The sequence below is a fragment of the Lactuca serriola genome, chromosome 5, assembly GCF_051521515.1.
Source record: "Lactuca serriola cultivar US96UC23 chromosome 5, Lser_US96UC23_V15, whole genome shotgun sequence".
NCBI lineage: Eukaryota > Viridiplantae > Streptophyta > Magnoliopsida > Asterales > Asteraceae > Lactuca > Lactuca serriola.
The window spans coordinates 286,429,097-286,498,439 of NC_136412.1; the positions used below are offsets into that span (position 1 = coordinate 286,429,097).

Genomic DNA, 69,343 nt, shown 5'->3' on the forward strand with positions numbered 1-69,343 from the left:
AAAAAAATAAAAAAAATAAAAAAATAAAAAAAAAAGCTTAGTCACTTCATCGCCACATAAACACCACTTCACAATCACTTACCCTGGGAAATCTCCATCACTCTACCATCCCAAAATACTTCTAATTTTTAATACAAAATTATATATATATATATATATATATATATATATATATATATATATATATATATATATATATATATATAGATAGATAGATAGATAGATAGAGAGAGAGAGAAAGAAAAAAGAGAAAAAGAGATACTAGTTATGAATTTTTATCAAGTTAACAAACTTTCACTCCTTCTTATCTTAACACACCATAACACATAAAGAAGTGGTGTGTACATGTTATAACATATATTACTGGGCATTAGCCTCACGTTGGGTAAGGGTGTTGGGTAAAAGTGTTGAGTATGGGTCATACTCTCCATATAATTTTGTTTGTCACATCATATCTTATGTCATCTCTATATAATTTCATATTAGCTAGGAAATACTCACCATGTAATTTTAATTTCCACATCAGCCTTTCCCCGAGGTTCTTGACCTATACCTAGCAGTTTAAGCATCATATGGCGTTCTTCAAACAATTAAATATTGTGAAAGGATTTTTTTTTCTAACGACCAGGTTGAATTATATTTTAGTTACAACAAAATTAATGGTATGTGGTAAATTTCATGGTTTTTATTTAAGTTACGAATTTAGGAGAATATGTTAAATTAATCTTATACCTTATCTTATGATATATATTAGGGACTATATAATAAAGTCTAGTGTTATTAAGATGATACATTTGTATTGTAATTACAAAATGAGCGATGCATACGTATCCCAAACTCTAACAGAATTTCCCACCAGAAACTTACAAGAAATATTTTCAATTTCTTTTTTCCACAAACACAATTCCTGAAATTTGTAGAACCTGCACTGCTCTGTTATTCTCCATTCTGTGCATTTCGTCTCCACCAAGAATGGCGTCAATCATCCCCAAATGCTTCTCATTCATCATCCTCATCATCAACATGATGCTCTTTTCTCTAATTTCATCAGCGCTATCTCAAAGTAAATCACCGCCATTTTATTCTTTGTTTAGATGCTTCTTCATTTACTCATATCATTTGTTTTGTGATTATTACCAGGTCCGACATACATGGCGTTCGTCGTTAACGCAACAGCTCTTCCGCCGGAGGACTCCTTTGACTACATAGTAGTCGGCGGTGGCACAGCAGGTTGCCCATTGGCAGCGACGTTATCAGTCAATCACCGTGTCTTGCTTCTTGAAAGAGGCGGTGTTCCGCACATCAACCCTACCATCATGAGACAAGAGGGTTTCATCCCCACTCTCCGGCAAGTCGACCCATTCCACTCCGCCGCCCAAGCATTCACTTCCGAGGAAGGCGTTCCCAATGCTCGTGGCCGGATTCTTGGCGGCAGCAGCGCCATTAACGCCGGATTTTATAGTCGAGCAGACGATGAATTTTATGATCGATCGGGGATCAATTGGGATCCGCTTTTGCTCGAGCGTTCTTATCAATGGGTTGAGAAATCCATCGTGTTTGAACCCCAGCTACAGTCGTGGCAAACTGCCCTTCGTGATGGATTATTGGAAATCGGTGTTCAACCTTATAACGGATTTACGTTAAAACACTCTCTTGGAACCAAGATCGGTGGTTCTACCTTCAACAGCTCCGGCCATAGACACAGCGCCGCTGATCTTCTGAATCTCGCTAGAGAAACAAATATCAAGATCGCCGTCTATGCAAGCGTTGAGAGGATCTTATTCGCTGCTTCAGATTCTCCTGAGTCCAAGGAGAGCGCCATCGGCGTTGTGATTCGTGATAGTGCTGGCTATTTTCACCATGCACTGCTAAGGGAGAAAGGAGAGGTCATTCTCTCCGCCGGCGCCATTGGTAGCCCCCACCTGCTTCTCTTGAGTGGCGTCGGACCACGCTCGTACCTTTCTTCTTGGGGCATTCCGGTGGTAAATCATTCTCCGTTTGTTGGGGAGTTTCTGTATGATAATCCACGAAACGGAATATCGTTTGTGTCACCTAAGCTACTGGAGCATTCTCTCATACAGGTGGTGGGCATTACTGATTCCGGTGCTTATCTCGAAGCATCATCCAACGTTCTCCCTTTTCCTTCTCCTGTACACTCTATCTTCATGCGATCTTCATCGTCTCCGTTGTATTTTAGTGTCGCCAGCATCATGGAGAAGACCATCGGCCCTCTATCTGCCGGATCACTTCGTTTGGCGTCCACAGAAATCAGAGTTAACCCAAACGTACGTTTTAACTACTTCAGCAACCCGGTGGATTTGCAGAGATGTGTAAACGGAACGCGTAAGGTTGGTGAGTTGCTTAGAAGCCAGGCGATGTCTAGTTACAGGTTCCTGGGATGGTCTGGTGCAGAGTTTAGATTCATGGGTCTGCCATTGCCGGCAAACCAAACAAGCGATGAGGAGATGAGTGATTTTTGCCGGCGGACTGTGAGCACAATATGGCACTACCATGGCGGATGCGTGGTGGGGAGGGTGGTGGATCCAAATTTGAAGGTCATCGGTGTTGATTCTCTTCGAGTAATTGATGGTTCCGTTTTCTCAATTTCACCTGGCACCAATCCACAGGCTACTGTTTTAATGCTTGGGAGGTAAGTTTTTTTTAGCTTGTGTTGTGTCTTGAATTGGAGTTTTGAGTTTAACTGACACTGACACCACCATTGTTGGTTGGTTTGTAATTGTTGCAGGCATATGGGTTTGAAGATTTTGATAGAAAGAATGCAAAAGGCAAACACTTGATTTTGATTTCCTTGTTATGTTAATATTACACATTTACACCCTTGTTTGTTGTATTCATTCATTCATGGCTTCTGTTACTGATGATAGATATTCAAAATTTCATGTTGGAAATGACATTAATGACACAAAATTTTATATCATGTAATTAGAATTGTGACTTGTGAGTTAATAAAGCCATTATGGTCTGATGCTAATTGTTATTTGTGAATTCTTGTTCTGAGCAAGTTGACGCTTGTAATGTACTTTTATTTAGTGGATATGAAATAATAGGTGGTTTTAAACAGAAATTAGTGGAAAATATATAGGACAAACTTGGAGGAAATAACAGATTTAATGAATAAACTTATATTTTAATTTTTACTCATCATAAAAATGCATATAATTTGCAGCTGATTTAGTCTACATGTACGATGCTAGTCAAACTTACAGTAAACTGCCTATGCCAGTATAAAAGGCAATGTACAATGCTATTTCCCACAATTTGTGCAGATTTTTGTGGTTTGTCAAGTAAAGTAAAGAAATTTATGCAAAATGATAGATCAGCTTAGATACCATATAAAATGCAACATTACAGTTCATAAAGCTCAGTTACATGAAAATAAAAATGTAACAAGATCCCAGATCAATTCACACACAATTCCCTTCATCAAAACAATGCCTAACATAACTTGCAAATCTTGTTTTAAGCCTACACTGATGCAAATGCTCCTCATCACTTTCCCCTGAACACAATGAAAAGAAATGGATTTTAAGCACATTGTAATATTGGAAACTAAAAATGGATAAAAATTTCACACAAACAGAGACAACAAGTGACATACGAATTCATCATCAGGGTAATGTTGTCCCCTTTTAGTAGAATCCTTCCTGCACATCCAAAAAGTTAGAATTTAGAATAGAAATAACGATGGGAAACTAATCTAGAGAAAGATGAAAATATATCATTGACAAACCTAGTGGCTTTCTGGTCTTCTTCTTAATGCTGACTTCTTCAGCCTCATCAAGAACCAAATTCATGTACTCATCAAACCCCTACATCAAACAAATAAACACATAACTTTTCAAGGGATAGTATGCATCATGTTGTTCTGTTGAAAGAGAAAAAGGCACACTTTGATTCTTGATTTACCATTTATGCATATCCATTATCAAAAGAGAAAAGGAAAACAAAGGCATATTTTGATTCTTAATGTTATGGGTAATACTTATCAATCTGAATTTAACATCCATTCACTTACAAAGCTAAATGTAGTTAACAAATCCCCTAGAAGGTTTCATATGTCCATATAAATTTTGAAGAAAGCAAACCTTTGACATCATAATCAAAGTGTGTAAGGTCAAGAGGGTATCATTTACTACCAGTCAAGCCCTAAAACCCGAACCACAGATATCATTTGCTACTGGGGTCGCTCAAATTCTACAGGAAACAAGTCTTAAGGACTAGAAAGAAAGTTCATGGAAAAACATACGATTATGCGGCCTTCAATCCTCAAGTCCTTCTGCTCAAATAGCCATATCTGAATACGAGCTTTCTGTTTCGCAAACAAAACATAAAGTAAGGAAATCATCCAGCAAGGTGTAAGAAAATCAAAAGGAAAAAGCTTGCAGGAACTTACACTCTGGAGGAACCTAAAGATCAGATTCTGAAGCCAAGGAGTAAAGAAAAATATTGAAATTGCATTAGTAATTAACCGATGAAAGAATTAGGGTAAGTTGTTGAGGTATGAGAAATACATACGATCGGTTGGGTCATGATCCTCTGGACTTTGGTCGCCATGGCTGCTGTTGTTGTGGATGTCCTCTCCTTTGATTGATAACGCAGCCGCAGAGACAACCCTAGAGAGCTCTTACGGGAGAGAAGACTGAAGTGAGCCCTTGTTTCTGGTCAACATTTACAGTTTCCCCCGCTCCTTTTATTCTTCTTTTAGTTCGTCTTTCGATTATTCTTGAATAAGTAACACGAATAGTCCTTGTGTTTTGCTCTGTATTGCGTTTTTGGTCCTTCTTAATGCTCTTTTTTTCAATTGGACCGTCCTTATATGGCTTTGCTTTGATTTTGTTCCCGACAAACTTGAAAATACTATTATAACCTTATCTGATTTTTTAAATAGTTGTATAATTAATTTAATTGTTATACATTATTTAAATCATGTGGTCGCACCACCCACCATTCACATGACCTTCCTCATCTCCCTTCACTCAATACACATTTCATACAACTCATACAAAATTATGAAACATGTCACCATGCTTGCATCTATTAATGTATCTCATATTGGTGAGAAATTGTTCTATAAGTGACTATATATGTTGGAATCTTCTTTACTTCATAAGAGTTATTTTGGAGATATGATATCGGATCTCATATATATCTTACATGTTATCATTATCAAATTTTAGCATCTTGTAGTGGTTTGACACATATCTGCATCTATACACATTGAGCCTCTATCACTCTAAGGAGTGTCAATGTACCCCATATTAGTGCGACATAATCATATAAATGGCTAAATATGTTGGTGTCCCCTCTTTTCATAAGAGCTCTTTTGGTAAAACAATATATTTTGGACTCCACAATATACCTTACAGCATCCGACAACGACTTGACCAAAATATACAATTGTCTCGATCTCTCCACCATGCTCTCGAGCTTTCTAGTAGGGAAATTATATTTCCACTTAAGAAATTTATTCATCCACATAAAATGTATGTATTACTGATTTGTATGATAGCTATAATGATATTGTATTTTATATGGATGGATCAATTTCTTAAGTGGAAATATCATAGTAAATTAGAAGTGACAAACAGGGGTTTCAAACAATCAATAACTAATGAAATTAGGAACAAAACAAGATTATGTAACCCAAAACAAAGATCCATGACGGTTATCTTGCTTCATAATAGAATTTATGATTTCAAATAATAATGAGTATTTAATAAATCAGGGTTTAAAACATGCAATGATTATGTAATAAATTTGAAGCAACAAAAAGTGGTTGTAGAACTGAACTTGTGATTTCCATGATTCCCCACACGAAAACCAAACTCAAGATTTAAAACCCACCTTTCTTGCAGTAACGATGATAGACAAGAGTAGAGTATACTGGAGAGGATTAAACGGGGAAATGGGGTGAAGAGATGGGTATTTTGGTGATCAAATATCCACATCCAGGGTGGAGGGTTATAGGGGTAAGAAGGGATAGGTGAGATAGGGATGTACATGTTAAATTAGATAAGAGTGGGTGAGGATGGGTTTGTCAGTGATCCACGTCAATATTGTAGTGGTGGTGGTAGGAAGGTTGTGGCGTTGTAGGGTTACCGATTTCTCGTTGATATAATAGAGGAAGGAGCCAAATGTGCCATCGGGATTCATTAGAGAGAGAGAGAGAGAGAAAGGGTAATAGAGATCGCTAAAAGCTATAGGAAAAAATATAAATCTACACCCAAGTTTACCTTGCAAAATGATAACTAGATAATGGTTCTCCGTCATACTAATTCCAAATTTCCATTCTTCTAGAGTCCCAAAAAGCGTATCAAAGAGGTTATGCCCTCAATAGCTTCACACCGAATCCTAGGATACATGTCACAATAATAAAAGAATACATAAAACAAAAGGGAAAATGACCTAGAATGGTAACCAACTAATGGTTTTGTTCATATTTGGTCACTTTTTTTTCATACACAATATACTATCTAACTTGTTGTTTGTGTTCATCATAACCATTTTGACCGGCTATGTCTGTGATAATCGGTCAAAAGGGTTATGGTTTACACAAACAACAAGCTAGATAGTATATTGCATACAAAAAAAGGAAAAGAACAAAATATGAACAAAATCAACAGTTGGTTACCCTCCGGAGTCATTTTCCTTAATATTAACAATCTTTTTCCTCCTAGACTAGGTTTGAATCCATCCGCCTCTACTTCTTTATTTTTCTTTTAACAATTAATTTTATGCCACCACCCCCTCTCAAACTTTTGTTTTTATAATTTACACCTAAATTTTAATTTTTTTACAAATTTGGTAAAAAAAAACTTTTTAATATGTGACACCCGATTCAAGGTACTCTCATTTTGACCCTTGGTATGTAAATGTTTTGCAGTTTTAGTCCATAGGGGGGTAGTTTTGCTAATTCCAAAAAACATGTAGTACGCAGGGTGTACTCCTTATACGATGGACGTACACATGCAGGGGACAAACCCTAACATTTAGGGTTTGGACCTTATTTAAAAAACATTATGACCCCTTATTCTCTCATTTCTCAGTCACCATTCCACTTAGAGTGCAATTTCGAAACTCTAGCCTTCTTTAAAGAGATTTGACCCTCTTGTGTGCGTTTTAGTGTGTATTGGTGAAAGTTGAAGAAGAAGAGCTTGGAAGAAGGAGCTTTGATCAAAGGAGAACTTTTAGATCCATATTTCTCACATCATTTACAGCTTCATTAAGGCATAAAGCTTGGAACCTTCTCCTTGTTTGCTTAGAGTAAGTCTTTATGAAGTTTTTGTCCCTTTTTAGTCGTATTATGAGATCTAGTGAATTCCCTCCACTCCAGGAGTTAGGAGTTGCTTCTCTTGATGTTTGTGCGGTCCTTAGTCCATAAAGTTAGCATCTTGATGGTTGTGGATCAACCATGCATGTGTTTAGGTCATTATAGAGATAGTAGAATGCTAAAAGTGAGGTTTGGGGTCCTTTTGAGCCATGCAAAGGCTCCAAGTTCATAACTTTATGGATTAAGACGTTTAATAAGACTTGGATCTGAAATTTGGGCTTTAGGGTGCAAGTATTAATCACTTAAGGGTAAAAGTGCTTAATGGGCACGTACGTTGGGCATACTTATGTGTATGTTGCGCGTACGCTGCCCAAACCCGATCATGCAAGGTTTAGTAGTACATTGGGTGTACCTATCTCGTACGCATTGTGTACTTAGGATTTTTGGAGTATGCGGGGCGTAAGCCTGAGTACGACGGGGTACTCGGCTGCCTTTGACTTATGTTGACTTTTTTCGGTTTGGGATACTTTTGGACTAGAGGAGTTTTGGGCCCTGTTGAGCCATTAACCTTCTGACTTTGGGCCTTCTTGGATGTAGGCCTATGATGGGTTTTGGGCCCATTTAGGAAGTTGGGACATATTGGGCTTTTTGGTGTTATTGGTTTAGGCCTCGGTTTTGGGCCAAGCATGGAAATGGTAAAATGGACTTTTACCCTGAGTGTTGGACAATCGGACTAGGATTCCAGCTATGGGTTGTGGACCAATTATTAATTGGGTTTATTTGATTAGTTAGCGTGGGGAGTTTCCGGATCATCAGACCGAGCTTTTATCTGAGATATTTAGCAGCTTGAGGTGAGTTTCCTCAATGTGTTCATCGGGTCAAAGGCATCAATGCCGGCCCATGATTTATTATGATTATGATGCTAGTTGTATGTGTGACTCTGCATGTATGATATATGTTATGTATATCGGGTGGGGCCTGATGATTATCTTGTATGTCATTTATCTTTGTGATTCTTGCATGTGTTTATGTGTTTGTATGTATAACGGACGGGGCCCGATGTCGAGTGGGGCTTGATGACGGTCAGGGCCCATTATTTACTGATCGATCTGTTACGAGCGGGGCTCAATGGCGGGCGGGGCCCATTATATGTTTAATATGTATGGTATGTGGTGTTTTGGGGAACTCACTAAGCTTCGTGCTTACAGTTTTCAGTTTATGTTTCAGGTACTTCTGGATCGAAAGGGAAGAGCCCAGGATAAAATATTGCATCTCGCACACCATGTTGTTCCGCATTCTATTTGACTCTGATGTAACTGGATGATTTTGACATGCTAATTTCATTATGGTTTTTATGAAAATGTTTTGGATGATGGTTTATTTGTTATAAAAATGAAAATTTTGGATCAGCAGATCGAGCCTTTATTTGAGATATTCAGCAGCTTGAGGTGAGTTTACTCAATGTGTTCATCGGGTCAAAGGCATCAATGTCGGCCCATGATTTATTATGATTAGGATGTTAGTTATATGTGTGACTCTGCATGTATGATATTTGTTATGTATATCGGGTGGGGCCTGATGATTATCTTGTATGCCATTTATCTTTGTGATTCTTGCATGTGTTTATGTTTTTGTATTTATAACGGACGGGGACCCAATGTCGGGTGGGGCTTGATGACGGTCAAGGCCCATTATTTACTAATCGATATGTTACGAGCGGGGCTCGATGGCGGGCGCGACCCATTATATGTTTAATATGTATGGTATGTGGTGTTTTTAGGAACTCACTAAGCTTCGTGCTTACAGTTTTCAATTTATGTTTCAGGTACTTCTGGATCGAAAGGGAAGAGCCCAGGATAAAATATTGCATCTCGCACACCATGTTGTTCCGCATTTTATTTGACTCTGATGTAACTGGATGATTTTGACATACTAATTTCATTATGGTTTTTATGAAAATGTTTTGGATGATGGTTTATTTGTTATAAAAATGAAATTTTTGGTCTTAAATTTTGGGTCATTACATAATAATTACCCCACTTTTTAGTTATAACTTTGGTCCATTTTAATGGATGTTATAGATGTGATACAAATATGTTTACAATCTTTCCTTAATTCTTTAAAAAAAATCTTTTTTTTTATAAAAGTAAAACTTTTTAAAACAAAAATTACAACTTCTTTTAATTTTTTTTTTTGAACAAACATCATTTTTTGTCCCTGTATTTTTTTCTAGATTTGAAGTTTAGTTCTTAAGTTCAAAAAATTTCACAAATGGTCTTTGTGCTTTCAAAACTTTTGATGTTTGGTCTTTAAGCTTCATTTCATTAAGTTTTGTCCGTTAAGTGAAGGACATTTTCATCATTTCACTACTATATGAACAATTTATAAAGTTTTGTCTTATTTAAAAAAAATGAAATATAATTATTTAATATAAAGTCTCTCTCTCTCTCTCTCTCTCTCTCTCTCTCTCTCTCTCTCTCTCTCTCTCTCTCAAACCTAATAGCACCAACGGCTTCACAACCACTTCTCAATCGAACAACTTTCATCTTCCTCGTCTGCTATCACCCATCCTCATCAACAAACACCCACCACTCGTCTCCTTAACACCGACATCAATATCTCCACCATCATGTCCATCGTTCTCATCCTCAAATACACACAACAACAAAGAAGCATCAAAGTAGTACGATGCCCTACAGATTCATTGACCGGGAAAGCGTTTAAAGCCAAAATTCTCAAAGAAAATGGCGGATCTAGGGTTCTTTAATTAACACAAAGCATAGAGAATAGAGAAGGGAGAAGTTGTAGTGGAAAGGCGATGGTAGGAAGGGAAGATGAAAGATTCAGATCACGATCCATCAAAGGTTTATGGAGATTATTTTATGGGTGAAAAAAGTGAGTAAAACAAGGGTGAGGTTGTCGATTTCTTTGCACATAAGTTAAAATAAGATGAACATAGAAGATGAAGGTTTGGCATATAGAGAATCCAAAATGATGTCGATTTCTTCACTATATGTCTCTCTGTATTTGTGTGTTTTGATTTTTAGTGTATATGTGTGTGTTTTGTTGCGGGGAAGGGAGAAGGGGGAGTGAAGGGGGTGGTGGTGGATTCTTTCTATGACGTTGTCACTGTTTATTTGGTCTATGTATTCACCCCTTCCCCTTACTCTGCCCTTTCATTCATGTTTCAATTTCAGTTTCCCCACCTAGGATTTGTTAAGAAACTGATGATTCCTCCCTGCAATGTTTGTTGATATTGAGCGATGGGAATGACGATTTAAAAATTGACGATGAAGTGTTGATATTGAGTGATGGGAATGACGGTTTTTCTAAAGCAATTGGGTTAAAGTCGGATCTAAATAATAATCATTTTGACCGGTTATCACATTTGTTAGTCGGTTAAAAGAGGGTTATGGTGAACACAAATAACAAGTTAGATGGTATATTGCATAAATAAATTAAAAAAAAACAACAACAACAACAACAAATGTGAACAAAATCAACAGTTGATTAGCCTTCTGAGTCATTTTTCCAAAACAAAATGTCTCGTAAGATACATAAGTTTGGACAAAAATCTTACTTTTTAAATGTTTGCCAAGATACATGCTAGAATCTTTCATAATTATGTAATGCAATGAAGTACAATACATGAACACTATAAATATTCATATCATAATTAGTTTTCTTTTATTCCATACCAGAGCATGAATGGAAGAACAAATCAAGCCATGATGGTGCTTGCCATTGACCCGAGGGTTTAAGCTTACCTTGATGGACTCCATGAAATCCTAAGGGTTTAACTTTACCTTGACGGATTCCATAGACAACTACCATTCCAATAGTGTTTGTCATTTCCATTACCAGAGAGACCTGTTTAATTCATTATCTTTATCATATTCAATGCACAAAATAAAAGAGACAAATACATTCCAATGAAAACATGACCATAACAAGTACATTTTTTGCAAAAAAAAATCCAGTCTCTTGACTGAACCTCCAGTTTTTGTTAAACACAAGGACCAAATTTCTGAACCTCCAGTTTTTGTTGAACACAAGGACCAAATTTGTTTACTCTAACAACCAATGGAGAATGTTACCATAGATCACATACGAAAAACAAAACAAGCCCCTCAACGTAAAGATACTAAAATAATTGTCTGCAAAATAATGTTATTTTATATAAATCTCTATACCCTACAAAAAACAAGGATCTATTTAGTTCATCGGTACCAAATATTGTTTGTACATCTTTATTATAGTATATGTCATTGTCATTCCTTTTCCCATACTAAACAGAATTAAAACAATCGACATCATACTCGGTGAAAATCTGGAAAAAAAATATAATTGCATCTATCCACCCACACTTGTGAAAGAATACCAAAAAAAATTGCACTCAAAAGTTATAAAAAATAAAGAAAGGAGACAAATTTACATGCTCAAATGCTAAAGCTCCCTCTACTGGAGAAACATAAAGAAAGAATTCCTAAACTTGTAATGCCCATATCTAACACAATGATATTATATGAAACGGAAAGAAAAGAAAAGCACGAAAAAATGAAAATATTCTACAAAAGAAATGTTGGTGAGAAAGAGATATACAAACAAAACAATCAAGAACTCCCATGAGATCTGATGGAGGATATGGATTGTGCTGAAACAGACGCAGTTGGACTGCTTAGATCTCTTTCCCCATTTGCTATTCTTGGCTTCCCACTCAACCTATCTATTGCTTCTTGACTTATCTCACCAAACCACTCATCCTCAGGTAGTACACTGCCAACCAAAAAAAAAAAAAATCCTACCATTATTACTCATGTAATCATAAATATTTTTGATAATTTGTATTTGTAACACTCACGCATATGGATCCACTCCAGTTGCAGCAAAGGCTGCAAGTGCTTTAGATATGATTTCGTTCACCACTCGGTTTAAATTCCGCGATAGGTAACGCCCTTGCGCAGCAAACGACAGCACAAACTTCATATCCAGATAAAACTGCAAATTTCCATCGCATAACATAAACAAATATTCTATTTCTCACAAATACCCGTTTTTTAGTCTTTTGTCCATAATCATGATCATATCACCATGTAATGTACCTGTTGAAGACCAAGAGGACCTAAAGGCCTTGGTCCTTCCTCAATATCGTCCCAAAAAGTTTGGTCTTCTGAAAGCCACAAAATCACAGTCTCCGTAAGCCTCATAAACAACATTGTCGAAAAACGTTCCCTTCCAACAAACATTTCTGCTGCTATTCCAGACATCCTGTAAAGCTTTGCATAAAGTTCCTGAACAACACCAACCAATAAAACCAACACTTAGCAATTCTGATTTATATATTACAAATAATTGATTTAATATAATCTAAGTACCTGAAAAACAGGAGAAGGGAACCATTCGATTTCCTCAACATTTCCATCCATGTGTATGTACATATCAGCAGTAAGATGACTATCACCCTCTTCAGTGAAAATAAGATCTAATGCATGCTGCCTGCAGAAACTATCCTTCAATCTATCTACAATACCCGCAAGCCGTCTCTTCCATTCCCTTTGCTCAGTGTTCCGATTTTGCCCTGAAGGGCGTCTACGAGGGTCATCTTTGTAAATATTTTGACCTTGACCTTGTGGGGTAAGTTTCATGGCTGCACGAGGCAACAATTCATCAGCTAACAAAGATGCATTCGCAAGCAACGCCATTTGTTGGGCTTCAGTCTCTGCCATCCGGACAATTTTACCCCCAGACCCTTCGTAGCTTCCTTCTTCTTCCATGGACCCCGGGAGTGCTCGTATCAACATGCTCACATAAGAGTTAAACACCTGAAACAACCCCTCCAACATTTTCCCTCCCAACTGCATGCTCAAAAGCGGGCCCACATCCTCGAAGAAATCCTGAACCATCACATTGAACCTTTGAGCACTGCTCGAGAGCTTATGGTGTTGAGATGTTACGGATGTTGTGGACCTTCCGGAAAGGCGTGTGACACCTGGCGAATTGGAAAGATCCCAATCATCGGCTGCAGCTAAAGCAGCTGTACTTTCTTCGATTCGTTTTAGATTCGCATCGAGTGCTTGTTCGACACTCGGTCTAAAAAGTTTTAAAAGAACAGGACAAAGTGCTAACCCACGAGCTTCAAGCAATGTACAATGTCCTAAAGCTATTTGTACACATTCAGCAGCAGCCCTAAGTCCACCAGCAGCAGCAGATGAAGCTAACGCGTGTCTCTTCACAAGAACAGCAAAGTCCTCAACTTGTTTTGTAGCCCACATCACAAGCTCAGAGATATACGCAGGTTCTTTACCAAAAATAGCATTTGAATCCGTTGCTGTTTGTGCAATAACAGAAAAAACTAACTGTGAAATGGCAGCTGTGTAGGCTCCACCATATGAAGTGCTTGAAGGGCGAAGGTTCTGCATGTTGGATTGAAGTCTTTGGTAATGTGCTTGAAGGAGTAGAGTATGGGCGTGGGGCCCATCTCCTAGTTTTTTAAGGGCGCTAATAGCTGCACGAAGCTCACTGCCACGTGTTGTGGGTTGAGAGGCGGCTTCTGAAAGCTGATTGGCTAATCTTTGTCTGCATTCTGTTATGGCAGTTTGGAGGGAGGCTAAAACAACAGGACTTAGTGAATTGTTTCCTTTTGCTTCTGAAGCTATGCGTTCGCCTTCATCTAGGGTGGATAAAGCTTCTTCTACTCTTCTTTCAGCTAATAAAACATCAAGAATATCGGGAAATTCGATTAACCAATTTTCTAAGTCTGAAGGGTCTCTGTCTAGATCGGGAGATAAACCGGAACCTTCCGGAAGAGTGATGGATAAAGAATCGACATGGACCCCATCAGCTAGACCGTGGATTATGGTGGCTTGAGTGGATAGTAAGTTTCTTATGGACAGTAGTTCGCCTTCTAAATCTGATATCTCTTTTGATGTGCTGAAATTTTTTGAATTTATACCAATATTAGTTACCATTTTGGATTAAGATTATAAAGTGAAAGAGAGGACCCACCGTATGAATGCAGTATAATTAGCGTATACACTCCTTCGCATTTCCTCTGCAGAAGCTTTCTTTAAATCCAAAAGATATGAGCATAATTGTCTTATCTCCTGTGAATGAGGTACATGTGAGTTATATTGAAGCAATATATCAATAGAATGGAAGATGCGTTATAGTATGGGATTGAATAATTACTATTAATAGCTGAACAGCGAAAAGAAGCAGACAAATCGAACTTTTTTTGGAAATAGTTACGATCTTGACAAGATATTACGATTCTTGGTATAGCATATATCCATCACTTTAACACAGATTACAAATATGACTTGCAGTATTATAATGAGCCATGTCAAACAAACACGAACACAAGAAGCACACGGATACCTAATCAGATATATCGAATTGATATACATGTTGTAACAGATTAAACTAGTTGGAACTAGAGGGAGTGGATCCAAGTATCATATGGACCTAGTATTGATACATCTGATGGTGAAATGAGCATTAGTTAAAACTTAGAACTAGAAGGGGTGGCTTCAAGTATCATATAGACCTAGTATTGATACATTTCAAGGTGAAATGAACAATCTTATAATGATGATCCGAACCTACTAGCTGTTCTAACATGGATGAAGTCCTGGTTGATCATAAGCAGCTATCCTCACAGCAAATAAGGCCAATGCTCAATAGCACAACAATAACTAGAAATAAAGATTCACAAATGCGACTTTGAAGTATAGATGAATTGTTATATAGACTATAATTATCGAGATATTTTGAACTTGAAGAAAAAATATTCAGGCAACGTTATAACAATGGACAGAATACCTACAATTTCTCACAAAATTGTCCTAAAATTAGAATTGTAAGACTGCGCATGAAGCATTTTGGGCGATACTGACCTTCTCGTTCAAGGAATTACACTTGGAGTTGACAAAGCCATCGGCGTCGAACTTATCGGACTTGAATATGTTGAGATTTTCCTCGAGCTTGGGGCCGGTTTCCTTGGAGTTAGCTTTTACAGGGGCGCCTCCTCTTGACCGAGATGACAGCTTGGAAGACATATCGCTGAGTAAAAGAAGATCGAAGGAACGAGAATCTAGGGCTGGAATCAGATAGGTGTAAAGAAGACGATTATAAGAGACGGAAGTCGTTTGCTGAATGAATCAAAAGCTCAGATCTGAATTTGTGATGATTGTATGAGGGTAATGAATCGGCATCGAAGAGACAATTATGAAATGATGATGGATCAAGGATCAAAGCGGTGGCTGGCTACGCCGGATATCCACCTCAGAGAGAGAGAGAGAGAGAGAGAGAGAGAGAAGGTTAGTTGGTTTAAGACTTTAGACGATGTATCTGCAAATTATTGCTGGGTTTGTTTCATTTTATTTTTATTTTATTTTAGACTTTTCTCTTTCGCTTATTGAGAGACTGTTGTTTGTTGTTACTCGTTAGGACGATTTTTATTTTTTATTTTTCCAGTATTGCTTTGCTTCGAAGGATAATTTTTCTAGAGTTACGTTTTTATTTGAACTTTTGAAGCTTTTTAATTATTATTTTTTTAATTATTTTTATATTGATTTTGGTCAAATGAGTTGGTAATTGGTATTCAGAATCCAACCAATATTTGGTGTCAGTGAGTTGTTAAATAATACATATTCCATACTAAAGAAAACCTCGCATTTCATCAAAATGCAATCTGCTTGTAATTTTACATAGGAAAAAGTAACACACAAAATCCATTCAAAAATGACTACAAAATTTATTATTGCCAACATTTTTCAAGAAACAAGGCCTCAATGTTCAACAAACATGACCTTGATCAACTTCAGTAAAAATTGCAAAATGTAACATCTTCCTGCCTTCATTCATCAGGAGAATCCGACCGAATAGCTGTTCAATAGACAAAAACAAAGAGTCAGAAAAATCTATTCGAAGATATAAACAAACTATATTACATTAACATCAAAAATCAAAGCATAAATCCAATAAGAATTCATTAGGGATTAAGATGATACATGGGGAAACAAAGGGAATAATGATAAATCAAAAGGAGATGTTATGAAGATTAATGGCCAAATACATTAAGATATTTATGTGAAAGGGAAAAACCATGGAAAAAATAATGTATGTGAACTCTTAATAGTACATTGCTATTACAAAGCTGTTTCTAACCATGTATGTGATTGTGGATTAGCATGTGTGTGTTAGATGATTTCAGCTCGAAGAATAGCATCAAATTCCTAATGCTCAGTTTGAGTATATGGAATTTTAATATATGGAATTTGAAGATACAAATTTGCCCATTACCAAAATACAAAATATAGGTGCCAAAACATGGCTTATTGAGTTCAGGAAACCATATTATTACAATCCCAAACATAGAAAAAAATGCCAAATAGCCACCAAATTGACATAACAGCTATGGAACTTTTCACAATCGACATGGAAAAGCTCATTTCTTTTTCTCCTGATTCTTATAGGAAAGAGAGAATAACGGGGATCATGACATGATGGGAATGATCCAATAAGTTTATCATCTGTTGACATTAGCATAATTGCAGGTTCCAATTTGTGTAACCAATCATACATTTATAATCACAGAAAGAAAGAAATTGCCTAGACACAAAACTCCACCAGGATCATCGAATGAGGATTAACACAAGCAGAATATAATCAACAATAATCGCACCGTGGAAGAAACCCTAGATCTAGGAGACTTAGAAATCGAAATAATTGGGAAAAACTTAAAATAAGGATAGGAAATTACTAGGTTTCTCAGGTTTGCCATCGGTCCATTTGGTGCTGGAGAAATGGACCTTCTCCCGACTGATAGCTTCGGACTTGTAGGGTTCCTTGAGACAGTTCCTCACAAGGCTGGCACATATGTTCGAATACGATATATAAGTCATCCCGGCTGATCTCCAAAACGGCACAGCAGCGATTGAAGCCATGACAATCCTTCTTTCTTTTTCCGTAGATGTGTGTGTATATGTATATTTGGCCAACAGGTCGTCTGCTCGATCTCTCCCAATATCTCCGATAAATTGAACGGGGATGACTGCATCGAAATTTTGAGGACAAACCCTCAAGTTTATAAGGAGTCTGCTTTTCGACCCTTAATAATGTTCCGCACAATAACAAACCCTGGACTTTGAATTTAAATGATAAACCCTGGACTTTGAATTTAAATGATGATATGTATCATATTAATATCCTAAAATATCATTAAATCTCATTAAATGAACATTAAATGTTACGCATATGACCATTTCATTGGTTAGGATGATGTGTAGGAACAAAAAGTAGGAGGATATTTAATTTCTCTTCGACTTCTTCTCCAAAGATTAATGGATTCTTTTCACTTTAAATTTAGAATTATTCACCAAAATAAAAAAAATCTGGAACTCAAATATCATCATACAACCATGCTTTCAAATTATATCCCAAAATGATCATTTGGTTCGTTAACTATTCAAAAAGTTTGTCAATGTGAAAGATATATACCCAACTGAAAATATATATCATATTATGTGTCTTTGCAATTCAAACATCATGTAGATTTTTTACTGCAAACTCAAAACATGATATCTCGTTCTTGTTTCACAACTTAAGGAGCCAACTTAGGCGAGCAAGCGAAGAACACGAAAATGAAAACGTCATATGAAGATATGAAATAGTTTGATGAACACAAAGATGTAAATAAGATATGTTTACCTTAGAGGTTCGAGATAACAATTATTTACAATAGATTGTGCAAAACTATTCTATATCAAAAACTCTTACATCTCCACTAACTAATGCTCCTATATATATGCATCAAATAAACACTAGAATTGAATCATAAGTCGACGGTTCATAATTGCAAACCTAAGATTAAATACAATTCCGAAATCGGAACTACAATACTTAATTCGGAATCTAAGAAAAGACATTAAACATTACAGACACATACAACTAGACACTATCTATATCCGAACTCTAACAATCTTCCCCTTTGTGTCAAGTTGTTGTAGTGGTATTTTCTTCGGTTTTCTGTACAGTTTCAAACACTTTCGGAATAGTATTCAATAAAGTTTGTTGAATAACTATCCACCATTTGATCATGTCTGAAATACACTTTATATCTCCTTCTTAATTTGACTTGTTCGCTTCAGCCTTTGCAATAATTTGATTTAGAATATAAGTATAATACAAGTGTTTATCCCATAAGAACACCATGCAATGCTTTACCACTTCTTTCTCCTTTATCTTGTAAGCAATTCCCCATTGTTTATTTTCAATAAATCCAAATTGAAATTGATCAACTTCATCAGGAACTGTGAATGGTTTCAAATTTGGCTTCCGATTAAGAACATTTGCAATTTCATTATCCATCTTTGCAATTTCAAGGATATATTCCCGAATCATTATTCTTAAAAACTGTAATATGGGCCCATACTTCACAACATCCTTTCCAACGATATTGAACAATGAAATCCAATCATAAGGATTCAAGAATGGAATATTAGCCAACGAAAGTTCGAAAGTTCATGTAATGTCTGACCGTGACCTCTATAAACCTTCAAACCTAATAGAACTCTTTTATTTTTTAATTATTAAAATAAATAAATAGGTATTTTTTTTTAAAAAAAAAAAGAGGGATATATTTTTTTCAAGTGCAAAAATGGTCCCTTAGAAGTGAAAAGACAAATATACCCTCATATGAGAGGCACATGAGGGGTTAACAGCAACAAGTTAACGGAAGTTAAGTCTGAGGACTAATTCCACATACAGATCATTCCAAAAGGACCGTGAATCCAAAAAACTTGGGGTTTGGACTAAAACCCCAAAAAATTGCATACGACAAGGACCATTTTTGCAATTTTGTCTTTTAAAAAAAACAATAAACAAATAAAGTTGTTTTGAAAAGACTAAACTGCAAATTTGGTCCATGTGGTTATCAAAAAAGTGTGCAAGGAGTCCTAAAAGTTTCCGACTTGCACCATTGGTCCAAAATTACAAACTTTTTGTGGATTTGGTCCTTGAACAATTTGAAATGACTCTTTTACCCTTTCCATTTGCTTTTTCTATTTTCGTTATTAATTTCAACATTTAAATATTTAGAAAAAAATAAAAACTAAAATCCTACCCCACCCAACCAATCATTCCACCGGTATCCCCCTCTCTCTAGTAAACCTCTCATTCTTTCTCTCTATCTCCCTCTCTCTCTCATGCACACACATACACACACCAGTAACTCAATCATACGAGACCAAACCATCTTCCGCCTCTAGCCAATCCTTCACTGACGACCACTTAATATCGTGTATCCGAGTTCTTTACCCAATCGACACCTGGATTCTTCTCCAACTCTTTTGACGACATACATGGCAACTCTATGGGGTTGTGTGCACCCAATTTTACCCTTGATGGTGTACCATGCTTCTACTAGCTATTGGGTCGCCTGATTTATCTTCCCGAAACTCGTTTCTCCGATCACCACAAAAACTTGGTAGTTAGTAATTCTTTTTTTTTTTCAGTTTGTCAGGTTCAGTGAAGGGTCTTTAGGGTTTTTAGAGAGGGTTTATGGTTTGATTTCGAGATCGAAGATGAAGGCTTTAGGGTTTTCAAAAGCGATCAATGGGGTAACGGATGATTTAAGGTTTGATATTTCCAAGTGTTCTTGATGTTTTTATTTTGATTTTCGAAATAGGTTTGATGAAGAAACGAAGATGAATGATCAAATTGTTTCTTTGAAGAAGATGAATTATCGAAGTTGATAAACTAAGATGAAGGATCGAGATGTTAAAACATGTAATGATTTTGATGATTTTGTAATGGAGATTTAATCAAATTGATTTTTTATTTTGTGAAGATTGTAGTTTAGTTGAATTGTAATAGAGATTCCAATTCTGTTTTCTCTTTCTCTCTTTTTCTCTAAATCGATGATCCAAACCATCTAGGTTTAGTTGGGTATTTGTTCAGCTGGATTTTATGTTCTTATGTATGTGTGTAATTTAGGATTAGCACGTGATGGGTGGTGAAGAAAAAGATGAGAAGGAATGGAGAGAGAAAGTGGGGTATGATAGAGAGGGGTGGTTTTAATCATCGATGTTGGTGTTTTGAAAGGATGAAATTTTGCAACAAATATGTCGGATTCAAACAATAATAGTGAGAAAAATTTGGGTTTTTTTGCTTGAATGTTGTGTGTGTATGTGTGTGTGTGTGAGAGAGAGAGAGAGAGAAGAGAGAAGGTGGTCCCAGTTTTATTATTTCTTTATTTTTAATTAATATATTATTAAAGAAAATACAAAAAATACAAAAAAGAAATTAAAAGGGTAAAAATCGTCCTTTAAGGTTTTCCAAGGATCAAAATCACTGAAATTTCTTAATTTTAGGATTAAAACCACATAATTTTTTTAATTTTAGACCATAAGATTACCCCCATAAGTGCACATGGACGAGTGGATCACACATTTTAATTAAAAATAAATAAATTAATATTTGTGGCCTAGGCCACATGGACGACCCAGGTTCACAAAAGTTCACCAAACTTTTTCTTGCCATGTGTTTAACAATGAAAGGGTAGTTGTATATTCTTTTTTTAGATTTAGATTTTTAGATAACGGTTATTATCTTTAAAAATCCAACATTATCTTAATAAAAAAAATTAAAAAATAGTTAAAATACTAAAATTCATGATTTTTTTTCTCTATAAATAGAGTATAATATTGATATAGTTCATATCTCATCTTAACTCTTCGTTTCTAAACCTTTTTTATTTATTTGATACTATGGATCCAAATTTCGTTTTAAATCTTGACGGTCCTCAAGATTATCAAAATTTTCAAGGTTATGAAAGCTCTCAAATATTTCCAAATCTCAATCAATTCCCTGTCACTGAAAATATTCAAACCTCACAAAATACCGGAAAAATCCAAGAGGCGATAAATAGGATGCTGATGAAGATATCACTTTAATGTTAGCATATTGCATCGTTAGTGAAGATAAGCATCGTGGAAAAAACCAAAAGAAAACATCAATATGGGCACAAGTGAAAGAGCTATAAGATGCAAATCAAGCAGAAAACCCAGGAAAGTTTGGTAATAAGAACATAGCTTAAATGAAAGGTTGTTGTAAACAACTTAATGAAAGTGCTGGAAAATAGGTTGGTGTTAATCGAGAAGCATATAGAAAAAGAAGAATTGGAATGAGTATGAAAGATGTTGAGAATGAAGCTCATAAGTTATATGAGACAAGTGGAAGCAAGTTCAATGACATGATTCTTTTTAATGAGGTTATGTGTAAGCATCGAAAATGGGATCTACAACTAGATCATGATGCAACACGATCACATCCTAAATATGAAGTGGATGATGAAGAAAGTGGTGGTAGCACAAAAAGATCAAGGTCTACTAAAGAAGGAGACTATTGTGTCCAATCCAACACAGAAGGGGCAAGTATTGGTGGTTCAATAATTAAACGTCCAACAGGTAGAGATGCATCTAAAAGAAAAGAAAAAGGTAAGTCTTTAATTGAAGTTGTTGCAGAAATTTGTGTGATGAGGCTTAGTATAGATAGTGAAGTAGAAGTAATGAAAAAAAAAGACTCGGCTTGGATCAACAAAGGGAGCAAAAAACGGATGAAAGGGAGCTAATAAAGATGCAGAGTTTGCATTTGAACACACTCCTACAAAAGGAGCAATTGTCGCCTGAAGAAGAAAACATGAAACGTTTTCTAATGTGTATGTTTTATGGAAACTAATTACAGTTTAGTGTTGTAACGTCCGGTTTCTGGTACGCATTTATTTACAAATTATTCATTTTTATAGAGCTACTCAATGAGTTGGAAGCCCCAGACTCGTCGAGTAGATTTGAGTCTTGGATACGGGATTTCAGCCACCTACTCGACGAGTCAAGAGCCCTTGACTCGGTGAGTAGGTCTGTCAGAGTGAACCTCTAATTTCGGGGTTTTGCACCCTATTTAAGCATCTTAATCTCCACCCCTTGGCCTCATTTCCAGCCTCCTTGTCCTAAACCCTAATCCACGAAACCCTATAGCTTTATTTGAGAGTGTGATCCATTTTGAGTGATCTCTGTGCACTTTTGAAGCTTGTGGAAGAAGAAGATAGAAGGCTCAAAAAGGAAGGAGTAGATCCAAGAACTACACTCCATTTGCTGCATTTTTGGTAATCAAGTCTCTAACTTGATCATTCGTTTCTTAGATCTATTTACTTCCATTTTTATGAGGGTTTTGGTTCAAGAACCTTGGTCTTTGGGATTTGGACGTCCAAAGTGACTTACATTTTAGATATGGGATCTAGAAGGGGTTCCATGGCATAAAGATGCAAACTTTATGACCATGGAAGCCCCGTGCAATCTTAAAAGCGCTATTATGGTCTTTTTAGCCCTAAAAGGCCATGCATGGAAGGAAAGCTTGGAACTTTACGTGTCCAACTGATGTCCAAGGCCTAGATCCATTTTAGTGTGCTTTGGTTTAAAATATTATGGATTGTGGACCAAGATCTATGTTATAGAGAGTTAGGGTTTGAGCTAAACCCATATAGAAGGACTAATAGCGGGTAAAGTTGGAAACTTTACCCTTATAAGTGTATTCTCAGTGTGTAGGAGAAGTATGGAGTTTAGATCTGAAGGGTAGGAGATTAATCCATTGAGATGGCTCAACCAGACAGAGGAACTCGGCGATTCCATAAAGGGACTCGATGTGTTTAGTTAGTTTGTCCCGTTTTAGCTTCAGGTAGAACTCGCTGAGTTGGTGAAGGGATTCGACAAGTTAAATCAGTAGATTGCGACTGTGAGTAGCCTGGGAACTCGACAAGTCAGGGAGAGACTCGACGAGTTAGATCGCAATTTCAGGTTCTAGGACTCGACGACTTGATGGAGCAACTCGACGAGTTGGGTCAACCATAATATTGAATTTGACCCAAGCGTTAACTTTGACCAGGGGTAAAATGTTTATTTTACCCTAAGTAGGATTATCGGATTTTGATTAAGTGTTATTATGAAATTGATAGCCGGGGAGTCGTCGGAGCAGCTGTCAAAGATTCCCCACATGAGATTTCACAGCTAGTATACGAGGTGAGTTTTCCTCCAGTAGGACGAGTCTAAGGCACCAAGGCCGACCCGTATATGCATGTTTAGTAGCCGAGTGTGGGAGAGGACCGTGTCTCTCAGTTAGTCGAGTGTGGGCAGGGCCTATATCTCGTAGTTTAGTTTGAGTATGGATATATGATTGATTGATAGATATAGCTATAAATGTTGTCTGTGTGATATTGGTATGTATGTTTAGTAGCTGAGGGATCACACACACACTACAAGTTCCTTGGTTTTATCCTGGCCCCTCTTGAATCGAGTATGGATCCTCTGCTTTCAGTAATGCGGGCCCATACTACCTTCCACATCTATCCGTACTTCCTCAAGAGTTGCCTTGACTCCACCAAGTCCCTTTCACTACTACTACTACTCCCAACACTAAACTCATCCTAGGCTTACCCTATGGAAACCTCAGACCTAACCAGTCCTCAGTTGCTGAAGGTCTCCTTGTAATGCCAATTAGTCATCAGTTGAATACCATCACATGTAACGAGGATCGGATAATCCTTTGAGTAGAGGACTCATCCCTACAACGGTTAGGACTCAGACAAGAATTGCACAATAGGGTCAAATCCAGCACTCTAAGATTATTCAACCCTGATTACATGTGACTTAACGTATTCACCTAATAGCTAACTCCCATCACTCGGAGTCCCACAAAGCACAAAGCAAGCAACATTCAGACAAAAGGAAAGTCTAACCATAACACAATCAAGCAATCATATTCACATATCAAGAATCTGTACTAGCATTCGATCTAAGTTCATATAATCAGGCATAACCTAATCAGGCTACCCTACCACTGTCTAACCAATACTAGCATGCAACTCAACAATCACATATAATAGGAATATAAGGCATCCTTCCTAGATCCTTATCCTTAACTAGCATGTTGATCACATAATCATATCATAACATAAACTTGTATGGGTAATTTGGGAGAACTTACTTGAGCTCGGCTGATTGCATGCACCACACCCTTTTTGTCTTTTCAAAGTCCTTTTTCCTTTTTCAAAATCCTTTCTCTTTTCAAATTTCTTTTTATAAAACGATTTTCTTTTGAAAATTTTCTTATCGCGTCCTCAGTTTGAGTTCAGTCACACCCGAGAGTGTGCCCGAATCCCTTAAACCAAGGCTCTGATACCAACTTGTAACATCCCAAAAACCAAGACCAAAAATTTCTTTTTAAAACATTAATAAAACCATAAGTATCAAATCATTTCAATAATAACTAAAGATTGATATATCAAATTAGAGTATCATTTCAAAACATGTTCTAATTATCAGAGTAAAAACATCTCAGGCTAAAACTTCTTGGTGTGTGTCATGCGATCATCCCGAGCTCTTTCCTTCACTACCGGAAGTACCTGAAACATAAGCTGAAAACCGTAAGCACGAAGCTTGGTGAGTTCCGCAACCTATAACATACCACATACGCATAACCATATACACATAACCACATACTTGGCCCCTGCCTGCTGCATCGGGCCCCGCCCTGCATCAAGCCCCGCTCGGTATACAAATATGTCTCACTTAGGCCCCGCCTATCTCTGGGCCTCACACGCTAAACACATACATACAGTCAAATAACATACTAGTACATAATAATCATACCCTAACTGTACCCTGATCTAAGGCCTCGCCTAACTTGGGCCCCGCTGGTGGTTACCGAGACCAACAAAATAAATGCCCTAAATATTACACACTAAAATAGTGTATAGTGGTAAAGGGATTGTATCCAAGGAGATTGGTTTAATTTAAATTTCTATGTAAATCTCTTTGTTAAACACTTGCAAAACAAAATTAAAAGTAAAATGGGTGGGGGGTGTTTAATTCTTTTTGATTGTTTGACAAAATTAAAACTAGCTAGAATGAAAATATGACAAGTGAACAAGTAAATGTTTGGATTAAATTCAATGAAGTAAAATTGGTTGATTTTTAGGTACACCTCATGGATGATGACTTAATGGAATAACACTCGTGAATTGGTTTAGCTTGGCTATAGCAATTTATAAACACAAATTGCCTCAAATCTTCTTAGAAATTAAAATGGTTAGAGGAGCTCTTAACACATTTCCTTAATTGAAGTCACAAAATCAATGAAGAATAAAATCTTGTGAAAATCAAGTAGCTTTAAGTTATAAGAGTTACCAAGTCCAAAAGATAATCAAATGCTTACATTATCGTTATGGAGGAAACATTTCCATGGTCTAAATGAAATGAAAACAAACATATAAACCATTTGTTGCTTACTAATTTGAAGATCCATTACTTAACCAAGAAATTAGTCAACAAAAACAAGCATTCATTCATCCAAGCTCATGATCAAAGATAAATAAACACAACAAGAAGTTTAACTAGAAAACATTTCCATAAATCTCAAACACAATATAATAATAAGTCTTCAAAGCAACTAATCATCCATGGGTTAAACCCTAATCAACCAAATGAAAGTTTAGCCAAGCATGACCAAGGTAAAAGAAAAGCAATATAGTTTAGTGGTACCAAACATTGTCTTAGATGCAAGATGGAAGGAAATTACACTATTCTTCCAAAAATCCTTCAAATCTTCAAACGCTTTCTTGAGAGAGAATGGTCTATGTTCTTCAAGTGATCCCCTTCAATAATGGCTCCAATCTCCAGCAAAAGGGAGTTGATTCGGATTCAAAAAGGTGCCAAAAGCCACCCACCAAACTTCCACAAATAGATTCAACAAGTCAAAACCCGGAATCAACTCAACACAAGTCACGCGGACCGCGTATGGGTCCACGCGGACTTGGTCCATTGAGCATGCAACCTAGCCCAACCTTCAATTCTTTAACTTCAGTCCACATGCATAACTCTTTCGAGCCCATTTGTGCCATTCCAAAGCCTTCTAATGATTGATCCAATACTCCTTCAATTTTCTTGTAGCTCGATTCTGCGTCGCCTCATCATCATCCTTGTTCACAAATTAAGTCCGAATTGATTTCTTCTTTATGCAAGCACCAAGCCCAATCGCACCACTCCAAATCCACAAGCAAACCGTAAGCCTCCATAAGTCCCGCATCCTTCTAAGCCACTAATAACAAAAAGTCTTCGATAAATCCTGCAAATAAGCTCAAAAGACTGAAAGCACCCGGTAAAGGAGAAAAATAACAAAAAGAGAAAATATGCATGAAGATTAATTAAAATGAGATGGTTTTAACTAAAAATAAACTACGGAAAGAAGTAATAAAATGAAGCTATCAAATCACCCCAAGCTTGAACCTTACTTGTACTCAAGTAAGACAAGACTAAAATGAACTTGGGATGAACTACCCTAAAAATAAAAACAATGGATAGAACCATGGAACCTGTTCAACGTTAGTCAACATGGTCAAAATTGATCTCGCTGCTATCTAACAACTTTTTCATCCGATGACAATGGGACCATAAACCACAGCCAGGACAACTCCTCTAGATGAGTAAGGAGGGATGGTCACGCAACCTCAATGGAACATGCATACAATGAAGAACATTTGTAGTAGGTAGAAAGCAACTGGATGGGCTCAGGTGGATCTCTTCTTTAAATGCACACTCTGATATCACGTCTTCCGGTTTCTCTCATGTGTAACTAGGTTTAATCGCTCGGGCACCATTGTAGGAATCAGCTCACTTAGTGTTGGCCCAAACCTCCCGTAGTATCCGACTCGACAGTCTCCCTAACATCACCAATTTGCGAAAAACAAATCGATCTAAATACAATAAAACAAACCTATACAAATGAATATCAAACGCCGGGTGACCAAAATGTTGGAAAATTTTGTTCAATAATTGAACCAGTCACCCTTCTCAGATTTCTACAGCTGGGAATTTGCCTGCCGTTTTTTTAACTAGATAGAAAACCCCTTTTGACTCAAAATTTGGTTCCCGAAAGTATGTAAGTGGAACCGAATGGGTAGAAATAATAATCCGAATGGTCTAAGTGTGAAAATGACCATGTGTGGAGCGTAAATATGCAAGATCCTTTTCAAACTTTTGATTTTCCAAAAATAAAGAAAATGCCCTAATGTGGGCTAAAAGACTCTCTAAAATCCTAAAAAAATCGCGAAAAAAGATATGGTGATGTAAAGAGACCGGATATGGATTCTACTCGGGGACAAGCACCAGTGTTTCATCCTAACAGTTCAAACATGATCAAGTATGATCCTCTCGGTGGTTGTGACCGCAAGGCTAAGACATCCATTGCTATAATATATCTTATAGTCGTTAGTATTGTATGCATAATTCTTAATGAAAACTACCTGGCCATGATCACCTACCTTTTTAAGCCACAATCATTTGATCCCAAGTATGAAATCCCAAACTGTAACTAGTGGTCCCGGTTCGATGTGTGAAATAGCAACAAGATCCTGGACCAATAATGATACAATAACTATGAACCTGTTCCATGGCATCCAAGAGAGGTGAGAATAAACAGAAAACAATAATGCATGAATGCTAATGCCCTAAGCTAAATGCCATGCAAAAATAAAATATGAAAAAGAAGAAAATAAAATCTTTTTGGGGTTTTATATAAAAAAAATGAATGCAATTTATACTAAAATGCTATGCAACCTAATTAAAATTCATGATAAATTAAAAAGAAAAAGGAATACCCCACCCTAAGCTTATAAATAAGCATTTTTGTAACGACCCAATTTTCACGACCAAAAATTTTGTTTTAAAAACATTACTTTAGAAAATATTAATAACTAAAAACATTGTTTGATCAACCATAACATAAAGTGAACCATGTCTGAAAACCAAAACATACAACTAATCAAAATATCAGAATATCAATCCCAGAGAATCTCGTAACTGCGAAAACAAGGGAGTGTGTGTGTGTGACATGCTGCTACCGCGCCGGCTCCTTTCCCCTAGCTGAGGAGGTACCTGAAACCAAAACTGAAACTGTAAGCACAAAGCTTAGTGAGTTCCCCCATAATACCCCATACCATGCAACATATAACAACCAATGTTCAGCTAGGAGTTACGCGCCTTGCCCACACTCGGGAAGATACGGGCCCTGCCCACACTTCGCTAGCCGGGAGATACGGGCCTCGCCCACACTTGAGAAGATACGGGCCCTGCCCACACTCGCTATCTGGGAGATACGGGCCTAGCCCACACTCCAACCTCGGAGAGATACGGGCTCTGCCCACACTCAACCGCTAACCCATAACATACAAGTATCACGCAGACAACAAGTATAATCAACTCTATCATATTATCACATATATCATACTTAACTAAACCCAGAGATACGGGCTCGGCCCACACTCTAATACTAGCATCTCATCTACACGGGTCGGGCTTGGTGCCTTAGACCCGTTCCTACTGGAAAGGAAACTCACCTCGAAATAGTTGCTGGTCTGTGTGGGAATTGATCACCTACTACTGCTGCTGCTGCTCTAGAAACCCTCCGGCTGCAATTCCCACAATATACTCAATCAAACAATGCTCACTGACCTTTGGGTAAAATGACCATTTTACCCCTGACCTTGCCCTAAGTCAAAGTCAGAGTCAACTTTCAGTTGACCCGACTCGCCGAGTTGGCTTTCCAACTCACCGAGTCCCTACGCAAACGACTGCCCTGAATCCCGATCCTACCTGTCGAGTTAGGCGACGACTCGACGAGTTCACCTTCTTAACCAATATTCAAGTCCTTCATCCCACTCGCCGAGTTATATGAACAACTCGTCGAGTTCATCTTCATTCGATGAACACTTAAGCTAAGACTCGCCGAGTTGTATGAACAACTCTTCGAGTCCATCTTCACCCGAAGAACACTTATGCTGCGACTCGCCGAGTTGTATGAACAACTCGCCGAGTCTGTTCTTGATCTAAGGAGATTGCCTTGAACTCGCCGAGTCAGGGCATTGACTCGCCGAGTACCTCCATAGATGAGTTAGGCTTCCGACTCACTGAGTCACACCCCGTGACTCACTGCTCACTCGACACTACGAAAAGGGGACAAACTCGGAGACTCGCGAACAGACTCGCCGAGTCATATGAACGACTCGCCGAGTCATATGAATGACTCGCCGAGTCGTTGCCATGCACCCACTAAATACACAGATTTGCTCGATTCCAGTCCATGCCATTCACAGATCTGGATTTTTAGGACACGAATCACACGTAAAGTTTCCAACTTTACGTGTGGATATTCACCAATATGGATTTTAGGGCTCAAAATGCGTCAAAAGGGTAGATCTAGGGTGAACAAGCAACATGGGGCCATAAAGCTAACAGATCTGAGCTCCTGGAGCTCAATCTTGCCTAGATCTAAGGGCCAATCAGCCTATTACGAAGTAATTTGCACAAACAAACTTGGGGTTTGGCTCAAGAATGACTTACATGAGGTAATAAGCATAGAAACAGGGGAAAACGGATTATACCTCAAAGGAACTGCTGAAAGAGTGCAAAGATGCCTGGATTCCTTTCCTTCCTCTTGATCTACTTCCCCTTCTTCCTCAAAACCTTCAAGAACACACACAATAACCTCAAACTCTCAAGGATCAAGCTTAGAACGAGGGTTGGGAGCTTCTGGGGAGATAATGGGGGCTGGCCTGGGCGGATAAGTCCTTTAAATAGGGTGCAAACCCCTGAAACTTAGGGTTTCATCCAACAGTTGTGACTCGCCGAGTCCAGGATATGGACTCGCCGAGTCGCCAACTTAAACGTGTCCCGGGTCCCGCATCCACTCGGCGAGTCGGACCTATGACTCGCCGAGTCCAAGGCTAAAAGAAAGGAAACACTCAAATAACATTTACGTACCAGGAACCGGGTGCTACAATATTCCTCAATGCTTGGTGCGAGGTGAAAGTACCTAAACTAGGGGATCGGGAGGGGGATACGGGTATTGGGGGTAGGGGTAATGGTAAGGTGGAGGGGGATAATGATGGGTGGGTGGAGGGTATGGATAGGGAGGCAAAAGTGGGACGTTCTCAAAATGGTTTTGGGATTGGTGCCACCCCCACATATGGTGCATTTCCTGGGACATGATTTGGTTTGAGACACAGAGAGCCTCAAATCACTCGGAAAAATTGGGGGGAGGGGGAGCGGGTAGTACCCGGGAGGGGCTTGTAGCTGGGCGTGCTATGGACCATGGGTGGGCTCATCTTTGGGCTCGTCATCCACATGCATCTCGTCATTATCTTGATCCTGGAGCACATCCTCATCGACTGACTGAGTGATGGTCCTCGCGAGTCTCCACTGAGTTCGATCGTGGAAGGTGAAGTTGGTGACTCGAGGGTCGGGAAGAATGAGATATCCGACCCCTTGAGGACAATAACATGTGAAACTGCTTCTGTTCCTGCGACGGATATGGTGCATGTTTATGAGAGTGCGCTCATCCAAAAGATTTTTGCTATCAACAGACTGGTATTCATCAGGAAGCTCGATATCAAGACTGCGAGCCAAAAGGGTGACAAATCCCCCAATGCAAATATCACCAGACGTTTTGGTTCTCATGTGTGCGCATTTATGGAAAAAGAACGAAGCAAAGTCCGGGATTGGTGGGCTGTCATGTCTCGTCATACACCAAAGGAAGAAGAGCTCATTTTTGGTGACCTGGCCTGCTTCTTTGCGGGCAAAAACTATACACACCAAGATGCGATGGGCAATACGGAGGCACGGGTGAATGATAGAGGTTGCTTTATCCTGACCGACACATGAAAAGATACTCCCGGTGATTTCCATCCAAAAGGTCTCATGATTGAACTCAGCAAGTAGGACGTCGAAGGCAAGCCCAAGATGTCGTTTATCATTGCAAAATCGATGTACCTTCGGTCCCCTAGAAGTTAGAACGCGAATTTTCTTTTTTCGCTATCATACCTGCAATCGGCAAGAAACTCTCTAGTGGGGAGCTCGTAAGTGTGTGCCATGAGGTTGAGAAGGTTTTCCTACCCAATGTTACGGAACAATTGGATGACCCCTTCAAGAACCCCTAATGATATGAGTGTGGGCCTGCACACGAACTTGGTGGATGCAACCTTTCTAGGCAAGCTCTTCGTGTAGTTTTCGGCTGCCTTGGCATCCCAAAATCTTGGGATATCGGGAGCATCGTTTTGATTTCTAGCCGGGGCCTTGCCTCGGGCAGCAGCCGGACGCTTCCTAGATGTGGACATGGACTACCTGCACGAAAAATAACCACTACACGAACCACAATCTCAACAAACGATATGTCAATCCCAATCACCAACTAACTCTCTATGGACTTCTAAAGCAGTTCAACAATCAAAGCAAGAAATAATTCCTAAACTCATTTGATGCAATAGCATATGAATGGTTGTTCAGAGACATGCATCTTGATCAATTAAAATAAAGGAAAGAAAGTACCCGTTTTCGTTGAAAGTTCAAAATTTGTTCGCGAGAATTCGGGATTTGAAAATCTTGCAACTCTCCACCCCAAGCTTTAAGCTTTCCCACGAGAAGCAATTTACTGCGAAAACCTGACGAATCCGGCAATGGCTTGAAATTCCGGAGAAATTTTCCAGTGAGCTTTGAGAGATATTTTGGTGGGGTTTGTAGCCTTGTCCAAGAGGAGCACAATGGTGGTGTCGGAATCGCGAGAGGTGGTTGGAGTTAGCCGGAAAACGGCTGGAAAGTGGCGGTTGAGTGTTGGTGGCGCCCCGAGATACAACAACAGATCAGACCGGTTTTTTAGTGGGCTTTGTAGAGCTCGGAAATTGGTGAAGAATGGCGGTGGTCTCGCGAAATTCCGACCGGCGGTTTGACAGGAAACTGAGTTTTAGTGGTGGAGATGGAGGTTCTCTAATGGCGGTTAGGGGAAAGGGAGAAGAAGAAGTGGGAAGGAGAAGGGTCGGCTGGTGTATAAGGGAGTTTTAATTTGCGGTCAAAACTGGGTCAACTTCGGTCAACAACTCACGCAGACGCGACTGCGAGTACACACGGTCCGCGTGAATAACCTCGAACTTACATTGTCTTGCATCGTTTACACGCGGATGAATCTTAGGGTGATACGCGGTCTGTTTTAATAAACATGCGGACGAAACCATGAGTACACGCGGTCCGCGTGAATTTCACTGAACTTGTTCTGTTTGCTGATGTTGGACGCGGACATTTTGAGAAACAATACGCGGACAGTTGTAATAAACACGTGGACTGCCCTTGGAGTGCACGCGGTCCGCGTGAGTTGGCTTGCCATTTTTCCCAATTTTGTTGCTCTTTGACCAATACGAACACCGGGTCCTCAAATCCAACATTCTTTTATCGCAAGAAGGAAGAAGAAGAGATGTTAAATGCAAAAATGGATCATCTACGACATTTATTCGGAACTAGAAAAGACGAAAACTTTTAGTTTTCCAATAATTCCCCTCTTTAACATCTTTGGCGACACGTGGTTCCCTTTTGATTTTTGTACACCGGGGCATCCAATTGGATGACATCTAAGACATTTGCGTTAAAACCTTTATAGAAAGCTTCCAATCGATGCCCACTGACTTTAAAGATTTGCCATGTTTCTTCACTTTGGATCTCAACTGCTCCATGCTCAAAGACTTTTAGCACAACAAACGGATTTATCCATCTTGAAATCAACTTTCCAGGAAATAATTTCAATCGCGAATGATAAAGCAAAACCCTATGTCCCGGCTCGAAATGTTTGCGGGTAATGGACTTGTCATGGAAAAACTTTGTCCTTTCCTTGTAAATCATTGAGTTTTCATAGGAGTCATTTCTCAACTCCTCCAACTCTTGAATTTGAAGCTTCTTATGCCTTCCCGCCTCATCGATGTTGAAGTTGCATTGTTTGACCGCCCAAAATGCACGGTGTTCCAATTCCATGGGAAGATGACATGGTTTTCCAAAAACCAACCTAAATGGGAACATTACTATCGGGGTCTTATACGCGGTCCGATAGGCTCACAATGCATCGTCAATCCTAGAACTCCAATCTTTTCTTGAAGGATTCATGGTTTTCTCAAGAATACTCTTCACCTCACGATTTGAAACTTCCGTTTGACCATTCGTCTGGGGTAGTAGGCGGTTGAGACACGATGGGTCACGTTGTACTTCTTCAATAAAGACTCCATCATCTTGTTGCAAAAGTACGTCCCCTATCACTAATCAAAGCCCTAGGCACACCAAACCTCACAAAAACATTAAATTTTAGAAAGTTGATAACTGTTTTGGCATCGTCCGATCTTGTGGCTTTGGCTTCAACCTACTTAGAAACATAGTCAACCGTGAGCAAGATGTAAACGTTGGCAAACAAAACGGGGAATGGGCCCATGAAATCAATCCCCCATACGTCAAAAAATTCACAAACAATGATTGGATTTTGTGGCTTTGATTTTTTTGTGAAATGTTCCCCGTCCTTTGGCACCGTTCACAACTTTTGCAAAACAAGTAACAATCACGCGACATGGTTGGCCAAAATAATCCACACTCAAGTTTCTCAAATTCCGACTAGGTCCGAAGTGTCCCCCACAAGCAAATTCATGACAAAATTGCAAAATAGATTGATACTCTTTTTGGGGGTACACATTGCCTAATGATTTGATCGGGATAATGTTTCCACAAATAAGGCTCATCCCACACATAATATTTTGCATCACTTTTCAACTTGTTTTTTTGAGCACGTGTGAATGTGTCGGGATACCTCTTTGTGACCAAAAAGTTAACGATATCGGCATACCAAGGAGTAGATTGAGTGAGGGAAAAGAGATGCTCATCCGGAAACTCGTCCCGCAAAGGGAGAGGAGTTTCATTTGAAGTGATCCGGCTTAGGTGGTCGGAAACAAGGTTCTCGCATCCACTCTTGTCCCGGATTTCCAAATCAAATTCTTGTAACAATAAAATCCACTGGATGAGTCTAGGCTTTGCATCTTTCTTCGTCATCAATTACTTAAGAGTTGCGTGATCCGAATACACAATGACCTTGGTACCAAGTAGGTATTGTCTAAATTTCTCCAAGGCGAACATTATGGTCAATACCTCATTCTCCGTAGTAGAGTAGTTGCTCTGAGCATTGTTTAGTGTTCTCGATGCATAGTAGATCACATAGGAGGCTCTTCCATTCTTTTGACCCAAAACGGCGCTTATGGCATAGTTGCTTGCATCACACATAATCTCATATAGGAGATCCCAATTTGGTGCCAGCATGATGGGGCGGATGTGAGCAACTCTTTGAGCTTGTCAAAAGCTTCTTTGCACGCCTCATTGAACTCGAAATCAACATCCTTTTGCAAGAGCTGGCACATTGGTCTTGTTATCTTCGAAAAGTCCTTGATGAATCGTCAGTAGAAACCTGCATGGCCCAAAAAAGAACGAACTTCCCGAACACAAGTCGGGTAAGGTAAGCTTTGAATAACATCTATATTGGCCTTATCTACCTCAATTCATTTCTTTGACACAATATGACCCAAAAAAGACCTTGAATCACCATAAAATGACATTTTTGAAAGTTTAAAACCAAATTTGTTTCAATACATCTTTTCAAAATTTTGGTGAGATTGGTCAAACACTCTTGAAAGGAGTTTCCATATACCGTAAAATCATCCATTAAAACTTCAATTATATTTTCAACATATTCCAAAAAGATACTAACCATACAACGTTGGAAAGTGGTTGGGGCGTTACACAATCCAAATGGCATTCTACGGTATGCGAAAGTGCCAAATGGACATGTAAAAGTTGTCTTTTCTTAGTCTTCCGGCGCCACCGGGATTTGGTGGAAACCGAAATACCCATCGAGACAACAATAGTGGGATTTTTCGGCCAACCTTTATAACATTTGGTCAATGAAAGGTAATGGAAAATGATATTTTCATGTGCTCGCATTGAGTTTGCGGTAGTCAATGCATACTCTCCACCCGTTTTGCATACGGATGGAGATCATCATACCTTTGTTGTTCTCGACCACCGTGATTCCCGTCTTCTTCGGCACGACTTGAACCGGGCTCACCCATTTGCTATCCGAGATTGGATAGATCATTCCCGCATCTAGGAGCTTCAAAATCTCTTTCTTGACCACTTCCATCATTGGCTGATTCAACCTTCTTTGCGCGTCTCTACTCGGCTTACATTCATCCTCCATTAAGATTTTGTGCATACAAGTGGAGGGACTCAAACCTTTGATATCCGTAATCATCCAACCCATTGCCTCTTTATGTTCCCTCAACACCTTGATGAGTTGTTCGTCTTCACACATTGTTAGGTAAGTCGAAATGATGACCGGAAGAGTCTCGTTGTCTCCCAAGTACGCATACTTCAAATGTTGAGGAAGGATCTTCAATTCTAATTCCGACGGTTGGACAAGGGAGGGTGGCAATCTCGTGTGAGTTTGAGGTAATTCAATTTGTTTCACACTAAATTGGGTGGTCTTCTTGATCTCCAAATTGTTGACTAATCTTTCAACTTCGGGGTCTAGTGAGTAGAGCTTCAACTTCTTGGCTAATTTTTCACAATCAAACCCTTTTCTCAAAACCATCTTCAACATGTCACCATTAGACAACTCGAACAACTCTTGGGTTAATGGTTCAACAACATCAACAAAGCACAAGGATGAAACATCACTAGGATACCTCATAGCATCATAAATGTGAAAACTTATTGTTTCACCATCAAATTCCATTGTTAAGCTTCCCGCATACACATCAATCTTTGTTCTAGACGTCTTCAAGAATGGTCTCCCAAGTAAGATTATGCCTGATTTTGAGGATACTTGTTCATCTTGGTCAATCACATAGAAATCCGTTGGGAAGACCAATTGGTTTACTTGCACTAGGACATCTTCCAAAACACCTCTAGGAAAGACACTTGATTTATCTGCAAGAAAGATTATGACACCGGTTTCACTTAAGGGTTCGACATTCAATGATTCATACACCGAATAAGGCATGACATTGATAGAGGCACCAAGATCAAGCATAGCACTGTTAAAAGTGACATCTCCAATCTTGCAAGGGACCGTGAACATTCCTGGATCTTTGCATTCGGGTGGAAGCTTCCTTTGTAAAACCATGGATGCATTTTCGTTCATCGAGATTTTCTCATTTCCTTTCAACTTTCTCTTGTTGGTGCAAAGCTCCTTCAAGAATTTTGCATATCTCGGAATTTGTTTGATTGCATCAAGTAAAATAATGTTTACTTCCACCTTTCGGAAGGTGTCCAAAATCTCTTTCTCCTCCATTTTCTTCTTCGAAGTTGCAAGTCGGGAGGGGAATGACGGTTGAGTGGCTATGGGTGTTACGAGGGGAATAGTCTTCTTCGGAGCTCCAGCTTGTGCATCGTTCTTGACCATAGGTTCTTCAATGGGAATGACTTCTATTTCTTCCTCTTCATCCATTGGCTTTTTCTTTAAACTAATATCTCCAGCTTGTTTGCCACTTCTCAAGGTCACCACATTGACATTAGTATTCTTTTCGGTTTGAGAAGGCAATTTCCCACGGGACTCCAACTTTCTTATGGATGTAACTATATCTCCCATTTGCGCTTCAAGGTTAGAGATACTAGTTCTTGTCTCTTTTTGGAATTGTTGGGTGCTAGTTAGTGGCTAGGGATTTGACAATGTATTCGAGAGACATTCCGGAGCTACTTGGTTGGGATTAAGGAGGTTGTTGGTGGTGTGGAGTGTGTGGTTTGGATTGATAGTGTGGTTGTGGATGTTGGTAATGAGGTTGTGGTGGCGGATAGGATGGTCTAACCAATGCATTTTGAGGCAATGATCTTGGGTTGTAGCTCATGTTGGGATTTGGTTTCCAACTTGAATTGTAAGCATTTTGGTAACTGGATGGCTTGTTGTGGTAATTTTGGAGCTCTCCCGTGGCATTTACATGTTCCGCATTTTCTTGAAGAATGGGGCACATATCCGTAGGGTGTCCCATTGTTGCACATATCCCACAAACCATCACTTGTGGAGTTTTTCCCAAGGCTAGCTTTTAAACAACGGAGGTTAAGTCTTTGATTTGAGATTCTAGGTTTGATGATCCCACTTCATTGACTTTGTGTTGTGTGTCTCTTTTCATGTCTTGGCGCGGGCCAAAGTGTTGGGAATTCGTGGCTATGGTGTTGTAACGACCCAAAATACGACCCAAAAATTTCTGTTTTAATATTACTAAAAATCACATCATCCAATGTCATATATAACAAGAACCATAGAATGAGTACTCAAAAGTCATATTAACTATGTCAAAACAAAACTGTATTCATCATAACAAAATGTCTGAATAAAACTCCCATGATAAAACTGAAGCTGTAATGGGTACGATACCATCAACCCGAGCTCTTCCTTTGCTAGCGGAAGTACCTGAAATCAAAACTGAAACTGTAAGCACGAAGCTTAGTGAGCTCCACCAAACTACCACATACCATACAATAACACATAAACAACTATTGGGCCTTGCCCAGTGCATCGGACCGAAGTCTGGAACTAACCAGGACCTTGCCCTCTGCATCGGACCGAAGTCTGGAAACTAACTGGGACCATGTCCCCTGCATCAGACCGAAGTCCGGAACTAACTACATCGGACCGAAATCCGGAATTGACCGGGACTGTGTCCCCTGCATCGGACCAAAGTCCGGAAACTAACTGAGCATAACATAGCATAAACATATCAACTAACATAAGCACATATATTACATACTACATCGGACCGAAGTCCATAACACATAGCACAAAGACATGCTTGAATCGCAAAGACATCAAACTCACTGAACTACTGCATCCGACCAAAGTCCGGTACTACTGCTAACTAAACGGGCCGGCATTATGGTCGTAGACCCGTTCGTATTGGAAGGAAACTCACCTCATAACGCTGGCTGCCGAGATGCTAAATCTGAAACTGCCTGACCGCTGCTCCGGAACTCCCCGGCTACAAATCCCATAAACACTAAATCAAATGTTGATAACTAATCTCAGGGTAAAATGACTATTTACCCCTGGGCAAGTCAAAGTCAACTTCCTGCTGACCGGACTCGCCGAGTTAGGCCGCCAACTCGCCGAGTCCCTATCATCCATTTTAGACCTCTACCCGCTTCTACTCGTCAAGTTTGGCAAAGACTCGACGAGTTCTTCCTCGATGCTAACATCGAGTCTAACTTCATCCAACTCGTCAAGTTGTATGAACAACTCGTCGAGTTCTCCTTCAACATATGATCATGACCAGTCTGTGACTCACCGAGTCGTATGAATAACTCATCGAGTCTGAAGAACAACTCGTCGAGTCCCAAGCATGCTATTACTATACAGCTGATTCTAATCGATTTCAGTGCTTCCAAAACATAGATCTGGGCTTCTAGGACTGGTTTTACACGTAAAGTTTCCAACTTTACGTGCATGCACAAGGGTATGAGGCTAAAATACCCAAACTCATCAAATACTAAGCACTTAGGGTTTGGAACAAGGCCAAGATTGCATAAAGATGGCTATAATGAGCACCTGGAGTTCAAGAGAGGCCAGATCTGAAGTATAACTCGATCATAAGGCTTTATTACAAAGGATTTGGGGTTTTTTAGCTTAATATCAACCATTTGGGGACAAACTAGATCTATAAGGTCAATAAGCAAGATGGAGACTTTATTACCAGAAAAGATGACCACAAAGGAGTGTGTTTCAGATCTACTTCTTCTTCCCTGAACTCTTCAACCTTCTCCTTCTTCTACTTGCTCCAAAATGCACCAAAAGTTCCTTCACAAGGCAACAATCACTCACACACTCTTTAAGGAGGCTAGGGTTTGATAAGAAATGCTCTGAGGGTGATGGAGGCAAGGTTGGGGCGCATAAATGTGTTTAAATAGGGTGCAGTCCCTTAAAATTAGGGCTTCATCCAGACAAGCGGACTCGCCGAGTCCCAGCATATGGACTCATCGAGTAGCCAACTCAATTTGCGTGATCGTCATGTCTCTACTCGACGAGTCGGGTTACAGACTCGTCGAGTACCCCTTAAGAAATGAAAATACTTATTTAAATTACATACCAGAAAATGGGGCGTTACAAGTGTTGAAAAGTTGTCTTGTTTGTTGTGGAGTTTTACTAAAGACATCACCACCACTTAAGGCATCAACTAGTCTTCTCTCCAATGGAAACAATCCCTCATAGAAGTGTTGAATGAGGAGTTGTTCCGGAATTTGGTGTTGTGGGCAACTATAGCAAAAGTTGTTGAACCTCTCCCAATAATCATGAAAAGTCTCATTTTGACCTTGGCGGATTCCACAAATCTCATTTCTAAGACTTGAGGCTCTTGAAGCAGGATAGAATTTATCAAGAAAATCTCTTGCCATGTCGTTCCATGAATTGATCGACCCCGGAGGAAGATAAAATAAAAAATCCTTTGCTTTATCGGCCAATGAAAAGGGGAATGCCCTTAGCTTTATTTGGTCATCGGTTGACCCTTGTGGCTTCATGCTAGTGCAAATAATGTGGAACATCTTTAAGTGCTTATGCGGGTCTTCGTTCTCCAATCCATGAAAATTTGGGAGGTGGGGAATAACTTGGTGAGTCAGGGGGAGTCAGGGAGAGTCAGGGAGTCGGAGTTCAAGTTGGAACTCGCCGAGTTGTTCTTGAGACTCGGCGAGTTGAGTCGAGGTGGCCCCGCGATTCATGCCAGGTGGAACTCGTCAAGTCGGGGGGAAGTACTCGACGTGCCAAGAGAAGGACTAAGAGAGTCAGTGGACACGTGTAGACTCGCCGAGTCGCCCTAGTGCACTCGACGAGTCGGGTCAAAGTTTGACCGATGACTTGTTGACTTTTAGGGTTGAGTACAGTTGTATTGATGAGAGTATTTACTTTATGTGATTAGGCGGAGGCTAGATCACATTTCTACCGAGTCAGATACTTACCGAGACACCGAGGTGAGTCTTCTCACTATATGTTACCTAGAGTGGTATTATGTGTTGACCAGAGGGTCTTATATGTTACGTATGAGTTTATGTGCTATGTGATATATGTATGTGTATGATGCTATAGACCGGACCGGAGGGTCCAACGAGCTATGACCAGACCAGAGGGTCCAACGAGCTACGGGACTGGAGGGTCCCGCTGAGACACATCGACCGGAGGGTCGTATTATAGCCTCGAGTGGTGTATGTGTTGTATGCGATATTTTGGGGAACTCACTAAGCTTTTATGCTCACAGTTGTTGTGATATGTGTTTCAGGTACCAGTGATGAGTGCGGGAAGGCGCCGACATGATTCGTACACACTTATGGAGTTTATGTTTGAGATTTTGGGGAGATGTTTTGTGATGATAACATTTGATACAATATGTTTTGACAATATTTTATGAGTAAATGTATGTTTTTAAAATGAAAAATTGCTTTGAAAATTTACGTTGTTACAAGTTGGTATCAGAGCCTTAGTTTGAGGGATTCGGATGCATCTTCGGGCGTATCTGAACTCAAACTGAGGATTTGAGGAAAATTTTGATAATGAAGTAAAATTTTTAAAAAGAGTAAAAAGGGTTTTGAGACAAACAGAGCAGAGCCGTGTGTACGTTCAGCCAACGCCCAAACGGTGAATCCCCAAAAGTACCCTTACATTATGTGTTATGAGATATGTTATGTTACATTATGCATGCTAGAGTAGGCTAGGTATACATATTAGGACTAGAGTGGCCTGATTTGTGATGCCTTAGCCTAGGAGATTTCTGCTGCTGAGATGCTTTGAGAACGAGTAGATAGCAGTTAGGAGCTCATGATAATAGAGTACTTGTAATCCAAGATCCAAGGAGGAGGACTTGGAGTGAATGCTGATGCGGTGTGGTCAGTAGTATTAGGCCCGTACTACTGAAGACCCTGGATCAGTGGGCATTACAAGTAAGAATCTTTTGGACAACGGAGGACAAGTAGGGTTGCGTCATCGAGTATGTGTATGCTCGATCGAGTATCTGATAATTTTTGTTGTATTTCAGAGGCATCATGGTTGGGACTCAACACACACCTGAGAGTAGTGGTGTCAGCGACGAGGAGATCCGTCGATTGATTCATGAGGAGGTGGTTGCTGCCATCTGGGCTGAGATTCTTGAGATGTTTGGGGACATCCAGAACACGTTGATTGAGACTTTTGATGAGCGGTACGCAGCGCTGACTGAGGCTGCTGCAGCTGCAGCTACTGCTGTTGTTGCTGCTGCCAAACCTCAGGGAGGTGACTTGTGTTGTTCTGGGAGTTCAACAACACGAAGCCACCAGAGTTCGACGGGACGCAGGACCTGATTTCCGCTATGAGATGGATCTCTAACATCGAGTGATGTTTCTATATGTGTTCTTGTCCAGAGCACTTGAGGGTTCGGTTCGCCTTGAACCAGCTCCGCCTGGGAGTGAAGGATTGGTGGAAGTTCGTGACGGCGAACTTCACTTTGGCTGAGATCTCCTAGGTGACCTGGGAAAGGTTCACCGCTATGTTCAGAGAGGAGTATGTTCCCCCGGTGGAGAGGGAACGGTTGATTCAGGAGTTCTTGACCCTCAAGCAGGGTACTGATTCTGTGGCAGTGATCACCAGGAAGTTTCATGAGAGGGCGATGTTTTGCCCTGAGCAGGTGTCTTTTGAGCAGGCTTGTATGAGCCGTTATCTGAGTGTGCTGAGGAGAGATATCTAGGAGTTTGTGGCGAACTCGACTTACCGGACATTTGCTGAGCTCCAGGCAAATGACCGGAAGAGGGAGATCGAGTTGGAGACTCAGGCCAGGGAGGAGGCCGAGTCACAGAGGGTGGATCGGCGGCCGACTCAGTCTCAGCCGGTAGCCAAGCGGGCTAGACCCGCTGATTCGAGATTTGGGGGCGCGAAGGGCCGCACTTGTGGGAAGTGCGGTAAGAGTCACGAGGGGTCGTGCAGGGTTGGGGTGTGCTACAAGTGTGGGAAGGAGGGGCATATCGCGAGGGATTTCCCCAAGGGATTTTCGGTTTGCTTTCATCGCAACCAGACCGGCCATCGGAAGGTCGAGTGCCTGCAGCTTCTTCGGGGATCAGCACAGGGATCTGCGCCTGCTACTAAGGCTACCGAGGTTCGGCTGGTGAAGGCCGAGGCCCCGAAGGCTCGTGGGAGAGCATTTCAGTTGACCGCGGAGGAGGTCCGCGCGGCGCCCAATGTTGTGGCTGGTATGTTTTCTCTTTTCATCTTTTATTTGAGTTGAGTTTTTATGCTTATATGATGATATACGTAGGTACTTTTCTTGTGAGTTTTGTGCCTGCGTTGGTATTATTTGACTCGGGTGCGAGTCGGTCGTTTGTTTCCGTAGCATTTAGTCAGCATATTAGTATCTATAGAGAGGCGTTGGATCGGCCTCTGCGAGTTTCCATAGCTGATGAGCGAGCAGTGTATGCTTCGGATGTGATTCGAGGATGTGTCCTTGAGATCTTCGGTGTGGAGTTCCCGATAGATCTGGTTCCGATCGCGATGGGGGACGTGTGTGTTATAGTGGGTATGGATTGGTTGAGCCGATATGGAGCTATGATAGATTGCGAGCGTCAATTGGTGACGATTCGAGACCCTAGTGGGGGAGTTCTTAAGGTGTACGGCGACGGTACACGTACGAGGTCATCATTTTGCTCGGCCGCCAGAGCAAGACAGAGTCTACAGCAGGGCTGTAGGGGATTTGTGGCATATGTGATGGATGTGAGGGTTGATTCAGAGAGACCAAAGTCAGTTGATGAAGTCCCGATAGTGCGTGAGTTTCCGGATGTGTTTCCAGAGGAGTTGTCGGGTGTGCCTCCGGAGAGGCAGGTAGAGTTCGGTATTGAATTGGTTCCAGGAGCTGCGCCTATCGCCAAGGCGCCTTATCGCCTTGCGCCTTCGGAGGTGCAGGAGTTATCCTCGCAGCTTCAGGAGCTGCTAGGGAAGGGGTTTATCAGGCCGAGCAGTTCGCCATGGGAGGCGCCTATTTTTTTTTTCAAGAAGGATGGTTCGCTCCGGATGTGCATTGATTATCGTGAGTTGAATAAGCTAACAGTCAAGAACTGTTACCCATTACCGAGGATCGATGATTTGTTTGACCAGTTGTAGGGAGCATCTTGGTTCTCCAAGATCGATTTGAGGTTTGGTTATCATCAGGTGAGGGTACGGGAGGAGGACGTCCAGAAGACAACATTCTGGACTCGTTATGGGCATTACGAGTTCGTGGTGATGCCTTTCGGACTCACCAACGCACCGGCGGTGTTCATGGATCTCATGAACAGGTTGTGCAGACCGATGTTGGATCGCTCAGTGATCGTGTTCATCGACGACATATTGGTGTATTCGAGATCCAGAGAGCAGCATGAGGAGCATTTGAGGGAGATCCTCGAAGTTCTGAGAATGGAGAGGCTTTATGCCAAGTTCTCCAAATGTGAGTTCTGGCTACGAGAGGTTCAGTTTCTGGGGCACCTCATTAACCAGAATGGGATATTGGTCGATCCGGCCAAGATTGAGGCGGTCATGAGGTGGGAGGTGCCGAGATCACCCATCGAGATCAGGAGTTTTCTGGGTTTGGCCGGCTATTATCGGAGATTTATTAAGGATTTCTCCAAGATCGCCGTGCCACTCACCAAGTTGACCCAGAAGGGTGTTGCGTTTTCTTGGGGTCTGGAGCAGCAGACCTCGTTCGAGACACTTTGCCAGAAATTATGCGAAGCCCCAGTGTTAGCCCTTCTGGAAGGGATGGAAGATTTTGTGGTATATTGTGATGCATCGATATCCGGATTGGGAGCGGTGCTTATGCAGAGGGGGCATGTGATAGCATATGCATCGAGGCAGCTTAAGCCTCATAAGTCGAGATATCCCACTCATGATTTGGAGTTGGGAGCGGTAGTGTTCGCCCTCAAAATCTGGCGACATTATCTATATGGGGTTTGGTGTACGATATACACGGACCACAAGAGCTTGAAGTATTTGATGGATCGGCCCAACCTGAATATGCGCCAGAGGAGGTGGTTGGACGTGGTAAAGGATTATGATTGTGAGATCCTATACCACCCGGGCAAGGCTAATGTTGTAGACGATGCATTGAGCCATAGGGAGGAGGGCACCCCAATTCGAGATGTCTGTTTGAGATTGACAGTGATGACCCCAGTGTTGGATGCTATTCATGGGGCCCAGGCTGAGGCTGTGAAGCCAGAAAGCCAAAAGAGAGAGCAAGTTGTCGGACTGGTATCGGAATTAGTTACCGATAGCCGGGGGCTTATGACATTTCAGGGTCGGATTTGGGTACCGTCCGTGGGCGACACGCGTACCATTTTGATGGAGGAGGCTCATCGATCGAAATTCTCGATCCATCCTGGGGCCACTAAGATGTACTTGGACCTGAAAAAGGATTATTGGTGGCCCGGTATGAAGAGGGATGTCGCGTGGTTTGTAGAGAGATGCTTGACCTGTCGCAGGGTGAAGGCCGAACACCAGCGTCCACAAGGTAAGCTGCAGCCATTAGAGATTCCCGAGTGGAAATGGGAACAAATTACCATGGATTTCATCACCAAATTGCCAAGGACCGCAAGGGGTGTCGATCCAATTTGGGTGATTGTGGACAGGTTGACGAAGAGTGCTCACTTCCTGGCCATTAGTGAGAGCTCTTCCGCGGAGAAGTTGGCAGAGATGTACGTGAGAGAGGTGGTATCGTGGCATGGAGTGCCGATCTCAATTGTCTCAGATCGAGATGTACGTTTCACTTCCAGATTCTGGAAGAAGTTTCATGAGGAATTGGGTACGAAACTGCATTTTAGTACCGCATACCACCCACAGACTGATGGTCAGAGTGAGCGGACGATTCAGACGCTCGAGGACATGCTTCGGGCATGTGTGTTGGATTTCGGCGGGAGTTGGGACACGTATTTGCCCTTGGCAGAGTTTTCTTATAACAACAAACATCATTCGAGCATTGGCATGCCACCCTTTGAGCTGTTGTATGGGAGGAGGTGTCGAACCCCTATTTGCTGGGGAGAAGTAGGGCAGCGTGTGTTGGGCAGCACCGAGATTGCGCTTCAGACGACAGAGCAGATCCAGCAGGTCAGACAGAGGTTGTTGACCGCTCAGAGTTGTCATAAGAGTTATGCGGACAGACGCCGGTCCGAGCTCGAGTTTCAGGTCAGCGACTTCGTACTCCTGAAGGTCTCTCATTGGAAAGGAGTGATTCGATTCAGAAAGAGGGGCAAGTTGGGGCCCCGATATATTGGTCCTTTCAGGGTGATCGCGAGGGTAGGCAGGGTAGCATATCTCTTGGAGTTGCCAGCAGAGTTGGGTTAGATTCATAACACTTTCCACGTGTCGCAGTTGCGAAAGTGTATAGCCGACGAGTCGGCAGTGGTGCCATTAGAAGATATTCAGGTGGATGCGAGCCTGAAATATGCTGAGAGACCGGTGGCGATCAGGGATCGGAAGATCAAGGTTTTGAGGAACAAGGAAGTGCCTCTGGTGCAGGTCCAGTGGCAGCATCGGAAAGGGTCAGAGTTGACTTGGGAACCGGAGCATGAGATGCGTGAGTAGCATCCGAAGTTGTTTGCAGAATGAGACTTCGAGGGCGAAGTCTGATTCTAGTGGGGGAGAATTGTAACATCCGGATTCCCAGGTATTATATTTTGTTCTTTTATTTTTGGATATTGTGGGGAGACTTGGCGAGTTGGCGTCAAAACTCGCCGAGTATGGTCGCGGATTTGCATGCGAGTTCACAGCTGGACTCGGCGAGTTCATGAGCGGACTTGGCGAGTCCACGCTGTTTAATGAAACCTTAATTTCCAGGGTTTGAGACCTATTTAAAGGCCCTTAGGGCCGTCATTTGCGGCCACCAACCCCCAGAGAGAAACCCTAAGAGATCTAGAGAGTTTGTGAGGAAGGAGAGGCCATTCTTGATCCTTTTGTGGGTGTTTTTGCAAGAAGGAAGTGACCAAGGCAAGAGGAGGCTGAAGGAGGTGCAATTTTGGTGGTTTTTGAGCTCATAGAGATTGTATTGAGGTATTATTCTCGGACCTTCTTCAGTTTTGGTGTTGATTCTTAAGGTTAGGGTTTTCTAACCCTTTTAGAGGTTGATTAAGTAGAGCACTTGGTCCCTTCTCGAGTTTGTGTTCTGGATCTGGACCCAAAGAGGTCCAGAGACCTTAACCCTTGGAGCTTTATGAGTCATTTTGGGAGCCATGAGCATGGGATGTCATTTTTGGGGCTAAATCACCATTTTGGACCATTTAGATGTTATATGAGTGCCAAGGTCTGAGCTTTACGTGATTATCATGCTTGGGGAGGCCAAATCTATGATTGTATGGAACAGATCTGACCTCAGGAGTGGTATAGAGTTTGTGCATGACATGAACTCACCGAGTCCGAAGAGCAGACTCGGCGAGTAGTATGAAGGTTTCCCGTTAATCACTCAGTGAGTGGACTTGCCGAGTTGGGGAATAACTCGGTGAGTCAGGGAGAGTCAGGGGAGTCGGAGTTCAAGTTGGAACTCGCCGAGTTGTTCTTGAGACTCGGCGAGTTGAGTCGGGATGGCCCCGCGATTCATGCCAGGTGGAACTCGTCGAGTCGGGGGAAGTACTCGACGTGCCAAGAGAAGGACTAAGAGAGTCAATGGACACGTGTAGACTCGCCGAGTCGCCCTAGTGCACTCGACGAGTCGGGTCAAAGTTTGACCGATGACTTGTTGACTTTTAGGGTTGAGTACAGTTGTATTGATGAGAGTATTTACTTTATGTGATTAGGCGGAGGCTAGATCACATTTCTACCGAGTCAGATACTTACCGAGACACCGAGGTGAGTCTTCTCACTATATGTTACCTAGAGTGGTATTATGTGTTGACCAGAGGGTCTTATATGTTACGTATGAGTTTATGTGCTATGTGATATATGTATGTGTATGATGCTATAGACCGGACCGGAGGGTCCAACGAGCTATGACCAGACCAGAGGGTCCAACGAGCTACGGGACTGGAGGGTCCCGCTGAGACACATCGACCGGAGGGTCGTATTATAGCCTCGAGTGGTGTATGTGTTGTATGCGATATTTTGGGGAACTCACTAAGCTTTTATGCTCACAGTTGTTGTGATATGTGTTTCAGGTACCAGTGATGAGTGCGGGAAGGCGCCGACATGATTCGTACACACTTATGGAGTTTATGTTTGAGATTTTGGGGAGATGTTTTGTGATGATAACATTTGATACAATATGTTTTGACAATATTTTATGAGTAAATGTATGTTTTTAAAATGAAAAATTGTTTTGAAAATTTACGTTGTTACATGGACTAGAATCGGTTTCCATATCACTTGATGAAGTGGGTTCAACTTCCGGATCCCCGTGAGGATTAGAAGTTTGACCACCTTCAATTCGCTTTTCCTTCGCCAAACGCCTTGCTTCTTTTTCGATTTATGGGTTGTAAATCAAGTCACATGTACGCTGAGATTTGGGCATAGAAAACAAATTGATTAAAAATAAACCAATCCCCGACAACGACGCCAAAATTTGGTGGTTGTCGAGGCCAACAAAATAAACGCCCTAAATATTACACACTAAAATAGTGTATAGTGGTAAAGGGATCGTATCCACGGAGATTGTTTCAATTTAAATCTCTATGTAAATCTCTTTGTAAAACACTTGCAAAACAAAATTAAAAGTAACATGGGGGGGGGGTAATTCTTTTTGATTGTTTGACAAAATTAAAACTAGCTAGAATGAAAATATGACAAGTAAAGAAGTGAAAGTTTGGATTAAATTCAATGAAGTAAAATTGGTTGATTTTTGGGTACACCTCATGGATGATATGATTGACTTATCATTAGACTTAATGGAATAACACTTGTGAATTGGTTTAGCTTGGCTATAGCAATTCATAAACACAAATTGCCTCAACTCTTCTTAGAAATTAAAATGGTTAGAGGAGATCTTAACACATTTCCTTAATTGAAGTCACAAAATCAATGAATCATAAAATCTTGTGAAAATCAATTAGCTTTAAGTTATAAGAGTTACCAAGTCCAAAAGATAATCAAATGCTTACATTATCATTATGGAGGAAACATTTCCATGGTCTAAATGAAATGAAAACAAACATATAAACCATTTGTTGCTTACTAATTTGAAGATCCATTACTTAACCAAGAAATTAGTCAACAAAAACAAGCATTCATTCATCCAAGCTCATGATCAAAGATAAATAAACACAACAAGAAGTTTAACTAGAAAACATTTCCATAAATCTCAAACACAATATAATAATAAGTCTTCAAAGCAACTAATCATCCATGGGTTAAACCCTAATCAACCAAATGAAAGTTTAGCCAAGCATGACCATGGTAAAAGAAAAGCAATATAGTTTAGTGGTACCAAACATTGTCTTAGATGCAAGATGGAAGGAAATTACACTATTCTTCCAAAAATCCTTCAAAATCTTCAAAAGCTTTCTTGAGAGAGAATGGTCTATGTTCTTCAAGTGATCCCCTTCAATAATCGCTCCAATCTCCAGCAAAAGGGAGCTGATTTCCGGATTCAAAAAGGTGCCAAAAGCCACCCACCAAACTTCCACAAATAGAGTCAACAAGTCAAAACCCGAAATCAACTCATCGCAATTAACGCGGACCGGGTATGGGTCCACGCGGACCGCATGGGTCACGCTGAATGTTGGACTTGGGCCATTTAACATGCAATCTAGCCCAACCTTCAATTCTTCAACTTCAGCCCACATGCATAACTCTTTAGAGACCATTTGTGCCATTCCAAATCCTTCTAATGATTGATCCAATACTCCTTCAATTTTCTTTGTAACGCCCGCAGATCCGGGCTAATCAATTTAGAGGAGATAAGAGTCGAAAACGACTTTTTGACAAAAGATTATTTATAATAAATAGTCTTAACCAACTTGTAGAATATGTCTCAAGGTTTCTGTACATATAAAGAACGCCTAAATCCGAGTTATAACGAAGAAGTTATGACCCACCAAAGTTTTACGGCAAAACCGGCACGGCACCGGGAGACGTAAATAGTGAATTTATGATGGATGACTTTTTAGCCTTAGTGATCTAAGCAAAAGTCGTAGAATATGTTAAACCGAGAAAATCCATAAAAAGAACGCCTAAATCTGACTTCGTATGAGGAAGTTATGATTTTTCTAAGATTCGGCTTAGCAGTGCATGACCCGAAACTCGAATTTTAGTTCGAGCGGTTTTTGGCTTATGCGACCTAAATGAGAGTTGAATATCTCTTTAATAGGAACTCAACGCTAAAAAGATGGACGAAAACGGAGTTCGTATGAAAGAGTTACGAATTCTTCGCGGTCATTTAACAGTCTAAACGCCTCCTACTGTTAAATTTAAGATCGGTCGAGAATTAGCCAACGGAGTCTAAACGAAAGTTGTAGATCTTGATTTTACCTACGCGTGGATATAAATAACATCGAAAACGGAGCTCGTATGAGAGAGTTATGATTTTTCTAAGTTTCAAGGCTGACACGCGATAGGGGTGACGTGGCACCACCAGAAGGTTGCCACATGCACCAACTCGGCGAGTAGGTCCTCCTACTCGGCGAGTAGGTCAGTCAACACCCCTATAAATAGAGGTGCCGGGCATTCAAACTTCCTCACCCCTCAACCCTCTTCTTCCTCTCTCTAAACCCTCTCTCTCTCTCTAAGCCTCCCTACCCCCCTAAAGCCTAGGGTAAACCCCCTAGCACCCGAAGGAAGCCCCGAGGATCCTGGAGCCTCGAGAAAAGAGCCTTTCGGCTCGGGAACGCTGCTCCAGCGAAGCCCGGTTTTTGAGAAAACCCGCTGTAAGTGAGCTATGCCTACCCTATCTTTAGTATAGCTTATGTTTTAATATAGTAACGTTATTAGGAACTTATAATGAGTATTTGGGCTATTATTATGAGTTATATTGAGTGTTATTTAACGCTTATATAATAATAATAATAGCTAGACTATTAATTTGTCGTGGTTATCGTTAGACTAAACCCTAGTGGTATTGATACTAGGTTTCGTCAAGGGATAATTGTTTTGAGAGTATCGAAGTGTTGTCCGAGTGACGAGTCACCACCTTCCCAGGTGAGTGCATAGTCTCTTTCATCTTACACATAGATATGAAGTATTTTATATAAACTATGTGCTATGTGTACATATTATCTTAATACTTGTTGTCTATGCTGGATGAACGTTTTATACATGTTTTAAATAATTTAAACTGTATACGTATTTTATACGAATATGTTGGGTATGACATGGGTAGATGAACGATGAGAGATATAAGATGATGAGAGTATACGTTGGCAGCTATAGACTTAGTGCCTATTGGACAAACACCGGTAGTTATGGACTTAGTACATGTTAGACGTTAGTAGCTATGGCTTTAGTACCTGTTAGGAATTGGTAGCTATGGATTTAGTACCTATTAGTTGGACGCTGGTAGCTATGGATTTAGTACCTGTTAGGAATTGGTAGCTATGGACTTAGTACCTATTAGATGAACACTGGTAGCTATGGATTTAGTACCCGATGAGTAGACTATAGCAGCTATGGAATTAGTGCTTTACGAACGAACATTGGCAGCTATGGATTTAGTGCCAGTCCTATAACCCTGGAAGTAAGGGACTTCGGAATAAACGAATGCAGGATAGATGACTCTTAGGTTAAATCCTTAATAGTAAAGAAGATAATGGGGATGGGTAATTGGGTGGACTGTTTGATTGTTTAACATAATAATTATATTATTGTGGGTTGAAAACCCTATGTACTCACCAGGTTTCCCAACCTGACCCACTCAGTTTATTTATATCACAGGTGTTGATATGAAGTCACTTTACACTGAGAGATTTAAAGAGATGTAGATCACTAGTGTAAACAAATGTAAGTTCTGTTTATGCTTATGTTTCTATATTAACGATGAAATCCCAAACGTTTTAAGGTGAATAAAATACGTTTCTTCGAAAATGTTTTAATAACGTATTTATTGTGTTTTTTTTGGGAACAAATTCCGCAACACTTTCATTAAAAGAAGTACTCTGATTTTTACAAAGCATAAACAAACCGGTCTTTTCTGGCCGTGATTTTGGGGATGTCACAGTTGGTATCAGAGCATTAGTTTAAGCGAACTAGGAATATGGATTTATTTCTAGACTTAAACTTAGAATGCTAAATGATGATTGTGAGGTGTGAGCACTAGCTTATTTTAGGAATGATGCCTAAATTGCTTTTATGTGCTAAATGCTTTATGCATGATATGTTGTTAATTGTTCGGATCTATGGTCTGTTGCCGACCGGATCTGGAAACCTTATGTGTTTAGGATTCTAAACGTACGACTACGATAATAGAACTAGCATGTAAACGTTTCGGGGTGATAAGGATGATTTAAGACGTCAATCCTAAATTAAGATCTAGATTCACCATATTCGGTGTATAGATCAAATTGGCAAGAACCCGTAGTGGAGCTGGGAATGCAAATGGGAATAGGAATCAACCCCCAGTGGTTCAGCAAATACCTGTTGTAGAAGAAGTTGCGCCTGAGCCAGTCACCATGGCTGGAGTTCAAGCCATGATTCAGGCTATGCTAGCTGAACAAAGGGAAGAAATGAGACAGATGCTCCACGAAAATAGGGACGAACCTACCGTACATGTTGAACCGACAGAGCCAGTTCCCGAGCAATCTGAGGAAGGGAACTACAGCCGCCAAGTGAGTCAAGTAAGGACTCAAGGTGAGCAAAGGGATGGCCCAGAAGGGAGAAACAACAAGGATGGGCGGATGTACAAGAATTTCTTGGGTGCGAAACCACCAAGTCTCTCAGGAAGCCCAAAGCCTGTTGAGATTATGGATTGGATCTCCGAGATGGAAATGGTGTTTGAGAGCTGCGACTGTAGCGAGAAACAGAAGACCGTCTTCGCCGTAAGACAACTGAAAACTGGAGTCTTGAGCTGGTGGAAGCTATTGGCAGATACGATGCCACGAGGAGAAGACATAAGGATGTCATGGGAGGAGTTCCTGGAACAGTTGAAAATGCAGTACTGCTCGGAGATAGATCTGATAGACCTAAACAACGAGTTCAACCCTGAAGAAAGGGAAGATGAGTGTTGATGAGTATGCCACCGCTTTCACCGAGAGGATGAAGCTATTCCCCTACTTGGTGCCTACTGAACTCTCCAAGATCGATAGGTTTGCTAACGGACTGCCCACTGACTTTGGCCCAATGGTCAAAATGGCAACTACCTTGAAAACAACTGTTAGGGCAACTAAGAACGTAGAGGCCCAGATAAGAGAAAATGGTCTAGAAAAAGATAAGGCAGGAGAGAAGCGGAAGTTTGAAGGATCTTCAAGGTCCAACAAGGAAAGCAAATTCTCAAAGCTTGGAGGAGGAGATGGAGGTGAAGCGCGATGGTGTGATAAATGCAAGAAGAAGCATGGTGGGAAGTGCAACGAAGAAGTGACTTATTACAAGTGTGGGAGGACTGGTCACTATTCCAAGGACTGCACACATAATGATAAAGTATGCTACGGATGTGGAGGCAAGGGGCACATGTCCAGAGACTGCCCAAGGAAAAATAAAGCAGCAAGACCAGAAACGCCACCAAGGCCAAGGGAATTTCACATGATCCTCGACGAAGCAGAGAACCATGCGAGGAATCAAGAATGAGGACTTCTTACCCGAAGATCGGATTATGCAGTAGCCATAGTTTCGTATGATGTAGCCTAGTAGAGGCATAGTCTAGGGTGAACTTGAACACCTATGTAATCGTTTCAAGATATAATATAAAACCTTCGTTTTGTTATCTGATGTGTTGAATGATTGTGTGATTTGTTGCATGGTGACTTGGGAAACTGCGAGACAATACTTGGGACGAGTATGAGTAGGTGTGAATGGTAGTAGAGGCCTATACTATCGGAAGCACAAGACTCACACTTGGATCAGGGAAAGTCACAAGGTTACCGAGAAGCTAGTAATTGATTTTGTTTTATTCAAGTATGTCGTTACCATTGTTTCGGTAATGACTAAGAAGATTGTTGATATTCTGACCCTAGTGGTCATATCGAATCGAGTCCGACTACGATAAGTATGTTGCGTGGTTCAGAGAACCAAGTTCGATGTAGCGTCCGACTTAAACCAAACGATTGAAATCAAAGCGATCAATAGAAGTATCGCACTCATTGTTAAAGAATTTGGTAGTGTGATTATATCACATTAGAACATGAAGGAAGGCATAGCTTGTTCTAGAATTTAACTCTAAGAGACCTAAGTCTAAGTGTTGCAACATACAATGATAGGTCATTAGAATATGACACATCGATCCATAGTAGTAATAAAATAACTCATCTCAAGTTCGTATCCAATAAGGATCGAGATTGTGACTTGAAGGTCATAATTTGGAGTCTAACCTGAGGTAGAGAGCAGGTGCACGATCGAGTACTGCTTATAGTCAATAAGTCTAAGAGATAGACTTGAAGGAATATAGAAGTTATAATTATTACCTAGGATGAAGAGATGACGTATGGAGTCATTATACGAGCCTTGTTTCGTTGATGATTCCGGGACGTAATCATCCTAAGGGGGAGATAATTGTAACACCCGCAGATCCGGGCTAGTCAATTTAGAGGAGATAAGTGTCGAAAACGACTTTTTGGAAAAATATTATTTATAATAAATAGTCTTAACCAAGTTGTAGAATATATCTCAAGGTTTCCGTACATATAAAGAACGCCTAAATCCGAGTTATAACGAAGAAGTTATGACCCACCAAAGTTTTACGGCAAAACCGACACGGCACTGGGAGACGTAAATAGTGAATTTACGATGGATGAATTTTTAGACTTAGTGATCTAAACGAAAGTCGTAGAATATGTTAAACCGAGAAAATCCATAAAAAGAACGCCTAAATCTGACTTCGTATGAGGAAGTTATGATTTTTCTAAGATTCGGCTTAGCAGTGCATGACCCGAAACTCGAATTTTAGTTCGAGCGGTTTTTGGCTTATGCGACCTAAATGAGAGTTGAATATCTCTTTAATAGGAACTCAACGCTAAAAAGATGGACGAAAACGGAGTTCGTATGAAAGAGTTACGAATTCTTCGCGGTCATTTAACAGTCTAAACGCCTCCTACTGTTAAATTTAAGATCGGTCGAGAATTAGCCAACGGAGTCTAAACGAAAGTTGTAGATCTTGATTTTACCTACGCGTGGATATAAATAACGTCGAAAACGGAGCTCGTATGAGAGAGTTATGATTTTTCTAAGTTTGAAGGCTGACACGCGATAGGGGTGACGTGGCACCACCAAAATTGGACACGTGGCACCACCAGAAGGTTGCCACATGCACCAACTCGGCGAGTAGGTCCTCCTACTCGGAGAGTAGGTCAGTCAGCACCCCTATAAATAGAGGTGCCGGGCATTCAAACTTCCTCACCCCTCAACCCTCTTTTTCCTCTCTCTAAACCCTCTCTCTCTCTAAGCCTCCCTAACCCCCTAAAGCCTAGGGTAAACCCCCTAGCACCCGAAGGAAGCCCCGAGGCTCCCGGAGCCTCGAGAAAAGAGCCTTTCGGCTCAGGAACGCTGCTCTAGCGAAGCCCGGTTTTTGAGAAAACCCGCTGTAAGTGAGCTATGCCTACCCTATCTTTAGTATAGCTTATGTTTTAATATAGTAACGTTATTAGGAACTTATAATGAGTATTTGGGCTATTATTATGAGTTATATTGAGTGTTATTTAACGCTTATATAATAATAATAATAGCTAGACTATTAATTTGTCGCGGTTATCGTTAGACTAAACCCTAGTGGTATTGATACTAGGTTTCGTCAAGGGATAATTGTTTTGAGAGTATCGAAGTGTTGTCCGAGTGACGAGTCACCACCTTCCCAGGTGAGTGCATAGTCCCTTTCATCTTACACATAGATATGAAGTATTTTATATAAACTACGTGCTATGTGTACATATTATCTGAATACTTGCTGTCTATGCTGGATGAACGTTTTATACATGTTTTAAATAATTTAAACTGTATACGTATTTCATACGAATATGTTGGGTATGACATGGGTAGATGAACGATGAGAGATATAAGATGATGAGAGTATACGTTGGCAGCTATAGACTTAGTGCCTATTGGACAAACACCGGTAGTTATGGACTTAGTACATGTTAGACATTAGTAGCTATGGATTTAGTACATGTTAGGAATTGGTAGCTATGGACTTAGTACCTATTAGTTGGACGCTGGTAGCTATGGATTTAGTACCTGTTAGGAATTGGTAGCTATGGACTTAGTACCTATTAGATGAACACTGGTAGCTATGGATTTAGTACCCGATGAGTAGACTATAGCAGCTATGGAATTAGTGCTTTACGAACGAACATTGACAGCTATGGATTTAGTGCCAGTCCTATAACCCTGGAAGTAAGGGACTTCGGAATAAACGAATGCAGGATAGATGACTCTTAGGTTAAATCCTTAAGAGTAAAGAAGATAATGGGGATGGGTAATTGGGTGGATTGTTTGATTGTTTAACATAATAATTATATTATTGTGGGTTGAAAACCCTATGTACTCACCAGGTTTACCAACCTGACCCACTCAGTTTATTTATATCAAAGGTGTTGATATGAAGTCACTTTACACTGAGAGATTTAAAGAGATGTAGATCACTAGTGTAAACAAATGTAAGTTCTGTTTATGCTTATGTTTCTGTATTAACGATGAAATCCCAAACGTTTTAAGGTGAATAAAATAAATTTCTTCGAAAATGTTTTAATAACATATTTATTGTGTTTTTTTTTGGGAACAAATTCCGCAACACTTTCATTAAAAGAAGTACTCTGATTTTTACAAAGCATAAACAAACCGGTCTTTTCTGGCCGTGATTTTGGGGATGTCACAGTTAAAGTGGGTTAGATCTGATCCCACATCGGCTGGGAAGGAGAAGTAAGCATTCCTTATAAGGGGTGTGGATACCTTCCTTGTCACAACGCGTTTTAAAGCCGTGAGGAAAGTTGATCCCATAAGAACTCTGCAGTTAAGCGTGCTCGGGCGGGAGTAGTACCAGGATGGGTGACCCCCTGGGAAGTCCTTGTGCCGAGTGGCCCAAAGCGGACAATATTGTGATACGTGCCAGAGGGGGATGTTACAAATGGTATCAAAGCCAGGGCACGAGTCGATGTGTTCGACGGAGACATCGAACCCTATAATGGGGGGTGAAAGTGGGTTAGATCTGATCCCACATCGGCTGGGAAGGAGAACTAAGCATTCCTTATAAGGGGTGTGGATACTTTCCTTATCACAACGCGTTTTAAAGCCGTGAGGGCAGCAGATCTCATAAGAACTCTGCAGTTAAGTGTGCTCGGGCGGGAGTAGTACCAGGATGGGTGACCCCCTGGGAAGTCCTCGTGCCAAGTGGCCCAAAGCGGACAATATTGTGATACGTGCCAGATGGGGATGTTACATTCTTGTAGCTCGATTCCGCGTCGCCTCATCATCATCCTTGCTCACAAATTAAGTCCAAATTGATTTCTTCTTTATGCAAGCACCAAGCCCAATCGCACCACTCCAAATCCACAAGCAAACCGCAAGCATCCATAAGTCCCGCATCCTTCTAAGCCACCAATAACAAAAATTCTTCGATAAATCCTGCAAATAAGCTCAAAAGACTAGAAAGCACCTAGTAAAGGAGAAAAATAACAAAAAGAGAAAATATGCATGAAGATTAACTAAAATGAGATGGTTTTAACTAAAAATAAACTACAGAAAGAAGTAATCAAATGAAGCTATCACCCGCCCCTGGTCTGCTACTGAGAAACTGTGGAACCCCGTCCATACTCCTGCTAGTAGTGAGATACGGGCCTCCGCCCACACTCACTCCCTTCCTATCACGAGCCTCACCCCTACGCTGCTAATATTAAGATATAGAACTCCATCCATACTCAGCTAGTGATGAGATACAAGACCTCACCCACACTCACCTCCCTACCAGGTACATACAAGTATCATATAGACAACAAGTATAATCTAACATACAACATAAGAACCTTCCTCGGGATTTCCCCGACATCGGACTCCCGATCCGGAAACATACTACTATCTAACATACTCCAGGCTTATCCCGACATCGGACCCTCAGCCCGGAATCTATCATACCTACACATGCAAGAATCACAAAGACCTCTAGTATTATAACATTCCTCTGGCCTCTCCCGACATCAGACCGTAACCCGGAACATATAACAATAAGTGCCTAGGGCTAACCCCGAGTCTTCATACTATACATAAACGTAAACATAATGGGTCGGCATTATGGCCGTAGACCGATACACACAACGAAGAGACTCACCTCGCACTGCTGAAGGTTGGTTGAAAGACTTCTGACCGCTAACCGACAACTCTTGAACTGCTGATCCTTCGGCTCCCCGAACTATCAATACCCAAAATAACACTTAGACCACAAAACCTTCAAAAGTCAAACCTGGTCAAACTCGGTCAAAGTCAACGCTCCGAGTTGACTTCAACTCGCCGAGTTGACCCACTAACTCGTCGAGTCCCACAATCCACCTATTACTTATAGACTCCGATCCTACTCGTCGAGCTCTCCTTGAACTCGTCGAGTTTACCTTTAAACACGTCAGGACCCTTTTTCATCTGACTCGCCGAGTTCACCCTTGAACTCGTCGAGTCCATCTTCATAAGTTAGGGATATTGCTTTGGACTCGTCAAGTTAATCCTTGAACTCGTTGAGTACGATGATCTTCAAGTCTATAATGAACCCAACTGGCTGAGTCCTCTTCCAACTTAACTCATACCCACTAACAGAAGGGTTTTGAGCAAGAAAACGGCTTGACTCGCCGAGTCCTGTGATCGACTCGTCGAGTCCTTCTAAGTCCAATTCTATTCAAAAGATTTCAGTCGGGCACAAAGCATCCAAGATCCAGATCTAACCTTCTAGGGTCGAAATAACACGCAAAGCTACTGCCTTTACTTCCATGCATGGCCCTTTTTGCTCAAAAGGCCAAAACAACCTCTTAAACCTTGCATGGGGAGTTCTAATGGCATAAAGCTTCCATCTTTATGCCTTAACCACCCTAAATACTTCTATATATGAAAGGATCTTGCTTGGGGACGTCCAATCCCACAAGTAACCATTCTTGGACCAAAATCTTCATAAAAAGGGGAAAATAATAGATCTAATGAACTGATGATCAAGTTAGAGACTTGATTGCCAGAAAGTGATGAGATGGGAAAGCTACTTTTGGATCCACAATCCTTTCCTTGAGCCTTCAAGTTCCCTCTTCTTCTTTTTTACTTCAAGAACACAAAACTCTCTCAAAAGTGGCTCACAAGCATTAGGGTGTCGATATCTCTGGGTTCTGGTCTTGGAGGCTGGAAATGAGGCAAAGAGAAGAGAATAAGATGCTTAAATAGGGGGTTACCAGGTCCCGAACTTAGGGTTTTCCAAACCCATACCAACTCGCTGATTCGGTCCACCGACTCGTCGAGTAGGTCACTTAACCCGCGACGTAAGAATCTGCTCCTACTCGTCGAGTTTCTCCCTGGACTCGACGAGTAGACCTCTTGACTTGGGGTTTTTCCTTCCTTTCTTGACCTTCTGAATTCAGGGTGTTACATTCGTGCTTATAGTTTTCAGTTTTGGTTTCAGGTACTTCTACTAGCAAGGGGAAGAGTCTGGGATGACTACATGACACACACCACATTTTATAGCCTGGGATGTTTTAGACTCTGATATTTTTATACATGGTTTTGATACCGTATAGTGATATGATGTTTTGGTTACATGACTTGTGATTTTAGTATGATGTTTATGCATTATGATTTTCTTAAATGATTTTAAAAAGAAACTTTTGGAGTGTATTTTTGGGATGTTTCAAGTGTATGTTTTATTTTCAGTATGCTTTTAATGTATTTGTAAGATATTTTGTTATGTATTTTTACCTCATGTTTTTAATGTATTTGTAAGATATTTTATTATGTATTTGTATCTCATGTTTTTAATGTATTTGTAAGATATTTTATTATGTATTTGTATTTCATGCTTTCAATGTATTTGTAATATATGTTATACGCTTTTACTGAATGCAGAGTTGTCATTATCATCTTTATTTAATGCAGAGTTGTCATTATCATCTTTATTGAATGCAGGGTTGTCATTATCATCTTTCAGAGACACCACTCATTTTCAGTATAATCTTATCATCTAGAAAATATGCCAATATCTTATGAATATAAGATTCTCTGATGTGTCATCTTTTTTATTGGATCTTCGAATTTTATCTAGATAAACTATTTTAACATTATCTTTATTTAACATTTAATAACAAAAAAATCAATATGCTTCCTATATAAATCGAGTATAACCATTACGTACTTTCATATCCACCTTTAACTCTTCATTTCACTCTTTATTTCTAATCTATTTGAAAAATGTCTCATAATGCAAACTCATCAGATGGTTCCGGTTCATTGAATGTGAATGACTTAATATGATGAATGGGAAGCACGAGTTGTTCAACAAAATCGACAACTTGATGTTATCATGAATGAGTTACTCATAAGCATACCAAATATGAGCGTAAGAGATCACCCAAGAGCAAGAAGGAGGTATTGTGATTGGGAACGTGAGCAGGGTGAGGCACATTTGATGAAAGACTACTTTGCTGACAACCCAACGTATGGTGAAGAAAATTTTTGAGGTGGATTTCGAATGCGGAAGCCATTATACGGATGCCATAGGCAGACACAGTCTTTCACCATTACAAAAATGTACCGGAGCTATGCAAGTGTTGGCATATGGAACATCAGCAGATGCACATGATGAACATTTGAGAATGAGTGAAACTGTAACAAAGGATGCTCTTATAAAGTTTGTGGAAGGTGTTATTTCATGCTTTTGTGAAGAGTGCCTTAGACGCCCCAATCAAGATGGTTTGGAACGACTGCTCCATATTGGAGAAGAACGTGGATTTCCAGGTATGGTAGGCAGCATTGACTGCATGCACTGGGAATGAAAAAATTGTCCCACCGCTTGGGGCTGGACAATATGTAGGTAGAAGCGGTAAGACAACAATAATTTTGGAAGCTGTTGCATCGTATGACTTATGGATATGGCATGCATTCTTCGGAACACCGGGTTCATGCAATGATATTAATGTCCTCCAAAGATCTCCACTTTTTGATGATGTATTGGCAGGTCGAGCACCAAAGGTGAGTTACACTGTGGATGATCAAGAAAATCATATGACTTATTATCTCACTGATGACATATAGCCTTTGTCAAGTCAATAAGTTCTCAACAACTTCAAAAACATAAGTTGTTTGCTGAACATCAAGAGGCTGCTAGAAAAGATGTTGAACGAGCATTTGAAGTTTTACAAGCTCGTTTTGCATTTCTTCATCGCCCTTGTCTTATGTGAGACAAAGATATGACGGGTAAAATTATGATTGCATGTATCATCATTCATAATAGTTGATAATGAATGACACACATACCTTCATTATTATGATCCATCCGAATTTATAACAACAGAAGAACAATCAATTTGAATATTCTACTCAACGAATTGCAGATCTATCCGATTATATGACAAACATGACACAAGTTCGCAATAAGAATGTTCATAACGCTATTGAAGACGATTTGACGATTTGATTGAGCATATACGGAAACACCGAATAGTTATGTAGTTTACGGACACTACTTTACCCGACACAGAAATTATAAAACTGTACCTAAGTACCAAATTTGCAAAATCAATCCCAAAACACCAATTTAAACAAACAGTGGAAACGTACATCTTCTTCCAGTGGTATCGCCGCTGATAAAACTCCCCAGGCGGTGGGTGGTGGGTGGTTTAGCCGCTGTTACATATGCCATACAATTCGAGTTGCAGTCGTTTTATGAGGCCAAAGTCAAAATTGTGACAATGAGCGTAACCATCAGGTCTTACTGCCCAGCTTTATCTTCATCTTCACTGCGCCCAAACAGCCTATTCGACTCCCCGATTAAATCGCCATATCCTCCTCATGTAAAAACTTCGTACTTGAAACTTTCTAGTGGTCAATTTGATGCAGGGAGAGGAGTGAAACACTTGTTGGTGAGTGGCGGCACTGTGAGGAAGAGGAGGGCTAGCACGGCGGCGTCTTCTTCAATGCACCTATCTCCCTGGGATGATAAACCTTATCAGTTGCTACCTGGTGGGGAAATATCTTACTACGACGAGCGGGATGTGGTGTCGTTTCTCGATCCACCCAAACAACTTATTCCTTTAGACCCATCTTCTTACAACCCCGCTACTTATCTCTGGTATTACTCTCTCCTTCACTTTAGACATTGTTTGATAGATTTCTGTATTTCTATGTTTTGACTTACCACATCAAATTATGTTTAACAAGATTGTATTCTACATGTTCGATCATTTGCCAACACACAAGGCATCGAAATCAAGATATGGATTAGGGGTTGGACCTCATTCAGTTAAATTTTCAACTAGTTTTAATATGGCTCTATTCCATGCCGTGAAATTACAGTTCCTAGCATGAGGAAATCTTCACAAATTCTTGAAAAGTTGTACCTATGAAATTCCACTTACATGAAAGGCTTATGCTTTTTGGTTTTAATGGAAGTTTATGTGATTAGAGTCTTGGCTTGTTGTTTATGTTATTACACTATTACTGTCTTAGCCTGAAACCTTGATATGTATCCAATCATCAGGAAAAAAATTGATGACATCCCAGAGGAAAGGAGACATCATTTGCTGGCATTGCTTAATCCAAGGTGATTTGTATGTTACTCTGTTAGTGATATATGTTTTCAGCACTGCTTATCTCTTTATTTAGATGATTATGTCTTGTAATACAACTTCATATGTGTTTCACATGAACATGTATATGTGAAGTCAACAATTAAAAAGGAGGTTCAGATTTCATCTATTAATTTGTCCTCTTTTCTTTTGGTTTGAACTATGAAGACTTATTTCAAGAGCTTGGGAGGTAGCAGGCACAAGATATGATAATCCAAAGTTGGCAAAGAAAAGTTCATCTAACTTGTTTGGAGATGAAGCAGGTGTGAAGTTGCTAGAATTTTGGCACTGCAGAACAAATGGAGGTAACTTGATCAGACTTAAACACACTTATACTGTGGTTGTCATCATGGCAATTATTAGGTTATCCTCTTCTAGGGTTTTGTTATGCATATATTGTATGATTACAACCCAGAAATTTATGTGTTAAGTCCAAAATGTATGTGATTTTTCTTCACTAACTTCATCTCTTTCATTTATGAGGTTTGAAATCACAATTAATGGTGAAAGTCGACGCAACTCCAAAAACCCTAGTTTTCTATTTGAAAACTTTTGACAAAATTCTTTGTTAGGATTAAAGATTAAGCTTTGGAAATAAGAAATAAGTTTTTACCACCATTGTTGATTTGCAGTTTGCAAGAGGTTGAAGAAAGAGTTAACCGGTCAAACCAACATCAACAATTTTAAAAAATTTCTCCTTCCAACTTTTTACTTCCATGCAAAAATCTGAATTAGTTTGACTAGGGTCTCTTAACCTAGACAGCATCAACAACAAGATATATGGAAAATCAGCAACTGAATCATCCTTTTAAAATTTTCAGCATTTTAAGAGTATCCATTTGGCACTCAACAATTTAGCATAATGGGATTTACAGAATAACTATAGCACTACTAGTGTATACAATTGATGTTTTTTTTTTCTTCTTCAAATAGGGCCCTTGGCTGTAGCCTGGATTAATTACTTCAAGAAGGTTAATTCTGTGCTCTGTAAATCAATAGTGTCCTTTGTTATGTACATATCTTATTAAAAAATTGTTATTTCAGGCTTTATTTTGCTGCAAGGATGGCCAAATTTTTGGAAGAGTTGTTGGTAATTTTGGGAATATATATATTATATAGTAATCAGTATATTGATGATATTCATTAACCAATAAATAAATTATAAATTTGATTCTCAGATGCAACAGTTCTGAATGGATTATCGCGTTCATTTGCTCCATTATACTTCAAAGTGAAAGAGGTGACCGAAGTGATGGCAACAGAGCAGCCATGTGATGTAGCATACGAATTTGGAAGTGGAGATTTCGATTTCCAGGAATACCCTCAAGGATTTCCAAAACCAGGTTACCTTATCTTTGTTGCGACATGTGGCATTTTTGTAAATTTTGTATGTGTTATTCATGGGTTGTTTTCTGAATGTTACTGCAGGAAAACATCCATGGCCGTTTAATGATGAGGTTGTGATATATGTAAGAAACGTTGGGCCTGGTGTTATGGTGGGACAAGTGTGGCAAGAAGGGCAAGATTTGAAGCAAGTGCCTAAGAAACTATGTAGTGAGATTTTAATGGTCAAAGATTATGATGCACAATTAGATAAAAGTTGGTGAAGAAGTGTACTTGTTTGATTTTCAATGTTATTCATGTTTTATTATCATTATTAATTGTGTTTATAAATAAACAAATAAAAAACAATGGGAAGGTGAGATTGGAAAACTGGAAATGAGGGTGGGGGTCGTACTCAAACTTGCTTGATTTGCGCCATACTTTGTGTTCCATAACTGATGCTAGTCAAATAAGATGTTTCCAAATAGTTTTTTAAGACTTGTTGGTGATTTTTTAAATAAATAAATAAATAAAAGTCATCATATAAAATAGTTAAATACATAATTAGAGCAATTTACGATTCTAAAAACTGATTATTAGTCAATCATAATGTTGCTTAAAATATGTTGCATGCGAGAAATAAATAGTAGATGTGGCCATGGTGTGTCGGTGGGCTAGCAAACAGCATTTCTTTAACTTATTTATTACAAAATACAAACTACCCCTCCAACTTCAACTCCTTTCCATTTGAGACTATCTTTTGAGTCGGATTCTCATCTTCAAGCTTTCGTTTTGTATTTAATTGAATGATTTAACTGCAATTTAAAACGTCGATATCAAAATAAATGCAAAAAAAATCTATATAGGAAACGTATAGATTTATTTTGTATAATAAAAGTTATGACGTGGGGGAGATTTTCAACGATGAATATAGATTCTGGGAGGCTACATGTGATGATAAAGTTAAGGTAGGTGAGTACATCTTGGTAAAAAACATGGAGGGTATCATGTGCAAATTGCAATTCACCCATGTGAACTCCTGCCATACCATACATACATGATACATAGAAGCCTATCCCCCTTTCTCTTATATAATGTAGCCAACAAGAAACAGACTGCATTTTTCTCAATCTCCCCTTCTTTCTGGATTGTGACGTCAGAAAAGTGGCTGCCTTCTCTTTCCCTTTTTAAAAGAGTGATTAGATAGAACTGGAACAAGCTTCTTGATTCGTTTATCTATGGTGGTAGTGTTGTAGTATTAGTATTTATTACACTTGCATATATAGATTGATTGATACATATATAGATAGATAGATACGGGAGGATCTGAGAAGAATGGGAATAGATCCGAGACAAATAGTGGCAGGGGTGCTTACAGTCACCATGTTTCTAATGCTTGGTAACATGGTTAAGCGTGAACATTTTGATGCTCCTATTTCTCATCATGTATGCTTCTTCTTCTCCTTCCTCCTACTCTAACTCATCTATTCATTCTCCAAATTCACAATTTAATCACATTCCTTCCTTAATTACTTGTTGTATTCAGTCCTTACTTTTTCATCTTCCGTAATTACATTGGTACCACGACCACCTGCTATGATTTCCACACAATAATCGTTGAATGGATGGAACATGATTGATTCTGTTCCAATTATATCCCGATTTTCCCCAATTTGAATTACACTCTACATGTATTCATGGACAGAAACTAGCTACTAATTCATAAAACCAAATTCCTTCCTACAGGTCAACCATGCCGGATCTACCCAAGCTTTTGAAGACACCAAGGATTCGGAAAAAAGCCTTGCAGTTGATGGCGATGACGATGGCCCATGGAAGGAGGAAAGTTCTGGTCTCAAGCCTTGTTGGTCTAAGCCAGGTTTTGGTCAGTCCTCCAAACTAGAACTAATCCAGGAATCTCAATTGCATGCTTTTCATTCCATTTCTTATCTCTAACCTTCAAACTTTGATCATATCCGGCAAGCAGAAGAGGATGAAGATTCTAAAGGGTTCGTCACTTTCTCATTAACCAATGGACCCGAATACCACGTCTCTCAGGTGATTAATTGTTGTTCTTTACAAATCATTCATGTATTGCGCAACTTTTTGTTTCATCTAATCATCGTCAACCACAGATTACGGATGCAGTAGTAGTGGCAAGATACCTGAGGGCAACACTTGTGATTCCCGATATAAGGGGAAGCCAACCTGGTGACTGGAGGTTAGTGTCCATGTCATTTCAATCTCATCATCTTCATTACATATGCAAACATACATTCAAAATCAAACTACACGCATCCCAGGAACTTTGGAGATATTTACGACATTGAGAAGTTTGTAAGCAGCCTGGAAGGAGTGGTGAAAGTAGTAAAATCCCAGCCTTCCGAGTTATCATCAAAGAATCTCGCTGTTCTAAGGATTCCCAATAGAGTTACAGACGAATACATAGCGGAAAACATCGAACCAGTCTTCAAAAGCAAGGGAAACGTAAGAGTAGCGACTTACTTCCCTTCAGTGAACATGAAAAAGGGTAAAATCGAACAAGAAAAAGAGAGAAACTCCGTCGGATGTTTAGCCATGTTTGGAAGTCTTGAACTCCAACCAGAGGTCCGGGAGGTGGTTGATTCAATGGTTGACCGGCTCAAAACGTTGAGTCGGAAGTCCGATGGACAGTTTGTGGCGGTGGATGTGAGACTTGATATGTTGGACAACAAGGGTTGCCAAGGAAATGGCGATGGGTCTAAAAAATGTTATGACCCACAAGAGATCGCAATGTTTTTGAGAAAACTAGGGTTTGATAAGAACAGTGCTATATATATGACACAATCACGATGGGACACCAGTCTTGATGCTATCAAAGACCTCTTCCCAAAAACTTACACGAAGGTAACTATCACAGTCTCAAATCAGCTAGACAATGTCATATTTGATCCAGATAAGCTAGACATGGTGATATTTGAATACATCATGATTCATGTATTTTTTTTGTTGTTGAAATGTTTTTATTACAGGAAGGAATAATGCCAATGGAGAAGAAGCAAAAGTATTTGGGTTCGGATGCTTCAGAGTATGAGAAGGTGATAGATTTCTATGTATGTTCAGAGAGTGATGTATTCGTGCCAGCAATTTCAGGGTTGTTTTATGCAAATGTTGCTGGAAAAAGAATTGGGACAGGGAAGACTCGAATATTGGTTCCTGCAAATATTCCTTCTGATGCCTCGGTTTCTTTGGGGAGTTATGTTTCGCGTTATGTATCAAAGAAGAACCATATGGCGTATTCATGTTTCTGCTAGAGCATCTTCTTTTTGGTGATATGAAATAAATGCGTGACAAATGGGGAGATGTAGGATCCAGAGTTTGATTTAGATTGCTTGCTTTTTGTATTTTGGTAGATGGATTTCCATATATTTATAATAGCAACCGATGATAGTGTGTTGTAAAACATTCTGTTCGAGTTTTGTGAGTCAGCAAAATATTATACGGAGTTGCATTCTTCTTATATTACCAATGTACTTAAAGTTTTCTACTGATTTAGTTTACAAAAAAACAAATACGAATTCATATATCATAATCTTTTACCACAAAAATGAAGCAACTTTTTGAAAGAGGAGACTTTAATAAAAATAACAAAATAAATTTTTGAGTCAAAATTTGTTGGAAACCAGGAACAAATTGCCTAATGGAATGAAACAACTCTTGTTAATTTCTTATACCACGATTCAACTGTTTCTTTCAAATCTCTGTGTTTTTATTCCTTCAGAGATCAAACAAAATCCATCTATCAACATCTACAAATTATAATAATAATAATAATAATAATAACTGAAATTATGAGTGGGAAAAATGCATTTGTCATGGTGGTAAGATAATTGGATTGTGGGCCTCAATATCAACATGCCTAATTCCAGGCACAATTTCCTGGATTTCCTTCTCAAGTCTATCAACTTCACTCCCTAGAGCTGTTACCACCTCTTCACCTATAAATAAAATACATAATCATAAATTGAATCAACATAAAATTTCTCTGGTGATATTTGGTATGTGACATAATCGGAACGGTTTATTCCATCATAAATTTAAAAAAATATTTATTTGTTTTGCCTGATGGAATGAAATGGATACCCTTGGGATTTTAATTTAATTCCTTCCATTTTGTTCATTTTGATTCCATAGGCTTTTTTTTTTCTCATTTCATCATGGAAAAGAATGAAAAATTGTAATAATAACCCAATAAAAAAATCATCGACACAAATCTTTATAAAGAATTACATAATTGTAATTATATTCTAGTTTTATTTTCTAGAAAAAATAATTTTTTTTATCATAATCTTATTTGGGTTTTAGTACCGTTTTAATGAGCTTTTACTACAATTAATTTTTTTTTCTACTTTTGTAAATAATAAATTCTATAATTATGGTTAATGTTAAAACTATACCTTCTATTTACATTTACATATAATATAAAATATTCACATGAAAATTAATTCCATTCCCACAGACCAACAAAACATGATTGTGGAATGTGATGACTCATTCCATTCCATTCCATAAGACCAAATAGACCCTTGCTCATAAATCCATTAAAAGGAATCTTGGACATAATTACTTACCATATAAGGACATAATTTTAAGCATTTCAGCATCATCCTCCTCAATTGCAGCACTCCGAAACTGTGCACACAATCATAAATCATTAGATTCATACTCATATTCATCAAACACAAGAACCCTCTTCTTACCTTCTTAGCCCATCCTTCAGGTCCAGTCCTACTAAGATAGTTTTGTACCAATATCACTCCATTGAAATCTGCACATTTTTACACATATAAAAATCTTCAACAAAACATTCAAACTCCTAATAATCAGCTTCCCAAAAATAGGATAGAAAAAAAAAAAAGTTGTCACCTATTTCTGCTTTAAATCTAAAGAAACCAGGCCCAATCACCTCACTTTTGCAATCATATACAGAATCTACAACCTGCAACAGGAATATAGATAAATTTTATCTATTCAGGATTCAGTTCTTAAGTTACAAGAGTTATCTAACTGTAATTTTTACCGGGTCATTCTTCAAAAACTCAAGAACCCTTTTCATATCATGATCATCAATGGCTCTACCAATCAGTGCATGCCGATTTCTTTGGATAAGAAATATAGCCACCTGCAACAAAAATAGGGAAATTTTTATAACAAATGATTTAATGAGAACATATGTAGTGAAACATTGCTATGAAAATACATACCACTCCAAGAAGATTTCCAACAATGATTGAACCAATGGGATCATAGATAGGATTGCCTGTCAGATTCACAGCAACTAATGATGCTGCTGCTATCACAAGGCCAGTAACTGCAGCACCATCCTGCATTTTCAGTTATAAAGATGAATAATCTTGTTTTCTCAAATATGTTCCATGATCATTATAAGTGGCTAAAATGATGATTTATAAAAATAAAAGCAACAAGCTTTATTAACCTCTGTCATGACTGCAACAGATGTGGGATCATGTCCACGCCAAACATAGTCTCTAATTGTCATGCCTTCTGCAGCTGCACCTTTTCTGACAGCATCCACAGCCACAGCAAGTGAAGCACCTATAATCAAAGTAAAAGGTTTTCTTGTTTCTTTAAATTCATTTATCATGTAGTATGAAAATGTTTGTATCTATATATAGTTTCGGTGTCACCTTCAATAATGAATGAGCCACCAATCACCAAAGCTGCATACAATATATTTCCAGGTGGCTGTGTAGTGTACATGTATTAACAAGTTAGGTGAGAGACAAACAGAGGTTGAAGGAGCTAAAAGTAACTTGCATAAAGTACCTGTGAAGTCCATAAATTTTGAACTCCATTTACAATTGTGGCACCAGAACCAAGACAGAAGATTCCAACAGCAGATATCAAAGACCAGACAAATCTTTCCTTGGAATAGCCATACCTGACAATAGAAGGG

The 69,343-nt window shown here is 39.8% G+C and overlaps 10 protein-coding genes across 10 annotated transcripts in view; 4 read left to right on the plus strand and 6 right to left on the minus strand.

Annotated features, from left to right (window-relative positions):
• Positions 1-810: 810 nt before the first annotated feature.
• Positions 811-2,914, plus strand: LOC145054549 (Glucose-methanol-choline (GMC) oxidoreductase family protein). The gene is made up of 3 exons (XM_079002776.1): positions 811-1,063; positions 1,141-2,650; positions 2,747-2,914. The coding sequence occupies exons 1-3, from the start codon at positions 973-975 to the stop codon at positions 2,796-2,798; spliced, it is 1,653 nt and encodes a 550-aa protein (XP_078858902.1). The 5' UTR covers positions 811-972; the 3' UTR covers positions 2,799-2,914.
• Positions 2,915-3,319: 405 nt separating this feature from the next.
• LOC145054550 (uncharacterized) lies at positions 3,320-4,695 on the minus strand. The gene is made up of 6 exons (XM_079002777.1): positions 4,537-4,695; positions 4,415-4,441; positions 4,268-4,330; positions 3,752-3,830; positions 3,620-3,665; positions 3,320-3,520 (listed from the first exon to the last, which is right to left on the minus strand). Exons 1-6 carry the CDS (start codon positions 4,573-4,575, stop codon positions 3,511-3,513), a joined length of 264 nt encoding a protein of 87 aa, XP_078858903.1. The 5' UTR covers positions 4,576-4,695; the 3' UTR covers positions 3,320-3,510.
• A 6,963-nt stretch (positions 4,696-11,658) lies between these two features.
• LOC145054551 (exocyst complex component EXO84B-like) lies at positions 11,659-15,648 on the minus strand. The gene is made up of 6 exons (XM_079002778.1): positions 15,187-15,648; positions 14,297-14,394; positions 12,667-14,221; positions 12,394-12,582; positions 12,153-12,289; positions 11,659-12,067 (listed from the first exon to the last, which is right to left on the minus strand). Exons 1-6 carry the CDS (start codon positions 15,346-15,348, stop codon positions 11,905-11,907), a joined length of 2,304 nt encoding a protein of 767 aa, XP_078858904.1. The 5' UTR covers positions 15,349-15,648; the 3' UTR covers positions 11,659-11,904.
• Positions 15,649-15,947: 299 nt separating this feature from the next.
• On the minus strand, positions 15,948-17,348 carry LOC145054552 (ATP synthase subunit epsilon, mitochondrial-like). The gene is made up of 2 exons (XM_079002779.1): positions 17,055-17,348; positions 15,948-16,177 (listed from the first exon to the last, which is right to left on the minus strand). The coding sequence occupies exons 1-2, from the start codon at positions 17,236-17,238 to the stop codon at positions 16,149-16,151; spliced, it is 213 nt and encodes a 70-aa protein (XP_078858905.1). The 5' UTR covers positions 17,239-17,348; the 3' UTR covers positions 15,948-16,148.
• Positions 17,349-32,724: 15,376 nt separating this feature from the next.
• LOC145050593 (uncharacterized) lies at positions 32,725-33,234 on the minus strand. Its single transcript, XM_078998816.1, has one exon. The coding sequence runs from the start codon at positions 33,232-33,234 to the stop codon at positions 32,725-32,727; it is 510 nt and encodes a 169-aa protein (XP_078854942.1).
• Positions 33,235-35,173: 1,939 nt separating this feature from the next.
• LOC145050594 (uncharacterized) lies at positions 35,174-36,835 on the minus strand. The gene has a single exon (XM_078998817.1). The coding sequence runs from the start codon at positions 36,833-36,835 to the stop codon at positions 35,174-35,176; it is 1,662 nt and encodes a 553-aa protein (XP_078854943.1).
• Positions 36,836-59,937: 23,102 nt separating this feature from the next.
• On the plus strand, positions 59,938-60,678 carry LOC145050595 (uncharacterized). The gene is made up of 3 exons (XM_078998819.1): positions 59,938-60,235; positions 60,312-60,469; positions 60,577-60,678. The coding sequence occupies exons 1-3, from the start codon at positions 59,938-59,940 to the stop codon at positions 60,676-60,678; spliced, it is 558 nt and encodes a 185-aa protein (XP_078854945.1).
• Positions 60,679-61,018: 340 nt separating this feature from the next.
• On the plus strand, positions 61,019-63,721 carry LOC145054553 (WD repeat protein). Its single transcript, XM_079002780.1, has 7 exons — positions 61,019-61,568; positions 61,977-62,039; positions 62,233-62,369; positions 62,998-63,035; positions 63,109-63,154; positions 63,243-63,407; positions 63,493-63,721. Exons 1-7 carry the CDS (start codon positions 61,189-61,191, stop codon positions 63,669-63,671), a joined length of 1,008 nt encoding a protein of 335 aa, XP_078858906.1. The 5' UTR covers positions 61,019-61,188; the 3' UTR covers positions 63,672-63,721.
• Positions 63,722-64,581: 860 nt separating this feature from the next.
• On the plus strand, positions 64,582-66,886 carry LOC145054554 (protein MANNAN SYNTHESIS-RELATED 1-like). The gene is made up of 6 exons (XM_079002781.1): positions 64,582-64,833; positions 65,134-65,272; positions 65,375-65,445; positions 65,523-65,608; positions 65,691-66,273; positions 66,399-66,886. Exons 1-6 carry the CDS (start codon positions 64,723-64,725, stop codon positions 66,678-66,680), a joined length of 1,272 nt encoding a protein of 423 aa, XP_078858907.1. The 5' UTR covers positions 64,582-64,722; the 3' UTR covers positions 66,681-66,886.
• Positions 66,887-67,067: 181 nt separating this feature from the next.
• The window catches only part of LOC145054555 (Cation efflux family protein), a 3,413-nt gene continuing 1,137 nt past the window's right edge, over positions 67,068-69,343 (minus strand). The window contains exons 5-13 of the mRNA XM_079002782.1: positions 69,214-69,328; positions 69,075-69,132; positions 68,864-68,982; positions 68,631-68,750; positions 68,447-68,548; positions 68,293-68,365; positions 68,127-68,194; positions 67,998-68,058; positions 67,068-67,364 (exon numbers count right to left, since the gene is read on the minus strand). Of these exons, the coding sequence (XP_078858908.1) occupies positions 67,240-67,364; positions 67,998-68,058; positions 68,127-68,194; positions 68,293-68,365; positions 68,447-68,548; positions 68,631-68,750; positions 68,864-68,982; positions 69,075-69,132; positions 69,214-69,328 (841 nt within the window). The 3' untranslated portion in view covers positions 67,068-67,239. The remainder of the gene's footprint in view (positions 67,365-67,997; positions 68,059-68,126; positions 68,195-68,292; positions 68,366-68,446; positions 68,549-68,630; positions 68,751-68,863; positions 68,983-69,074; positions 69,133-69,213; positions 69,329-69,343) is intronic.

What these genes read in the sequence shown, in the direction of transcription:
- LOC145054549 (XM_079002776.1), top strand. Translation starts at nt 973, where the DNA reads ATGGCGTCAATCATCCCCAAATGCTTCTCATTCATCATCCTCATCATC. An exon ending in TTCATCAGCGCTATCTCAAA is followed by an intron (nt 1,064 to 1,140) that starts GTAAATCACCGC and finishes GATTATTACCAG; the next exon opens with GTCCGACATACATGGCGTTC. An exon ending in ACTGTTTTAATGCTTGGGAG is followed by an intron (nt 2,651 to 2,746) that starts GTAAGTTTTTTT and finishes TAATTGTTGCAG; the next exon opens with GCATATGGGTTTGAAGATTT.
- LOC145054550 (XM_079002777.1), bottom strand. Translation starts at nt 4,575, where the DNA reads ATGGCGACCAAAGTCCAGAGGATCATGACCCAACCGATC. An exon ending in GGATTGAAGGCCGCATAATC is followed by an intron (nt 3,831 to 4,267) that starts GTATGTTTTTCC and finishes TGTTTGATGTAG; the next exon opens with GGGTTTGATGAGTACATGAA. An exon ending in GAAGACCAGAAAGCCACTAG is followed by an intron (nt 3,666 to 3,751) that starts GTTTGTCAATGA and finishes TTGGATGTGCAG; the next exon opens with GAAGGATTCTACTAAAAGGG.
- LOC145054551 (XM_079002778.1), bottom strand. Translation starts at nt 15,348, where the DNA reads ATGTCTTCCAAGCTGTCATCTCGGTCAAGAGGAGGCGCCCCTGTAAAA. An exon ending in GTAATTCCTTGAACGAGAAG is followed by an intron (nt 14,395 to 15,186) that starts GTCAGTATCGCC and finishes CCTCATTCACAG; the next exon opens with GAGATAAGACAATTATGCTC. An exon ending in ACTGGAGTGGATCCATATGC is followed by an intron (nt 12,068 to 12,152) that starts GTGAGTGTTACA and finishes TTTGGTTGGCAG; the next exon opens with TGTACTACCTGAGGATGAGT.
- LOC145054552 (XM_079002779.1), bottom strand. Translation starts at nt 17,238, where the DNA reads ATGGCTTCAATCGCTGCTGTGCCGTTTTGGAGATCAGCCGGGATGACT. An exon ending in TGGCAAACCTGAGAAACCTA is followed by an intron (nt 16,178 to 17,054) that starts GTAATTTCCTAT and finishes TCTATTGAACAG; the next exon opens with CTATTCGGTCGGATTCTCCT.
- LOC145050593 (XM_078998816.1), bottom strand. Translation starts at nt 33,234, where the DNA reads ATGTTCCCATTTAGGTTGGTTTTTGGAAAACCATGTCATCTTCCCATG.
- LOC145050594 (XM_078998817.1), bottom strand. Translation starts at nt 36,835, where the DNA reads ATGGGAGATATAGTTACATCCATAAGAAAGTTGGAGTCCCGTGGGAAA.
- LOC145050595 (XM_078998819.1), top strand. Translation starts at nt 59,938, where the DNA reads ATGGTGAAGAAAATTTTTGAGGTGGATTTCGAATGCGGAAGCCATTAT. An exon ending in AGAAGAACGTGGATTTCCAG is followed by an intron (nt 60,236 to 60,311) that starts GTATGGTAGGCA and finishes GACAATATGTAG; the next exon opens with GTAGAAGCGGTAAGACAACA. An exon ending in TGGCAGGTCGAGCACCAAAG is followed by an intron (nt 60,470 to 60,576) that starts GTGAGTTACACT and finishes CAAAAACATAAG; the next exon opens with TTGTTTGCTGAACATCAAGA.
- LOC145054553 (XM_079002780.1), top strand. Translation starts at nt 61,189, where the DNA reads ATGAGCGTAACCATCAGGTCTTACTGCCCAGCTTTATCTTCATCTTCA. An exon ending in CTGGCATTGCTTAATCCAAG is followed by an intron (nt 62,040 to 62,232) that starts GTGATTTGTATG and finishes TGAACTATGAAG; the next exon opens with ACTTATTTCAAGAGCTTGGG. An exon ending in GCACTGCAGAACAAATGGAG is followed by an intron (nt 62,370 to 62,997) that starts GTAACTTGATCA and finishes TTCTTCAAATAG; the next exon opens with GGCCCTTGGCTGTAGCCTGG.
- LOC145054554 (XM_079002781.1), top strand. Translation starts at nt 64,723, where the DNA reads ATGGGAATAGATCCGAGACAAATAGTGGCAGGGGTGCTTACAGTCACC. An exon ending in ATGCTCCTATTTCTCATCAT is followed by an intron (nt 64,834 to 65,133) that starts GTATGCTTCTTC and finishes TCCTTCCTACAG; the next exon opens with GTCAACCATGCCGGATCTAC. An exon ending in AGCCAACCTGGTGACTGGAG is followed by an intron (nt 65,609 to 65,690) that starts GTTAGTGTCCAT and finishes CACGCATCCCAG; the next exon opens with GAACTTTGGAGATATTTACG.